Here is a 70936-nt window from a genome sequence, read left to right as displayed (position 1 = left end):
CTGGGGTCCTTAGGTTTCACAGGCCAGTGCTTAACTGCTAAGCCATCTCTCCAGCCCCTATTTTTACTTTTAATGTTAAGACAGTCCTGCTAAATTGCCCAGGCTGGTCTTGAACTTGCAATTTTCCTGCCTCAGCTTCCTGAGTGCTGGGCTGCCGTATGGTCATTTGAAATTTCAGCTGGTATTTAAATGTAATCAGATGGTTCTGGTTCCCATATTTAGGAAATAATGTGATGAAAGTGACGAGCCTGGCACATGACAGGTACCAACCTGTTGAGTTTTTTTTTTCTGTTTATTATTTATTTATTTATTTTCACATTTTTTATTAACATTTTCCATAATTATAAAAAATATCCCATGGTAATACCTCCCCCCCCCTTTTTGTGTGTGTGTGTTTCGAGGTAGGGTCTCACTGTAGCCCAGGTTGACCTGGAATTCACTATGGAGTCTCAGGGTGGCCTCGAACTCACCGGCAGTCCTCCTACCTCCCAAGTGCTGGGATTAAAGGCGTGCGCCACCATGCCTGGCTAGTTTTTTTTTTTTTTTTTTTTTTAAAGAATGAATGAGTTTGTGCTCCTGGGGCCCCCAGGGGCCATAGGTCTCATCATTCCCTATAACTTCCTGGAGTCTGACACCTCAGATTTCTGCGTAAGTCAAAGGACTATGGGGGGTGATGAGGGAGAGAGGGGGTGGCGAGGGATCGGCACAAAAGGAAGCCAAGCTTCTCTTCGCTTTGCTCAGCCCCTCAGGCCCTGGTCACAGCACATGCTTGGCTGTGGAGTCTTCATGTATTTCGGTGTTAGTTTCTCCTCCCAGACTGGATGTGTCGCGAGCATGCTGCGGCCCCGGCACCTGCACCAATGCCTGGCACGTAAGGGTCATGTGGGAGATGACAGGTGACTGGGAGTTAATGAGCTGAAGCGAGGGGAGGAGGAAGGAAGGGCCCAGGAGCGGGCCGTGCATGCTCTATAGCCAGTCACCCCAGCACACTGGTTAACGACAGCCCTGTTCCCATGCCTTTTCCCCTCCGGAGGCCGAGGGCTGGCTGCCTCTGTGGGCCCAGCTAGCTGCACTTGACTCCAAGTGACCTGCATCCACGCTCTGTGGGTTTCTCATTTTCTTGGGCATGCCGCTGTTTAAGACATGGTCTTCTCATGGTGAATGGTCCAAGTGGAAACATACGGTACCCCTTCAGGCTCGGCTGAGGACTGGCATGCTGCCACTTCTGCTCACATCCTACTGGCCAGAACAGATCATGTGACCAGGCCTAATGCTACTGGAATGGGGAAATGTGTTCCACTCACTCTCCTATGCCAAAGTCACAGTGCATGAATGAGCGAAGAGCTGACCAGCAATTGGCCAATCATTTTTTTTTCAATTTTTTTATTAACACCTTCCATGATTATAAAAAATATCCCATGATAATTCCCTCCCTCCCCCACTTTCCTTTCGAAACTCCATTATCCCCATCTCAATCAGTCTCTCTTTTATTTTGATGTCATCATCTTTTCCTCCTATTATGATGGTCTTGTGTAGGTAGTGTCAGGCACTGTGAGGTCATGGATGTCCAGGCCATTCTGTGTCTGGAGGAGCACCTTGTAAGGAGTCCTACCCGTCCTGTGGCTCTTGTATTCTTTCCGCCACCTCTTCTGCAATAGACCCTGAGCCTTGGAAGGTGTGATAGACATATTGCAGTGCTGAGCACTCTGTCATTTCTTTCCCACACTACGATGCCTTCTGAGTCATCCCAAGGTCACTGCCATCTGAAAAGAGAAGATTCTCTACCAAAAGTGAGACTAGCATTAATATAAGGGTTTGATGGCTACCCATTTTAAGTTTTCAGTATCAGGGATGTCTTCCCTCCCATGGAGCGGGCCTCCAGTCCAATTAGAGGACAGCTGGTTTCCACCATGACAGACGTGCCACTATTGCACCCGTTGGCTCATTTGGCCTGGCTGGCCAATTATAAGGCTTGCAGTGTCCACTGTTGAGTATCTTCATTGGTGGTATCTCTTTTTCCCATTGAACTACATGTAGAATGGCTTCTTCCAGCTTTCTGTCCCCTAGTCTACATGGAAGAGGTCATCAGCTCAGTTCCAGCAGGATTTCTCAGTGGCCTTGCAGCCCAAGTATGTGGAGTCTTCAGCAATAGGGTCTTACCATCGATTCCTGGTGGGAAACCAAGGGCCTCGGCAATGGCCTGTAATGTTTTGGGGGCATCAGGGACCTCCCTGGCTAACAACTCACTGGAAGTTATCCCATCCCTTGGCCAATAATTTTAAAAGATTACCTAACCTACCTAGAATTCCCCTAGTTGTCCTTAAAAGGGGCCTGCCAGCTCCTCTCGATGTTGCCATTTTGTATGAATGTTTGACCCCCGCATGCTGGCTGATTCTGCAGGATAAACGCTCTGTTTTTACATGCTATTTGAGTCTGGGGTCTTTCTTCAGTGATTCTCAGACCCTTATAGCCAGAGCCTCCTTCATTCCTCCCCTGATGGTCTCCAGGAGAGTGGCTGCTGGGTCCCGGCATCACTTTCTCTTGGGGTTTATGGAAGAAAGTGACCACTGTCTCGTGTCTCATTGCCTTGTCTTCTTGTTTTAGTGTGTGTGCTGTGGGTCCGCATACAGGCACATGCATATGTGCATGCACATGTGTGTATAGGTGCCCACGCCCGTTTGTGCATGGGCATGTGGAGGCCAGAGGAAAACCTCGGGTGTCATTCCTTTCAGGTGCTGTCCATCAAGGTCTCTCATTGGCCCAGATCTTACCATGTAGGGTAAAGTAGCCAACCAACCAGTGTCGCTACCTGCCCACAGCTGAGATTCAAAGTGTGTGCCCCATCGCACCTGGCATTTTTACCCAGGACCTCATGTTTGCAAGGCAAGTGCTTACCCACAGAGCCATATCCCCAGTCCACTCTTCTTTTCTCTTTCTTTTTTAAAAATTTTTTTCATTTATTTTCATTTATTTATTTGAGAGCAAGAGACAGAGAGAGAAAGAGGCAGAGAGAGAGAGAGAAAGAGAGAGAAAGAGAGAGATTGGGCATGCCAGGGCTTCCAGCCTCTGCAAACGAACTCCAGATGTGTGCGCCCCCTTGTGCATCTGGCTAACGTGGGTCCTGGGGAATCGAGCTTTGAACAGGGATCCTTAGGCTTCACAGGCAAGTGCTTAACTGCTAAGCCATCTCTCCAGCCCTCTTTTTTTTTTTTTTTTTGAGGCAGGGTCTCTCTCTAGTTCAGGCTGCCCTGGAATTCACTATGTAGTCTCAGGGTGGCCTCGAATTCATGGCAATCCACCTACCTCTGCCTCCCAAATGCTGGGATTAAAGGCATGCGCCACCATGCCTGGCTTCACTGTTCTTTTTTTTTTTAAGTAATATATTTGGGCTTCAGAGGGTGTGTGCACAGAAATCTGTTTTTTGTTTTGTTTTGTTTTCAGAAGGTAGAGGAGATGAACCACCCTTCCCATCTCAGTCAAGACCCAGGTGAAACCACAGAGGAAGTGGGGAGATGAGCAAGAATGCTGCTTCCTTGGTGAGTCTGACGATCAGCACCAGGGTGAAGGAGACAGACAGATGCTGAGGATACTCAGCACATACCAAAGCAGAGATCCAGAGGCTCCTGAGAGCTCATCGCGGAAACAGACTTACAACACACCCACCAGGGCTCAGGGAATTTTGCAGATGAGGGGGCAGAAAGATTGAAAGAGCCACAGGTTGAGAAGTCATGCCCAGAGGCCCTGCCTCCCCCCAATAACTGACTGCTGCTCCCACAACCCCATGGGGAATACCAGCAACTGCACTGAGGAGCGGCCCCTGTGGAATGAGGGCAGGGAGGAGGGAAATGATGGAAGCAACAATGATGTATCCATACAAAGTATGTCCTTTTTAAATTTTATTTTATATTTGGTTTTTCGAGGTAGGGTCTCACTCTAGCCCAGGCTGACCTGGAATTCACTATGTAATCTCAGGATGGCCTCTGCTTCCCGAGTGCTGGGATTAAAGGTATGTGCCACCACGCCCAGCTCCTGTTATTTTTATTTTTATTTATTTATTTGAAAGAGAGAAAATGGATGCCCCAGGGCCACCAGCCACTGCAAATGAACTCCAGATGCGTGTACCACTTTGTGCATCTGGCTTACCTGGGTCCTGGGGCATCCAACCTGGGTCCTTTGGCTTTTCAGCAAGCACTTTAACTGATGAACAATGTTCTCTCGTGCACCATATTTTCTTTTGTTTCTGTATTTTACCTTGTGCCCTCGCATCTGCAACTCGAGCCCCAAAGTTTGTTCTTAATAAAAAATAATTTATTTGGGGCTGGAAAGATTGCTCAGTGGTTAAGGACCTGGGTTTGACTCCCCAGCACCCACGTAAAGCCAGATGCACAGTGGTGTACGCATCTGGAGTTTGTTTGCAGTGACTGGAGGTCCTGGCACACCCATTCTCTTTCTCTCTCTCTACTTGCAAATAAATACATATAATAAAATATTAAAAATTTGTTTATTTGAGCCGGGTGTGGTGGCTCACACCTTTAATCCTAGCACTCGGGAGGCTGAGGTAGGAGGGTCACTGTGAGCTGAAGGCCACCCTGAGACTACATAGTGAATTCCAGGTCAGCCTGGGCTAGAGTGAAACCCTACCTCGAAAAAAACCAAAAAAAACAAAAATTTCTTTATTTGTTTATGAGGAGAAACAAAGAGAGAGAGAGAGAGAGAGAGAGAGAGACAGCACATGTGTGTGCACATATATAGGCACACCAGGGCCTCCAGCCACTTCAGATGAACTCCAGATGCAGGCACCACTTTGTACATCTGACTTTACATAGATACTGGGAAATTGAGGTATGGCCAGCAGGTCTTTGCAAGCAAGTGCCTTTAAACACCGAGCCATATCCTCAGCCCACCCTGTTCTTTTTAGAAACAGGAGGCGCCACGTGGTGCTCCTTAGACAGCACATTTCCCAGCCTCCTCTGCGGCTGGATGTGGCCATGTGACTGAGCTGGGTTCCATGGTGTGATGCAGAGCTGCCACGGGTCCTTCTGGTGACAGTTGGAAGGGAAGCTGCTTTTGTTCCTCCCTCCTGTCCTTGCCATGGGCTTGGACATGTCTCGGTTGGGTGGGGAGGTGGCCCCAGCCATGACTACAAAGACGAGGCCGAGGTGAGGGCATGGGAGAGAACACATGGAAAGTGTGCCTACAAGAGCGCCTTGTCTGCCTGGCCCGGGTCTGAATGGGAGAGGACGAGTGTTCTCTCGTGCACCATATTTTCTTTTGTTTCTGTATTTTACCTTGTGCCCTCGCATCTGCAAGATCACTCTCTTGCCAGCGTCACCTTGGCCCCACTTCTGCTCCATCCTTTGGTCCATTCACCAAATGGGGCAGCAAGTCCCTTTTGATTTTTCTTAGCAAAGAAGGATAGTTAAAAAAAGAAATCCATGAGCTATGAATAGTAGTCAAAGGAGTCCAAGAAAATGAAGCATAAAACAACTGAGTTCTGTTTTTATTTTTGTTTGTGTGTATGTAATGTGTGTGTATGTGTGTGTGTGTGTGTGTGTGGTGTGGTGTGTGTCTGTGTATGTGGTGTGGTGTAAGCATGTGCCCTGTGGTGCCCCATGCACTCGCCTGTGTTGGGGGCGCTTGCCTGTAGTGGCCAGAGCTGAATGTGGGGTGTCCTGCTCCATTGCTCTTCTGCCAGTTCTTACTTGAGCTGGAATCGCTTTCTGATATGGGAGCTTTGCTGTTTTTCACAAGCCTGGCGATTTGCTGTCTCTTTCCCCTTGCAGGCTGGGTTACAAGCACATGTGGCCATGCCTGGCTATTTAAATGGCTCCTCAGGTCTTTGTGCTTCTGCAGGATGTGCACTTAACCACTGAGCCATCTCTCCAGACCCAAGTTCATTTCTGAAGGGGCAACAGGGCAAGAGAGGGGACGTTTTGAAGCAGGGTCTCATTCTAGCCCAGGCACACCTGGAACTCACTCTGTAGCCCCAGGCTGGCATTAACTGAGTTCAGTTTATTATTATTATTATTATTATTATTATTATTATTATTATTATTATTTACATAGGTGTGTATGGGTATGTACGTATGGACAACCCGGGATCTGTGTCTGGCTTCCCACGGGTGGCTGGGGAATGGAATCTAGTCCAGCAGGCTTTGCGAGGAAGCACCCTTAACTACTAAACCCACTTCCCAGTCCCTGGTTGAGTTTGTACCACAAAGCTTCCGCATCCCATTGCCACACCCAGGGCAGTTTGACTGGGATTTTTACCTAAGTAGCTAAAAGCTCAGAGAATATGAAGATCATAACAATGACAAAGAATAACAAAATGTAAACTGTTGCAACAGTGACGTACTAATAGCACTCATGCTTCTCCACTGACACAGAAACAGAGCTTTGGCTCTTCATAGGAAGCTTCCAGAAGGCCCATTGTTAATGACCTCCCCTTTGTGAGTCATAGCTGGAAAATCAAAGTTAACCAACTGAAGGGTGACTCAGGGCCTTGTCTGAGGTAGCGGAATGCCAGAGCTTTGTGTCCTCCTGGGATGACTCACTCCGTGGACTCTGCGCCTTTCCACGCTCACCTTGTGGATTTCCAAGTGGTCCAACTTCACGGCCACCAGTGGAGTTTCTTCCTCCCCACCTCCCAGGCTGTGGTTCTCCAGCCAGCACCATCCTGCCCTGTGCCACCTGGGCCGCTGGCCATGCTTTCCCAAGCTCCCTGGAATCCTTCTGAATTCTAGGCTGGGTTCACAGTGACTTGTGTCATTCCTAGGCCATTGCCAGGAATCTGGTGACGAGTCCAACAAATAACCATGTCTTCATAGTTCTCAGAGTCTCCTGTGAGAATTTGACATTTGTAAATCCCACTCTCACAGTTTTCTTCTTCCCATATCATATCATCTCTTCTCTTTTCTTCTTTTCCTTCTCTTCTTCTTTCCTTTCCTTCTTCCTTCCTCCCTCCCTCCCTCCCTCCCTTTCTTTCTCCCTCTTTCCCCTCCCTCCCTTCCCCCTTCTTCCCTTCCTCTCTTCTTCCCTCCCTTCCTCCCTCCCTCCTTCCCCTCCCCTCCCCCTCCCTCCTTCCTTCTTTTTTCTCCTACTGTCTATAGTCTCACGCAGCCCTGGCAGGCCTCTAAGGCACTGTGTAGCTCAGCTTGGCCATGTACTCTTGATTTTCCTGCCTCAGCTTTCTGAGTGCTGGGATTACAGGTATGTGCCAATTCACCCAGTTTACAATTCCTTAATTATGCAATATCTTTCACTGCAAAAGGAAGAAAATATTAAATGAGCACCTACTATGTGCCAGGTATCATTTCATCTGTTTTTTTAAAAAACTGTTTTATTTTTACTTATTTATTTGAGAGGGAGAGAGAAAGAGGCAGGTAGAGAGAGAATGGGTACACCAGGGCTTCCTGCCACTGCAAACAAACTCCTGGGGAATTGAACCTGACTTCTTTGGCTTTGCAGACAAGCACTTAACCACTAAGCCATCTCTCCACCCCCATCTGCTTTTTTTTTTTTTTTTTTGGATATTTAGTTTGGTTTTTCGAGGTAGGGACTCACTCTAGCCCAGACTGACCTGGAATTCACTATGGAGTCTTAGGGTGGCCTTGAACTCATGGCAATCCTCATACCTCTGCCTCCTGAATGCTGAGATTAAAGGTGTGCACCACCACACCCGGCTATTTATTTACTTATTTTTATTTGAGAGAGAGAGATAGAGAGAGAATGGACATGCCAGAGCCTCTAGCCACTGCAAATGAACTCCGGTCACATGCATCACCTTGTGCATCTGGCTAATTTGGGTCCTGGGAATCAAGCCTGGGTCCTTAGGCTTTGCAGGCAAACGCCTTAACCGCTAAAGCTGAGCCCAGGGCAAAAGGTTTCTCATGGCCCCCATCTGCTTTTTGATCTCCTTGCAAGATTATATGGCAAATGATGAGGTTTGGTCACAGATACTAAAAGACAGAGGGAAAGTGTGATGCGCTCACATAACCAGGAAAGAAATGCTACAGGAGATGAGGGGATGTCAGAGGACTCGGCTTTGACAAGGAGTCTGGCATCCTAAACATAGAGCTTTTCTTCCACCCTGAACTTTCTGGGAACACCTACCTCCCTGGATGGGGTGAGCTCACTCTTCTCTTGGCACGGGTGGCCCCTCAGCTCAGTCCTGGCTGGGCCATGCTAACATTTCTACCAGAGGAATAGAGCAATAATAGCAATCTCAGTTTTTTTCCTTAAAATAATATAATACCTCTCTGTTCTGCCAGCAAGCGAGGAGCCGCTCCTGGCAGCAGCCCCGTGGGAAGCCTGCTCCCAGGCCGACAAGAGGAAGCCGAGGCTGGCTTCCCCAGGGACTCAGGGGCCCTCAGGTGACCTTGAACTCCTGGCTGCATATCTCCAGGGTGTTTCTTCGCCCTTACCCCCAGCTCCATGTTCCCAGCCCAGGCTTCCCAGGGCAGAGGGCTGTTATTGTCACCAGGCCCATGCTCTCCTCTTAGCCGGTGGCTCCTTCCTTCAGCATTTCGGTAGGACCTAAGTAATTTCCTGTGAGGAAAAGGATCAGTGGAAAAACCATTTTGAACAGGAAGAAATTAATTTTTTTTTCAACAAGATTTCCCTCTTTATAAAGACGAGAGAGAGAGAGAGAAGAAAAAAAAAAGTCTCCATTTGCTTAAAGGTTTGAGTGCCTGGAAATTTCTTCCCTGTGCACACATTACCCATTTCCTGGCTGGAGGGATGGAAGGACTCAGAGAATTCGAAGGATATTAAACAGATTCATAATGGACCCAGCCATGTAAACATGTCTCAAGTGCAGACAGGAATGCCACAAGCCCCTATTTGGCTTAATGTAGAACATGCACTCACTGCGTCCGTGTTCCCATTTCACAAATAAACAAGGTGGGGAGATGGACTCAGAGCCTGTCCTGGGGGAGCCAGGTGCCTCTGCGCACTGTGATTTGGAGGCTTCTTCTGCCCACAAACCAGTCGAGAAAGAATACTTAATGTAGCCTTGCAGATCAGCGCCAAAAGGCAGAGCCAACGGGGTGCCCAGGGCAAAAGGTCTGTAGTCATTCCCACCCGTACATGGTGATGCTCCCAAGTGGCAGGGAGAAGGCCCTGGGGACCCCTCAGAGGGTGTTATTAATGGAATAGGTCTAGGCAGCAGGATCCACGCAGGCCAGTGATTATGTGTTCAAATCCCGCTTTGGTCCTCATTGATGGCAGACTGTGGATTCCGGACAATGGGCTCCACCCCTGGGGTTTTTCCTCATCTGCGAAATGGGACAATAATCCCCGTCCTGTGCATACCACTGCAAGATAGGGAGGGTTCTACAGAACAAGAGGGTCAGGGTTCCCGGCTGGCCAGGAGGTAAAATGATCTCAGGAATGGACAATTTCTTATTTCAGTTGTAAATCAGTGTTTCCCACCATGGACTCTTTCCAAGCCAGAGCCAGAGGGGCTGGGCCACTGTTAGTGAGAGCATCTAAACATGTTGAGGTAACATCAGGGGTCCAAGCTCCAAGGGCACTGTGTGTCCTGTAACTAGTCAGCAAGGCCTGGGAAACATGGCCCACAGCCCCGGAGCTGGTCAGGTAGATTGGTGGGTTCAACCTAGCTACTGCAGCAGGGTCACCAGGCCAGGAGCAAGGGCAAAGACTCGAGGTGTAGAGGACGCGCTTGAATGAGCCTGTCAGGGTCCCTCTGTGTGGACATGGGACATTCCTGAGCCCCAGGTTCCTTCACTGCTAAATAAGGAGCAAGAGAGGCCCCTCAAAAGGGATTTGGGGGCTGGAGAGATGGCTTAGCAGTTAAGGAACTTGCCTTCAAAGCCAAAAGACCCAGGTTTGATTCCCCACGACCCACGTAAGCCAGATGCACCAGGTGGCACATGTGTCTGGAGTTGGTTTGGCAGTGCTTGGAGGCTCTGATGTGCCCATTTTCTCTTTCTGTACCTACCTCTTTATCTCTCTGTCCCAGGTAAATAAATAAAAATCATATATATATATATATATATATATACATATATATATATATATATATATTTTTTTTTTAATAAAAGGGGATTTGAGCACTAAAGGACGCTGTCTTGTGATGTGTTTTGGGCAGTGCTGGTCCCCACAGGTGCTCTGCCCCTGTTTGTGTTAGGCAGATTCTGGGCATTGACAGCAAAAGTATTTCTTTATTTTTGTTTATTTTCAGGAGGGAGAAAGAGAGAGAGAGAGAGAGAATGAATGGGCATGCCAGGGCCTCTTGCTACTGCAAAGAAATTCCAGGTGTCTGTGTGCCACTTTGTGCATCCAGCTTTAGGTGGGTGTCTGGGGAGTCGAGCCCTGGGTGGCAGGCTTTAACCACTTAGCCCTTAACCAACTGCTAAACCATCTCCCCAGCCCCCAAGAGCAAGATATTTCAAGAGAACAAAAGAAATGCTCAGATGAAGACACAAGTTTCACCTGGAAGACCTTCAAGTTCAACATGGGCATCTTGCAGGCACTGTGACCGTAGTAGTAACCACAGGGTACCTGGACTGATTTTCCTTTCTGTTCCAGGCACAGGACTTTATATAATTACATCTTTATCACTACTTTGAGAGGAAAAACACCATTATCTGCATTCATTTATTTGTTTGTTTGTTTGAGGCACAGCCTCACTCAAGCCCAGGCTGGTCTGGAACTCCTGGCAATCCTCGTACTCCTCCCCAGTGGTGGGATTAAAGGCATGCACCACCACCCCATTATCCGCACTTTACCAGTGAGGAGACGGAGGCTCAGAGAGGGACTGGGCTTTGCTTGAACTCTCGTTGGGAGCTGGGATTAGGTTATGTTCTTCCCTGGAATTCTCACTACTTTTTCAGCCAGGCCCAGGTGCCTGCTTTCAACTCCTGCCCCAGACCCCAGGCCTCTGTGCACGGCTGTCTGTGGTCTCATCAGCCTGGGCGTACAGCCTCACCTGGTGTGGGGGCCGTGATGCGGGAGAGCTTTAAGCTTAGCCTTGGGCTGTCCAGGTGGGTGTCCCTGTGTCTTCCAAGTCCCCTGTCCAACACTCATTCTTCATTGTGCCTGGAGTGTGCTTGGAGCAGCTTGCCACGGGTTTTTGGCCATGCTCTTGTCTCAGGCTCGAAGGACTCTCTGTTTTCAGATAATAAATAACAAGTCCCCAAGTCTTCCAGAGATGTGGGAAGGGAGAGGCTTAGCAGCTCCTGGGCCTGAAGAGCCCTTGGATCTAACCCAAGGGCTCTTGGCATCCGACTACATGTGTCCCCAACAATGTCTATTCCCCTTCTTTTCTGACCCGGTGGTGTGTAAATTATCCATGATTCTTTCTCATAGAGAGAAGTGGAGAATCAGAGGTAGGGGGTAGGGGATGGGGCAAAGGAGGGTGAGATGGAGGGAGAGAGGGAAGGAAAGAGAGAGAGAGAGAGAATGGGTACACTAGGGCCTCTAGCCCCTGCAAATAAACTCCAAATGCATGCACTACCTTTTGTATCTGGCTTATGAGGGTCCTGAGGAATCGAACCTGGATCTCTAGGTTTTGCAGGCAAGCACCTTAACCACTAAGCAATCTCTTGAGCCCTATTTTTTGTATTTATTTATTTATTTCAGAAAGGGAGGGAGGGAAAAAGAGAGAGAATGGATGCACCAGGACCTCTAGCCACTGCAAACAAGCACCAAATGCATGCACTACCTTGTGCATCTGGCTTATGTGGGTACTTGAGAGTCAAACCTAGGTCCTTAGGCTTCACAGGCAAGTGCCTTAACTGCTAAGACATCTCTCCAGCCCACCAGTGATTTATTAAATACGCACTAACGTACCAGATTTTATGCATGCATGCTGTGGAAACTCAAGCTGACCTCTTGGTAGGAGAGGAAGAGACTACCTGTCCTCAAGGGGCTCCAATCAGGCAGCAATATTCAGGGAAGATTAGGCCTGCAATTCCAGCTACTCAGGAGGCTGACACAGGAGGATCACAAGTTTAAGGCCTGACCGGGTTACCCAATGAGTTCAAGGTCAGCCTAGACAACTTGCTGAGACCCCGTCTCAAAAACGAAAAGAGGACTAAGGCTATATCTCATGGTGGAGTACTTGCCTGGCATGCACAGGGTCCTAGGGTTAGTGCTCAGTGACTTACACACGTGCGGGCGGGCACACACCCACCCACCCACACCCAAGCAAAGCAGTACTAGCTGCGTGAGCTCCTGGGTCAGGTGATCCTCTGTGTCTCTTCCCTTGGCGCTGCCCTGGCTCCAGCTCTTCTGTCTCAGCCGTCTGGTGACTCCTCCACACTGCTCTGGTCAGCCCAGAGTTCTGTTGACGTGACAGTCTTGCACTCCAGGTTTGAGATGACACAGGGATTCCAGGCAAGTGCCACACTTAAAAGGGAATATTGCCAGGCCTGGCAGCTCACACCTTTAAGCCCAGCACTTGGGAGGCGGAGGTAGGAGGATCACTGTGAGTTTGAGGCCACCCTGAGACTACGTGGTAAGTTCCAGGTCAGCCTTGGACTAGAGTGAGACCTTGTCTCAAATAAAAAACAACAAAGGAACATCGCCTATGACTAGACCCTAGGTAATCAAGCTTTCTCTGTGAAAGGCCAGACAGTAAATATCTTAGACTCTGTGGGTCAATCAAGGATGTTATTACAGACTTATATAACAATAGAAAAAACAAATTTCCACAGCATTTTTTATTTACAAAATTAAAAACATAGTAACAATGAAAGACTTTTTTTTTTTTTGGTAATACAGGCCTACTAATGAGAAGAATAGAGTTGTTTTTGAGGGGCCATACCATTTTTGTGTGATTGGTTTTTTTTAATATTAAAAAAATATTTATTAGACAGAGAGAGAAAGAGAGAGAGAGAGAGAAAGAACGACAGAGAGAGAGAGAGGGAATGGGTGCTCCAGGGCCTCCATCCACTGCAAACGAACTCCAGACACATGCACCACCATGTGGCATCTGGCTTACATGGACCTGGAGAATCGAACTTGGGTCCTTAGGCTTCACAGGCAAGTGCCTTAACCTCTAAGCCATCTCTCCAGCCCTGTTATTGGGTTTGTATTAGTCAGCTTTCTATCACTTTTGAGTAACAAAATCACTCAAACAACTAACTAACAACATATATATATATTGGTTTTTCAAGATAGGGTCTCGCTCTAGCCCAGGCTGACCTTGAATTCACTATGTAGTGTTAGGGTGGCCTTGAACTCTCAGTGAACCTCCTATCTCTACCTTCTGAGCAATGGGATTAAAGGCGTGCGCCTCCATGCCCAGCTTATTTAGTTATTTATTTTGTTTATGAGAGAGAGGGGGCCTGCCGGGGCCTTAGACACCGCAAACTCTAGATGCGTGCTCTACCCCGTGTGTACATGCCCTCCATGCACGTGTGCCATGTTGTGCATCTGGCTTGTGTGGGTTCTGGAGAGTCAAACCTGGGTCCTTAGGCTTCACAGGCAAGCATCTTAATTGCTAAGCTATCCAACCCTTATTTTTCTTAAAAAAAAAAAACAAAACACCTTTATTTTTATTTATTTATGTGAGAGAGAGAGAGAAAGAGGGAGGGAGAGAAAGAATGGGCACGTCACGGCCTCCGGACACTACAAACTCCAGATGCATGCACCCCCTTGTGCATCTGGCTTATGTGGGTCCTAGAGAGTCGAACAAGGATCCTTTGGCTTTACAGGCTAAGGCCTCAGCCGCCAAGCCATCTCTCCAGCCCCCCTTATTTTACTTTTTAAAGACAGAATCTTTCCAGATAGCCCAGGCTGTCCTTGAACTCATTATGTAGTTCAGACTGGCCTTAAACTCATGATGCTTTTGTCTCAGTCTCCTGAGTACTTGGATTACAGGCATGCCCTTACCATACTCAGATCAGGAGAAAAATATTATTTTGGCTCATGGTTCTAGAGGCTTCAGTCCCAAGAAAGTGGGCCCATTGTTTGGGGTCTCTGGCAAAGGACACACACCACAGTGGGAGCCTTAGTAGAGCAAAGCTCTTTACCTCATGAATCAGAAAGCAACAAGATGTGCAAGAGGCCAGGATCCCAGGGTCGCTTGCAGGGCACAGCCCCAGTGATGTAAGGACCTCTCTGTAAGCGCCACCTCCTAATGGTTCTACCACCTCCCAGGAGCACCCTCTTGGAGACCAAGCCTGTAGCACTTTGGCCTTTGGGGGATGTAAGGATGGGACCGGTGCATGTATAAGAGGGAGAGAGACCTGAGCTAGCATCCTCCATGAGCTTTCACCCACCTCTTCTGCCTTCCAGCATGGACTGACGCAGCATGAACGCCTTCCCCAGATGCAGCCTCTCAGTCTTAGACTTTCCAGTCTCTCTCCAGGACCATGGACAAAATAAACCGCTGTTCATAAATTAACTTGTTATGGGCCTATCATTTGTAGCAGACAGCTTCAGGTCGCTGAGATGAACTTCCAGACCAGGCACAATTATGGAGGAAGGGATTGATTGAAGCTTACAGATCCAGGGGAAGTTCCATAATGGCAGAAGAAGCTGGTCTGCTTTCACAGGTCCAAGGGGGGGGGGGGGAGGTGCCACGGAGCCAAATCCCACAGCACACTTCAGGAACTCCAGGCACCTTGCATATCTTTAGATTGGAATTTCAAATCTGCCACCACACCTTAGGGCTGGATCCTATGATCCAGTCCAGTGACACCTCCTCCTCCTCCAGCCAGGTGGCTGCAGATCTAAATTACAAACTGTAATAAAACACTGAATATATCTATTCAAACTACCATGTCATTGTAGTAATGCAGGATGGACTAAGATGCCCCAGATCTGCAAATTATGGAACACCAACCAAATCTGACCCACGGCCTATCTTTGTAATCTAAAAAAATCAAGGCTTTCTTTCTTTCTTTCTTTCTTTCTTTCTTTCTTTCTTTCTTTCTTTCTTTCTTTCTTTCTTTTTCACAAATGAACATTTCAAAATGATAGGGAACACCAACTTTGAACCCTGCTTTGGTTTGGTTAAGTGTCCCCCAAAGAGTCTCTAGCATCGGCCTAGGTCTGCGCTCATTGTCATCCCTGTAGACTTTTCTTCCCTTTTAACTCTCACCTAGCTCCAAAGCCACGGAGGTGTGTGTGTATGTGCACGCATGTCATGCATGTGCCATGGAGCATGTGTGGAGGTCAGAGGACACCCTTGGGTGTTGATCCCTTCTCTTTTGTTTGCTGCTACAGACACTTGTGAAGGAAGCCCATTTCTATTTCCCCAGCCCTCTTTTGCTTCTTAAGTTTGGTTTATTTTGCTGTGTTAGGGATGCAACCCAGGGCCTCATACATACTAGAAAACTGCTCTACCACTGATCTAATCCCCCATGCCTCTCTCTCTCTCTCTCTCTTGAGGTAGGGTTCACTCTGGCCCAGGCTGACCTGGAATTCACTATGTAGTCTCAGGCTGGCCTCAAACTCATGGCAATCCTCCTACCTCAGCCTCCTGAATGCTGGGATCAAAGATGTGCACCACCTTGCCCAGGTGTCTACCTTTTTTTCTTTTGATGTGTAGTTTAATGGCTTTAAAAATATTTATTTATTTGTAAGAGGGAGAGAAGGTACATATCAGAGCCCCCGTCACTGCAATTGATCTCCAGACATATGGACCACTTTGTGCATCTGGCCTTACGTGGGTACTGGGCAATTGAACCCAGACCATTAGGCTTTGTAAGCAAGTGCCTTTAACTGCTGAGCCATCTCTCCAGCCCTAGATGACATTCTTTTTTGAGGTAGGGTCTCGCTCTAGCCCAGGCTGACCTGGAATTCACTATGTAGTGTCATCAGGGTGGCCTCAAACTCACAGCAATTCTCCTACCTTGGCCTCCTGAGTGCTGGGATCAAAGACATGTGCCACCACAATCCTGGTAGTGTGCCACAATTTGTTTTTTCCTTCTCCTCCTCAAGAACATTTGGTTGTTTCCAGGTTTTTGCAATGAGAGAAGAACAGAGCTGCTATCAACATTGGCATATGGGCTTTGAGGTGTTGTAGTTTGAATCTACAGTGTCTCCCACAGATTCACTTTTTGGTGGCACTGTTTATAGTGTTTATGGATCCTTTGGAACTTAGGGACCTAATTGGTGGACTTTGGCCACTAGAGGTGAGCCAGTGGAGGTTATACCCACTTCTGGTTTGGTTCCCATTCTCTGCTTCCTGGTCTAGACACCATGTGAGGAACTTAGCCACAAGCTCCTGCCAACACTAACATGGCTTTGCCATGCCTTTCCCTCCATGATGAGCGTATCTTTTAAAAAATATTTTATGCTGGGCATGGTGGCACACACCTTTAATCCCAGCACTCGGGAGGCAAAGGTTGGAGGATTGCTGTGAGTTCGAGGCCACCCTGAGACTCCATAGTGAATTCCAGGTCAGTCTGGGCTACAGTGAGACCCTACCCTGAATAAACAAACAAAATTTTTATTTTATTTATTTGCAGAGAGAGAGAGAGAAAGAAAGAGAATGGGTATGCCAGGGCCTCTAGCCACTGCAAATGAACTCCAGATGCTTGTGCCACTTTGTGCATCTGGCTTTATGTGGGCATTAGGGGAATTGAACCTGGGTCATTAGGATTTGCAGGCAAGTGCCTTAATCACTGAGCCATCTCTTCAGTCCCCAATAGTACCTTTCAAAACTATAAGCCAAAATAACTTCTTTCTCTCTCAAGTTGCTTCTGTCAGTACTTTATGGAAAAGATTACCCATGCTGATACAAGTAAATTTCTATTCTTGACTCAGCAGTACAATTCATCTCAATGCACATGGTGAATCTGTGTTTAACTTTATAAAAGCTTGGGCCAGGGAGGACTGGGGATATAGATCAATGGCAGAGTGCTTGTCTAGCATGGACTAGGCTGTGGCCTGGATGCCTAGCACTTCAGAAATAAAAACAAGGGGCTGAAGAGATGGCTCAGTGGTTAACGGCACTTGCATACAAACCTGCCAGCCTGGGTTCAATTCCCCAGCCACCCACTAAAGCTGGATGGGCATTTGTTTGAAGTGGCAAGAGACCTTGGCACACCTATACATACCCCACCCCCCCAGAGTTAAAAAACAAAGACAAAGCCGGGTGTGGTGGTGCATGCCTTTAATCCCAGCACTTGGGAGGCAGAGGTAGGAGGATCACTGTGAGTTTGAGGCCACCCTGAGAATATAGCAGAGGTAGGAGGATCACTGTGAGTTCGAGGCCACCCTGAGAATATAGAGTGAATTCCAGGTCAGCCTGGGCTAGAGTGAGACCCTACCTTGAAAAACCAAACAACAACAACAACAACAAAAATCTTTGTCATACATTTCCAAAAAGAAAAAAAAAATTTCTCAGGCTGGAGAGATTGCTTAGTGGTTAAGGTGCTTGCCTGAGGACCCATATCGACTCTCCAAATCCCAGATTAGCCAGAAACACACAAAGGCATGAGGCAAGCACCAGGTTGCACATGCCCACTAGGTGGTTCAAGCATCTAGAGTTCAATTGCAGTGGCAGAGGCCTTGGCACACCAATTCTCTGTCTCTGTCTCTCTAAAAATAAAAAAAAAAAAAGAATTTGTTTTGTTTTGTTTTAAAAAAGAATTTCTCAGCCATGTGTGGTGACACACACCTTTAATCCCAGCACTTGGGAGGCAGAGGTAGGAGGATCACTGTGAGTTTGAGGCCACCCTGAGAATACATAGTGAATTCCAGGTCAGCCTGGGCTAGAGAGAGACCCTACCTCAAAAAAAAATTTTCTCCCCCTAAGTCACAAGGCTATTATCACAAATTAAAAACTATCACCATGGCTGGGTAGATGGCTCAGCAGTTACAGGTGCTTGCTTTGAAAGTCTGATAGTGCAGGTTCAATTCCCTAGTACCCATGTTAAGCAAGCTGCACAAAGTGGTACATGTGTCTGGAGTTCATTTACAATGGCAAGAGGCCTTGGTGTACCTAAACTTACTCTTTCCTTGTGTGTGTCTCTCTCAAATAAATAAACAAAAATACCTTTAAAAAAAACTATCTCCAATGCCTGTTTTGTTTGTTTGTTTGTTTTTTCAAGGTAGGGTTTCACTCTAGCCCAGGCTGACCTGGAATTCACTATGTAGTCTCAGGGTGGCCTTAAATTCATTGCAGTCATCCTGCCTCTGCCGACCAAGTGCCCAGCTCAATGCCTGGTTTGTTTGTTTATTTATTTATTTATTTATTTATTTTCTGTTTTTTCAAGGTAGGGTTTCACTCTAACTCAGGCTGACCTGGAATTCTGTATGTATTATTAGACTGGCCTCGAACTCATGTGATCCTCCTCTCTCTGCCGCCCCAGTGCTGGGATTGAAGGCGTGTGGTGTGCTACCACGCCCGGCTCAATGCCTTTTTTTTTTTTTTAAACAAACACACAAAAATAAAGTAAAACCACGATTCTAAACGGCAAAGTTTTAGGGACAAGACCAAAGGAAAAAAAAAAAAAAGTTAAGTTTCTATATCATAAATTTAACATAGGAGGTGAAAATCTTGAACACTAAAGACTATGAAATATTTCTAAAGGAAATCGAAGATCGAAGATCAAAGATGAAAAGACACACGACATGTGTGGCTTAATCATTAACATGCCAATGCTCTGCAAAGGGGTCTACAGTGGTTCATTTAGTTGTTCTAGGTTCTTCCTCTCTTAAGTTGCTTCTTGTCAGGTAATTTGTTACAGCAATGACAAAAACGACATACCACCTCGCATCCACTATAAAGGCAATAGCAGCAGCAGTAGTAATAATGGAAAACAATAGTGTTGGCAAGGATGAGGAGAAATAAGAATCCTTACATATTGCTGGTGGGAATATAAAACAGGGTACCTGCTTTGGAAAACATTGTGGTGGTTCCTCAAAAAGCTAAACATAGAATTTTTTTTTTTAATGACCAATGATTCCATTTCTAATCACTTACCCTAGAGAAATGATCCAATGTGCTTCTAAGCATATCCCTAAGAGAAATAAAAACATGTCCCTACCAAAATACGTACATGAATGTTTGTAGACAAGGTGTCCAGCTACAGATGAATGCGTAGGCACACTGTGAAATGTAAGCGTGGTGGAATGCTATTTTACCATAAAACAGAATGAAATCCAAGCATATGTTATAGAACAAATGACCCTCAAATCCGGGCTGAATGCCAGGTGTGGTGGCATATACTTTTAATCTCATTTCTTGAGAGGTTGAGGCAGGAAGATCATGAGTCAAAGGTCAGTCTGAGGTACATAAAGAGAACTTGTTTTACATACACACACGCAGAGACAGAGACAGAGAGAGTGTGTTAAGTAAAAGAAGCCAGACACAAAAAGTTACGTTTTATAATTCCTTTTATATAAAAATCCAGAATTGGCAAGTCTATAGTCCACCCAGATAGAAAACAGATGGAGGTTGAGGCAGGAAGATCATGAGTTTAAGGTCAGTCTGAGGTACATAGAGAGACCTTGTTTTACACAAACACACACACACACACACACACACACACACACACACACACAGAGAGAGAGAGAGAGAGAGAGAGAGAGAGAGAGAGTTAAAAAGAAGCCAGACACAAAAAGTTACATGTTTTATAATTCCTTTTTATATAAAAATTCAAGAATTGGCAAATCTATAGTCCATCCAGATAGAAAACAGATTAGTGATTGCTGGCGGGTGGAGTCGGGTGGGATGGGATGTTCTGAAGAGAGAGAGAAGTTAGAAACTGAGAGAGGCTGTGGTTGTATCTGGCCGGCTGGCTCGGTCCACTGTGTGGTCCTGTAGAGATAGCGAACTCAGGCCAAGACCTCAAGGGTCCAAAGGTGGCTATGGGGGGTGGGGTGGGGTGGATTTCCTTGAATAGTGTGATGAGAAGAAAGAATATGCCTGTTCTCCCACCAATTCAGCCTCCTATATTCAGCAAGAAGAACAGAGGAGAGCCCCTGGAAGGGAAGAAAAAAAGAAAAAGAAAAAAGCAAAAGTTAAACTATCCCTCCATCTGTTGAGAATTAACCTCTGAACCATTTAACCAAACATTGGCTTCTCCTGTCATTTGATAAGGTGTATCCAGCAAAGGGAGATGGGAAAACTGGGAGGTTATTCTTTCAAATTACATCAGCAGGGACTTTGTTCCTGCTCCCGAGCTCAGAGAGTCCCGTCTGGGACATCACATCACCACCAGCACACTCAAGGACAGGCTTTCCTCTGCGTGGGAGTTCAGGCATTCAGAGGAATATACAAAAAAGGAAGAAAGAAAGAAAGAAAGAGGGATTTAAAAATAAAGCCCATGGTCTGCAGGCTGTCTGCCCTGAGCCAGCACTGCGACGCAGGGTGATTATGGAGGAAGGAATGGTTTGTGTCACCATCACACGGAAATGTCCAACGGCTTTTCTGCGGAGACAACGCCTTTCAGTCTTCCAGAGACTGTGTGCAGACTTCCGGAGCTGTCGGGGGACCTCCAAGGCCATCCTGTCTGCCCCAGCCCCACTACGAGTCTTGTTTCTCTGGAAGATGGGCCAGTGAGCAGTCTAGACAGATAGGGACCTTCAGGCCTGGCCAGCTGGCTTCTACTGGCAATTCAGTTTGGTCACAGGACATCAGGACCTTGACAGAAGGGTCAGGGCTCAGGCCTTGGATGTCATTACCAGTCTAGCCTTTCTTTCTGTCTCTCTTCTGTCCCTCAGCTGTTGTTAGGAGCAGCCCGCACACACGTAGACCCTTTCCTGGCCATACCTAGGCCCCACGGGAGATGTACTGAGCCCTGGAGAGTTGGATATCTATTTTTAGTTTCTTGTTGATGGGCCTCAGTTTTCCCATGGGTGAAGGAAGCTGGGTCAGTTGTTCTCCAGGGTCCTACTAACTTTGCACATAGTGGAGTCTGTTTGTAAAGTCCTTGGGAGGTAAGGAGGATTTTTTTTTTAATTTAAAAATACTTTTATTTATTTATTTGTAAGCAGAGAGAGATAGAAGAGAGGCACAAAGAGAAAATGGGTGCTCCAGGGCCTTAAGCCACTACAAATGGACTCTAGATGCATGTGCCACCCTGTGCATCTGGCTCTATGTGGGTACTTGGGAATCAAACTTGGGTCATTAAACATTGTAGGCAAGTGCCTTAATCACTGAGCTGCCTCTCTAGCCTGAATTTTTTTTTTTTTTTTTGAGATAGGATCTCACTCTAGCCCAGGCTGACCTGCAATTCACTATGGAGTCTCAGGATGGCCTGGAACTCACAGCGATCCTACCTTTGCCTCCTGAGTGCTGAGATTAAAGACATGTGCCACCATACCCAGCCCAAATATTTTAAAGTTTACATTTATTCATGAGAGAGAGAGAGGATGGGCGCACTAGGGCTTCTAGCTACTGCAAATGAACTCCAGACACATTTGCCACGTTGTACACCTGACTTACATGGGTACTGTGGAATCGAACCTGGGTTCTTAGGCTTCACAGAGAAGCGCCTTAACTGCTAAGCTGTCTCTCCAGCCCATGATTTTTTTTTTTTTTTGATAGTGACTTTGTTTTTTGAGATGGGGGGGGTCTCACTATGTGGCCTTTGACTTGATTTTTTTAAAAATATTTTTTTAGTTTTATTTATTTATTTGAAAGAGGAAGAGGGAAAGAGAGAGAGAGAGAGGGGGGAAAGAATGGGCATGCTAGTGCCTTCAGTTGCTGCAAATGAACGTCAGATGTACGTGACACTTTGTGCATCTGGCTTATGTGGGTCCTGGAGAATTGAACCTGAATCCTTTGGTTTTGCAGTCAAGTGCCTTAACAGCTAAGACATCTTTCCAGCACACAAATTTTTTGTTTGTTTTGAGGGAGGGTCTCAATGTAACCCAGGATAACCTGGAATTTACTCTGTAGTCTGAGGCTGGCCTCCAATTCACAGTGAAATGTCTACCTCTGCCTCTCAAGTGCTGGGATTAAAGGCATGTGCCACCAAATCCTGCTGGAATTTTTTTTAAATAAATTTTTAAATAATTTCTTTTAAAAATATCTATTTATTTATTTGATAGAGAAAGAGGGAGAGAGAGAAGAAAGAACGGGCGCGCCAGGACCTCCAGCCACTGCAAACAAACTCCAGACGCATGTGCCCCCTTGGGCATCTGGCTAACATAGGTGCTAGAGAATCAAACCTGAGTCCTTTGGCTTTGCAGGCAAACTCCTTAACTGCTAAACCATTCCTTCAGCCCTGCAACTTTTTTGACAGTGACTTTGCGTTTTTTTGGGGGGAGATGGGGTCTCACTATGTGGCCAGGCTAGCCTTTGACTTGATATTTAAAATTAAATTAAATTTATTTATTCACTTCTTAATGTTTTGGTTTTCAGGGCAGAGTCTTTAACTCTAGCCCAGGCTGACCTGGAATTCACTATGGAGCCTCAGGGTGGCCTTGAACTCACAGCAATCCTTCTACCTCTGCCTCCCGTGTGCTGGGATTAAAGGCGTGTGCCACCACACGTGGCTCTCCTTTCATTTCTTAATATTTTATTTTTATTCATTTATTTGAAAGAGAGAGAGAGTGAGAGAGGCAGATGTATATATATATATATATATATTTAAAGAGAGAGAGAGAGAAAGAGAAATAATGGGCACCCCAGGACTTCCAGCCAGTGTAAAAAAATGTGCCATCTTGTGCATCTGGCTTACACAAGTCCTGGGAATCGAGCCTAGGTCTCTTGCCTTTTCAGGCAAGCACCTTAACCACCAAGCCATCTCTCCAGTGCATCTATCTTTATTTTTTTGAGAAAGGCTCCCACACTGTATCTAGAGCTCACTACGTTGGCTATATTAGTTAGTCAGCAGGTCCTACCTTCCCAGCATTGACTGGAGGCCCTGGAGCACCCATTCTCTCTCTCCGTCCCTTTCTCTGTCTGCCTCATTCTCTTTCAAATAAATAAATAAATAAAAGCAAATTAAAAAATATGCTTAACCAGATGTAATGGTGCATGCCTTTAATCCCAGCACTCAGGAGGCAGAGGTAGGAGGATCGCCATGAGTTCGAGCCCACCCTGAGAATACATAGTGAATTCCAGGTCAGCCTGGGCTAGAGTGAGACCCTACCTTAGAACACCAAAACCAAAACCAAAAAACAAAGTAGGGGGCCGGAGAGATGGCTTAGCAGTTAAGGTGCTTGCCTACAAAGCCTAAGAAATCATGTTTGAATCTCCAGGTCCCACGTGAGCCAGACGCACAGGAATGTAAGCATGCCATGTTGGCACAGGCACACAAGGGCACACGTGTCTGGAGTTTGTTTGCAGTGGCTGAAAGCCCTGGCAAGCCCATTCTTTCTCTCTCTCCTAAATAAATAAATAAATAATAATAATAATAAAGTAGGAAGAGATGGAGCTGGGATTCAGACTGGATTTGTCTCACCCTAAAGTCAGCCTCTTCCCACATTCCCTATTACTTCTTCCCGGGGTCACTTAGCCATCTGGGTTCTTCATGGGGAAGGTTTGTTCCTCGGGGTGTGGGGGGGTCCTGGCTCCTTGAGGGTAAGGAAAGCAGGCAGAGCGTAGGGTCCCCCAGGCACTCATACTTGCACAGGAAGTGCTCTTAACCACGGAGCCATCTCACCAGCCCCTAGAAATGGTTTTAACAAATCCACAGCCATCATTTCCAGCACACAGTAGCTGTGTGACCCTGAGCAAGTTCCTCCCGTTCCCAGCACCTTGGTTTCCTCTCCAAGGGTTACCTGCCCACCTCAACAGGTTCTGGTGGGCAGCAGCACCAAGGGAAAAAAAAAAAAGTCTTCCCTGTCTGACGTCAAAAGCATAATTCACAGACTGGGCAAGCAGCTCAGTGTGTAAAGTGCCTGCCTTACATGGGTTCAATCCCCAAACCCATGCGAAAGAAGGTAGGCATGGTTGTGCCTGCTTGTAAACCCAGTGCTGGTGGAGTCAGGTGAGTCCCTGGGACTTGCTGGCCAGCCAGTCTAGCCTAATTAGGGGAGTTCTAGGCCAATGAGAAGTTGTCTCAAAATAGGGTGTCAGCTGGATGCGGCAGTGCACACCTTTAGTCCCAGCACTCGGGAGGCAGAGGTAGGAGGATCGCTGTGAGTTCGAGGCCAGCCTGAGACTCCATAGTGAATTCCAGGGTTAGCTGGCTAGAGTGAGACCCTACCTCGGAATTTTTTTTTTTAAAAAGTAGACAGTGCCTAAGGAGGGCTTCTATGTACACACTCATGCACGTGTGCATACACACTCATGCACACACACACACACGAGTGTTCATGCAATGTCTGTGCACACATGCCATTATTCACCTTCTCACTCTCACCGCTCTCGCCCTGGTGTTGCCTGCAGTAAATCCCTGGCCGACCTTGGAAGATGTTCACCAGTCCCCAAACTCTGAACAACATGTCAGTGTTTCCTGAGCATTTCCATGTCATCTTTTCTCCTGAAAGTGGCGCTGCCCTTGTCCTTGAGCCCCTAGCTGAGGCTGATCCTTTAGGGTGCCCAGTCAGAAGGAGCCCTCTGCCAACAGCCCTTTGTCCTCTGGCCCTTTGGGGAGAGCAGGCTGTGTGGGCAACTCAGCAGCCAGCTGCAGCCCAGATGTGGAGGCCCGGCTGGTCACAAAGGAGGTGGGTGTGTGGGAACATCCTCCCATTTCCTCCCATGAAGACGAATGGCTCAGGGGCCACTGGGGGCTCTGAAGGCCACAGCGTGTCAAGAGTGTTCCTGAGACAGGAGATGTGTTGTCTTAAAACAATTCTGACCTTGTGGAGTGGTTTCTTGGAGGACAGAATCAGAGAGCGCAGTGTTCAGCTGCTGTCCCTTCCTCCTGTGCTATTATTCTCTACATAATTTTTGTTTTGTTTTGTTTTGTTTTGTAGGTAGTGTCTCACTCTAGCTCAGGCTGACCTGGAATTCACTCTGTAGTCTCAGGGTGGCTTCGAACTCACGGCTATCCTCCTACCTCTGTCTCCCGAGTGCTAGGGTTAAAGGCGTGCGCCATCACGCCCGGCTCTCTACATAATATTATGTAGGGTCCATGGCCTAAGGACCCTCATCAGGATCTAAACAAAGGCAGGGAGGCTACAAATAGGGGCCATCTCGGTCCACATTTTGTTCTGCTCTGTTTTGTTTCTGGTCTTGTTCTAGCCCAGGCTGACCTGGAACTCATTACATACCTTCCTAGGGTGGCCTTGAACTCCCACTGATCATCTACCTTAGCTTCCTAAGTGCTGAGATTAAATGCCTGAGCCACCAAGTGTGGTGTTTTGCCCAGCATTCTGAATCCTCTCCTCTGGCCATGAAACATACATGAACATACAGAGCACAAGGCAACCACATGTTGGCATGCATACATAAGTGCACACTCATGAGCACGTGTGCCCACATGCACTTGCACACATACTTTCCAGTGGCACCCATGAGGTCTCTCCAGCCCCTCTGGAGAGGAGGGAAGGAAGCAGAGCGCCATATATCATTTCTCTCTAAACAAGTAGTGTCCTTTCTGCCCAGAGCAGGATGGGGGTGGCCAGCAGCCATGCCTGGCTTGGAGAAGTAACCCCTCTGGCCCATATTTCACAGACACCCCAGACGAAGCTGCTTGTCAGGAGGACTGTCTAATTTCCTCCCCTGACTGCCGGCCCAGCTCCCCCCAACAAAGAGGGCCATTGTGTCCCCCTCCTCCCCACCCTGGGCATCTGCTCCACAGAGATACGTCAGGGGACTCAAGGAGAGGATTTGGGGGATGAAGGCACCGCATTCTGTGTGACAGCCCCCAGAAGGGCCACAAATTTTTGAGTTGAAAGAGCTGGTCCTGAGTGAGGGCTCCTCTGGCCTCCCCTCATCCTCTCAGGCACTCGGAGGCTCTGGCAATGACTTCTCCTCAGGCCTTTCAGGACCAAGGACGACAAAGCATGTTAAACAGACTGTGGGGTTGGGGAGGCTGGAGAGATGGCTCAGCTGCTAAAGGCACTTGCTTGCAAAGCCTAATGGTTTGGGTTTGAGTCCCCAGTACCCACGTAAAGCCAGATGCACAAAGTGGTGCATTGTGCCTGGAATTCATTTGCATTGGCAGGAGACCCTGGTGGGATTTTCTCTCTCTCTGCTTCTTTCTCATAAATAAATAAATAAATAATGCCGGGTATGGTGCTCAGTGAAAGGTGCTTGCATGCAAAGCCTGATGGCCTGGGTTTGACTTCCCACTACCCACACAGAGCCAGATGCACAAAGTGGTGCATGTATCTGGAGTTTGTAGTGGCAGGACGCCCTGGGGCTCCCACACACATTCTTTCTCTCTGTCTCTCTCACAGATAAATAAATAAATAAATAAATATTTTTAAAAAATAAAATATTTGATAAAAAAAAAAAACCCAGACAGAGACTCTTCACTCTCTTCCCAGAAGCAGCATTACCTCCATGCTCGCTTCCCCACGTGGAGGAGGACTCACCCACTCGTCAGATCACACGCAGGGACCTCTGTGCTGCTGGACCCATCTTTCCTCTGGGACAAAGAACGAGATCTCGGGAAACAGAGCTGGGAGTAGACAGAGAAGCCCAGTGGACACGGGACAGGTGACAAGGGACTGAGTGACAACTGCCAGACATCTTGGGGGAATGTTGCCAAGCAGTGACCTGGGCCTTCAGTCTCTTACTCCCTCCAGGGGTCATCTCTGTAGAGGCTGTCCCTCTCCAGTCTCTGCTGGGCCAAGGTCTGAGTGACACCCCCAAGAGAGGGCAGGAGAGGTTAGTTCCATAGCCGAAGGGCTCCTAGGGAAGGCATGTAGGGGCTATTGTATGTGGCCGCAGTGTGGACTTGGGCCAGCACACTGAAAGCAGACCTGCACTCAGAATCCTGGAAGTCCATGGCCTTCACCCTTATCCTCCCGCCCCCCACCCCCCGCCTCTCATCAGGGCTTCTTTTATTTTTATTTTTTTGGCAAATGTATACATTTATTTTATAACAAATAATGTATTTTTGTTATTTTTTCACACTTGGTTACATACATACTAGTTATATTATTCTTTAAAAAAATTTTTATTAACGACTTCCATAATTATAGACACTAAAACCTGGTAATTCCCCCCACCACCACACACTTTCCCCTGTGCAACTCCATTCTCTATCATATCCCCTCCCCCTCTTGATCAGTCTCTTTTATTTTATTTATTTAACTTTTTGGTTTTTTTTGAGGTAGGGTCTCACTCTAGCCCAGGCTGACCTGGAACTCACTACGTAGTCTCAGGATGGCCTTGAACTCATGGCGATCCTCTTACCTCTGCCTCCCGAGTGCTGGGATTAAAGGCGTGTGCCACCTCGTCTGGCTCTGTTTTATTTTGATGTCATGAGCTTTTCCTCCTATTATGATGGTCTTGTGTAGGTAGTGTCGGGCACTGTGAGGTCATGGATATCCAGGCCATTTTGTGTCTGGGGGGAGCACAGTGTAAGGAGTCCTACCCTTCCTTTGGCTCTTATGTTCTTCCTGCAACTTCTGCAATGGACCCAGAGCCTTGGAAGGTGTGATAGAGATGTTTCAGTGCTGAGCACTCCTCTGTAACGTCTTCTCAGCACCAAGGTGCCTTCTGAATCATCTCAAGGTCACTGCCATCCGAAAAGAGAAGCTTCTCTAACCAAAAGTGAGAATAGTGTTAATATATGGGTATGAACGTTAAGAAAAGTGCTTCTCGTCTGAACAGCTTGGTGCTTTGAAAACATTCCCCCCTAGAACGTCTAACATTTTACTCAAGGCACAGTCAGGCATTAGAATGTTCTGGTTCTTTGTACAGAAAAGTCGACCCCGAGAGAGTAAGTGGCTTGGTAAAAGTCACACAGCCAATGAAGAGGAGATTATATACTACAAACCTGGTCTCTTTCTTACTGGATCTCAGCCTTCCCATAGGGTATGGTTGGCTGGAGACTGGGGGTATAGCAAGACCTTACGTTTGGGGTGTGTGTGTGTGTGTGTGTGTGTGTGAGAGAGAGAGAGAGAGAGAGAGAGAGAGAGAGAGAGACAGAGAGACAGAGAGAGAGAGAGCGAGCGAGCAGAGCTCACTCCCAGCCAGAGAGAGAGAGAGAGACAGAGAGACAGAGAGAGAGAGAGCGAGCAGAGCTCACTCCCAGCCAGAGAGAGAGAGAGAGAGAGAGAGAGAGAGACAGAGAGAGAGAGAGCGAGCGAGCAGAGCTCACTCCCAGCCAGAGAGAGAGAGAGAGAGAGAGAGAGAGAGAGCGAGCGAGCGAGAGCGCGAGCGAGCAGAGCTCACTCCCAGCCAGGGTCTCCTGTGAGCCAGACACTGTGCAGAGCTGGCTGTCCCAAGGACAGGCTAACTTCTTCCGCTCGTGTGCCAGCCTCCATTCACTGTACCTAGGTCATGGTTCTCTGCTGGCACTTGAGAGGATGGCCTTGTGAAATGACTGAGTGAGTCTCGCTCTGCCATCAGCAGCCTGAGAAGAGAAGGCGACCTCTACGCTACAGCTTCTGCAGCCCACCGGGAGGTGGAAAGCGAGGGTCAGCAAGCGGCTTCATGGAGGCCACACCGCGGCCTTACGCAGAACCTGGCCGTCCCTGGCGCCAGCAGCTCCCTGGGGCTGGAGTGCCGGGCGCACGACGCATGCACGCAGACACGCACGCACGCACGCACGACGCACGCACGCACGCACGCAGGCACGCCGGTGGGAGCCGGGAAGGAAGGCGCTAAGTAGTGGGGATTCCTCCCTAGAGTGCGACGTGAAAGGCCAATTACCGAAGTGAAGTTCCCCGGCTGGGACACAGGCCTGCAGCTCTCCAGCCAGGTGCGCTGAGTGTTTTAAACAGGATTTGTTTCCTGGAAAATTGGGCTTAAATCATCTTAAAAAACTAAACAAAACAAGAAAACCGTCCTCTGTGGCCGTCAGGGAATGTGCAGCGTGATGAAAGGCCTCGGCCCACTTTTCCTTTGTACCACGAAGAAGCCTTCAGACAGACAGTAACTGGCTTTTCTCAAAGCACAGTAGATCCGCTGCATGGTAGAGGAAGACCATGCTGGGCTCAACCAAGACGAGGCCAGACTTGATGGTGGGTGCCCTCCTCAGCCCTGGCTCAGCCCGCTGCCTTCCCCGGGCATGCTGGAGTGAAGCCCAGCTCCGGGTCCCAGCCCCGGGGACGGCCTAGCGTCCAGAGCCAGCAGCTCCAGTTAGGAAATCAATAAAGACAGAAGCTGCCACAGCCAGTCTCATGGTGAGAGACGAGTTAGGTCATGTCTCTCCCTGTTCAGTCGGATGTGAGTCCCAACCCTGATGTCACCTTCCAGCTATTAAGTATCACCCTCTGAGATGTGCGGAGTTGGCCGACAAGCCTCTCAGCAGGCACGCCTCTGAGGCTTGCTGACCTGGAAGCTGCGCCTGCAGGTCCCAGGGGAAATGCTTGTCCTGGCCTCACACAGGGATTCAGAGGTGAGGAAGTGACTGGCAGAAAACCTTGGTGCCATGACTAAGAATCAAAAAGGTTCTCCTGGAATGGAGAATACGGGTGGTGGCCCCTCTTCAAGTGCGTGATCTGTCAGGTTTGTGGTCTCTGAAGGCCTGGACTGCATCAAACCTTCTAACTAGCCGCTAAGTCAGCTCCCACCAGCAGGCAACATGTTCACAGATAAGAAGTCAGATGATACCACTAACCTAACAGTTTCCCCATCGAGTCATCTACCTACCCATTCATTTGCCCATCCATCTGTCCATCCATCAGTTCCTCTATCCAACAACCACGTATTGTTTATTATGTTCTAGTTGTCACACTAGCAGCTAGGAATAAAATGGTCAGAGAAAACTGTCCTATTTCCTTCCTTCCAGTTTGGAAAGTAGGTCACAAATGAATAAACAAAAAGTAAAGGGCTAGAGAGATGGCTTAGCAGTTAAGGCAGTTGCCTACAAAGCCAAAGGACCCAGGTTCTGTTCCCCAGGACCCATGTAAAGCCAGATGCACCAGGCAGCACATGGATCTGGAATTCCTTTGCAGTGGCCACAGGCCCTGGCATGTCCATTCTCTCTCTCCTTTTTGCTCTCGCTATCTGCCTCTTTCTCTTTCTCTCATAAATAAATAAAATATACACTTTAAAAAGTAGAATGGGCCAAATGTAGCACTCAGGAGGCAGAGGTAGGAGGATCACTGTGAGTTCGAGGCCAGCCTGGGACTACAGAGAGAGTTCCAGGACAGCCTAAACTAGAGGGAGATCCTACCTCAAAATCAAAACAAAACAACAACAACAACAAAAAAGTAAAGCTCTGGAGAGATGACTCAGCAGTTAAGGTGCTTGCCTGAGAAGTTTAAGGACCCAGGTTAAATTCCCCAGTACCCAAGTAAGCCAGATACACAAGGTGGTGCATGCATCTGGAATTTATTTGCAGTGGCTGGAGGCCCTCTTTCTGCCTCTTTCTCTCTCTCTCTCAAATAAATATTAAAAATTATTTTTATTATTTAATTGCAAGGAGAGAGATTGAGAGGGAGAGAATATGGGTGTGTTAAGGCCTCCAGCCACTGCAAATGATCTTGAGGTGCATGTGCCACTTTATGCATCTGGCTTTATGCGTACACTGAGGAACTGAACCCGGGGCCATTACGCTTTGCAAGCAAGTGCCATCTCTGTAGACCCCAATGTGTAGTTTTTAATAGAAAACACCTTCCAGGTAAGCCCTGGTGTGATAGTTTTGATTGTCACCTTAAAGGGATCTGGAACAACCTAGAAGACACACCTGTGGGTGTGTCTATGCGAGTGTTTCCAGAGAGGATTAGCTGAGGGGTGGCAACCTATCTTCAGAGTGGGCAGCACCTTTCACAGGTTGGGCCAGATAGAAGACAGAGTGGTGGCGCACAGTGTTAATCCCAGCACTCGGGAGGCAAAGGTAGGAGGATCACCATGAGTTCGAGGCCACCCTGAGACTCCATAGTGAATTCCAGGTCAGCCTGAGCTAGACTGAGACCCTACCTCGAAAATCAAACAAACAAACAAAAACAACAACAAAAAGACTGAGGGGAAAAAGCAGTGCTCCCTGGCTGTCTGCCTTTGCATCTTCCTGAGCAGGTGTGGGATACTGATGTTCTGGGATCTGGACAGGAAGTAGTGGGTGTAGACTCACTCGACATAGGTTTTCTTTTTGGACAGAGAGACTGTCTGAAATGCATTTAGGTCCAAATGGGGGAGGGCAGGGTTCAGTAGCCCTGAGCCCCTCCAGGCCATTTCACTTGGAAATGGGTTCTTTCTTTCTATTCTCCTCCTTTACTCACCTCTCTCAGAAGAGCAGCCACACATCTGCTTGTCCCTGATGCTTTTTCAAGGATGGAGAAAAGCCATTACTGAGAAGTCACTGTCTGTGAATTCTCGGTTGTTTGGATTTATGCCATGATACCATCTCTGGGCACAGTTAGTGGCTCTCATCAGGTAGCCTTGCTCCCTTGGCGCAGATTTGCACTGAAGAGACAGTGGAATTTTGTGTGTTTGTTTGTTTTAAGGCAGGATCTCATATAATCCAAGCTGGCTTTGAACTCCTGAGTCTCTTGCCTCCCAAATGCTGGGATTATAGACATTTACCTACATCCAGCCAGTGCAGGGTCCAGCCAGTGAAGAGCAGCTGGTATTCACCTGGGATTGGCCAGTCAAATTCGGACACTGAGAAGGGAGACGAGAGTAGGGAGTGTACCAAGGACCCCGAGAGCACTGTGTGATGCGAATGTGAACCTCCATTTCACCACTGGACCTAATAGACTCATTAACTGCAGGGGGGTTCTCAAACTGAAAGATTCTATTTTTTTAAATTATTTTATTTTATTTTTATTTTTTGCTTTTTCTAGGTAGGGTCTCACACTAGCCCAGGCTGACCTGGAATTCACTATGTAGTCTCAGGGTGGCCTCAAACTCACCGCGATCCTCCTATCTGTGCCTCCTGAGTGCTGGGATTAAAGGCGTGTGCCACCCTGGCTGGCTGAAAGATTCTATTTTGTGGGCATATGTGTATTTGTGTGTGTTGTGCATGTACATGTGTGCATGTACATGCAGAAGTCAGAGGCAGACGTTAGGTATCTTCCTCACTTGTTCTCCACCTTAAAAAAATTTTTTTTGCTTATTTTTATTTATTTACGACAGTGAAAGAAAAAGGGAGAGAGAGAAAGGAGAGAGAGAGAGAATGGGTATGCCAAGGCCTCCAGCCATTGCAAACGAACTCCAGATGCATGCACCACCTTGTGCATCTGGCTTACGTGGGTCCTGGGAAATCAAACCTTGAATAGGGGTCCTTAGGCTTCACAGGTAAGCACCTTAACTGCTAAGCCATCTCTCCAGCTCCCTTAAAACATTTTTTAAAATATTTTATTAGGGCTGGAGAGATGGCTTAGAGGTTAAGACACTTGTCTGCAAAGCCAAAGGACCCAGATTCTATTCCCCAGGACCCATGTAAGCAAGCACTAACCACTGAGCTGTTTCTTCAGCTGTCCACCTTATTTGTAAAAAATATTTTTAAAATTTATTTTCAAGGAGAGAGAGAGAAGGGAGAATGGGCATGCCGGGGCCTTTAGCTCCTGCAAACGAACTCCAGATGCACGTGCCATCTTGTGCATCTGGCTTTGCCTTAACCTCTGAGCTATCTCTCCAGCCCATTCCACCTTGGTTTTGGAGATCAGGTGTCCCACTAAACCTAGAGCTCACTAATTCCATGAGGCTAGCTGGCCAACAGGCCCTAGGGAACCTCCCCAGTCTGGAATAACAGTCTGGGATAATAAGCACTACCAGCCAGCAAACACCCAAAAGCAGCAAACAGGGATCTGGCCAGAGCTTACACCTCTCTGCATACCTTTGGGCTGGGATTCAGATCCGCCCCCAAACACATCTTTGCGCTAGACCCCAGTGACACCTCCTCCAGCCAGGTGGCTGGAGACCCAAGTCACAAGCTTTGATAAAACACCTGAGTCTGTGGGGGACAAACATCCACATTTAAACCACCTCATTGATTTATTTCCTTTTTCTGTTTGCTTCTAGACACTGGGCAGTCATCAAATAAAAATCAGAACATGGGGGCTGGAGGGATGGCTTAGCAGTTAAGGTGTTTGCCTGCAAAGCCAAAGAACCCTGGTTTGATTCCCCAGGACCCATGTTAGCCAGATGCACAAGGGGGCGCACGCGTCTGGAGTTCATTTGCAGTGGCTGGAGGTCCTGGTGCGCTCATTCTCTCTCTCTCTCTCTCTGCCTCTTTCTCTGTCAAATAAATAAATAAAAATAAAATATTTTTAAAAATCAGGACATGGGCTAGAGAGATGGCTTAGCTGTTAAGGTGCGTGCCTGTGAAGCCCAAGGTCCCAGGTTCAACCCCCCAAAACCCATGTAAGCCAGATGCACCAGATGCTGCATGTGCACAAGGTGGTGCAAGCATCTGGAGTGCGTTTGCAGTGGCTAAGACCTTGGCGCACCAATTTTCTCCCTCATCAATAAAAAATAAAATATTAATAAAAAAGTCCGATCATTATACACAAGAGCCACGGCTCTGAGTTCTACAAGAAAAGGGGCCTGAGAACTTTGTGTTTTTAATTGATTTTATTTTTCCAAGAGTTTGTTTACAAAGTGAATTGACCTTGCACAGTTAGCTTGATGTAATCTTAGGGAATCATATGAAGTATGCTTTTTTAAAAAAAAAATGATGCATGCTTTAACCAGCCATCTTATTTGGCAGTTACTTTCCACAACTTTTGGCCATTTTAAAGGCTAGGGAGGTGGGGTTGTTTTTACATATGAATGAACGTGATCAAGTCTATACTTGCAAGAGATCCAGTCTTGCTGGCTTCCTTTGCAACACCAGATGCTATTGGGAGATCCAGGGCACTGAGGCACACAGGGAGTTTCTTTCCAATGCTGCCTTTCCCTCTGGCTCTTTGCTCATCAGTCTGCACAGTGGCACCCTTAGGTTGTTGGGTCTGAGGTCTGGGCAGTGCACACTCGTGAACCCTGAAGTTCTTCCCACAGTGGCAGCATTTGGGGAGCACAGATGAGGGTCTAAAGTGCATCCCGTGGAGGAAGAGGAGGACTGTTTTCCTGCCACCATTTGCACTCAGAGTCTTTTGGAGAGCACAGGAAACTTTATCCGGAGAATCTTCTCCAGAGTTCCACATGTCTAGGTCCTCGTCCATCGGACTTTGTGTTCTCTCTGCATTCTTAGACACAAGGTCGGCTTTCCAGCCCTCAGCAGTGGGAGTTTCTGCTCTGCCTTTTGGCCGTGGCTTGCATTGAGCTGAATCAGCGGGAGCTGTTCTGGGTTCGTCCTCATCCACCCAGTCAAGCCAGTGTGGACAGGCCTGGAAAGAAGACACAAGGCTCCCACCAGGCTAGCGTTTGGACTGCCCTCCTCCAGCCAGTAACTTGCCTATTCAGCAGACTGGGAGACAGCAATAGGTTTAAAGCCTAAGTTGCTGTCTTTAACTGTCTTCACTCCAGTTTCCCTTGGTGTCTTGGGACAATGAATAACCCCCCTCCCCCAGGGACTCAGATGCAGAGCTTAGAGAGGAGAAGTAGGGAAGTGGGCCAGGGTGTGTGTGTGTGTCTCCAGTCATTTCTTTTGCAGCATTTGCTCCCATGAGTTACCAGCTGGTTTTAAGGCTCCCCTCTCCACACAACAGGTGGTGCCCAGACCCAGAAGAGGCCTGGCTGATAGAGGAGGAGGATGGAGACACCCTGAGGAACAGCGTCCCAGGAGCTGTTTCCTGATCTGTCCAGTCTGGTACGGGCTGTATGATTCCACAGAAACGTGGGGGAGAGGCCGCCAAGACAGAAGAGCGCCGGGCAGCACTTTCTGAGGGCAGCACACCAGTATCTTCACATCCAAAACCCAGCGCAAGGTGTGGAGAGGCTGCCCCCGGTGGATGCGGAGGAAGTAGGTTGGGACTCAGTGGGGGAATTGGGCAGGGGGCACAGTTCTTAGTGTTGTTTTGTTTCTTCTCCATGGAGATCCTCACTCTGAACTTGGAGAGGCTGCAGAGTCCCCGTCCTCAGGGTCCTGCCCATGGGGGGAGACAGGCTGCCCCCCCTTCACTCGCTTCCACTTCATCCTTCTGTTCTGGAACCACACTTTGACCTGAGGAAGAAAGCAAAGAAGCTCGGTCATTTCAGAGCCAGGGCGATCCCTTGTCCATGTTGATATTCAAGCTAAGCAGGGTCCAGTTCCAGAGATCCCAGTTGGAGTCCTTTCTTGTGCCTCACTCCCAGGAAGGACACACCAGTGTACCCAGAGGTCTGTCTTATCTCCACAATGCAGCCTAGGGCAGGTGTGTATGGAGGCTCTAAAAACCATTTTGCACCGGGTCACACCTTTCACATGCCTCCATGTCCCCACTCCCTAGGGCTCGGAAGCGAAGCACTATCTTCCTTCTCCTTCGGCACACTGGAAAGCCCCTTTCAGTTTCATCATTATTATACAAAGCTGGCATCACAGCCTGCTTCATAGGTGGAGACCCAGAGGTCACAGGCCAGGAAGTGACAAAGGCAGGATTTGAATCTAACATCTTCTGATTCAAAGCCCAGCCTCAGCAGGCGTGGTGGTGCACGCCTGTAACCCCAGCACTCAGGAGGCAGAGGTAAGGAGGATCGCCGTGAGATCAAGGCTACCCTGAGACTCCATAGTGAATTCCAGGTCAGCCTGGGCTAGAGTGAGACCCTACCGAGAAAAACAAAACAAAACAAAACAAAAGAACTCAGCCTCTAGCAGAGCACTTCATGATAGCATTACTATCATGCCGTACCAAAGCAGGGGCATAGGCAGGGCGCGATGCTGTGAGGGAAAGCCCGAGCCCCAGGCCAGGGAACTGTTTTCTCAGTGTGTGTCCAGAGCCCAGCTACCTATCCTTACACCTGAGAATATAGCTCATATATATTTGTTCATTTACTTGTAAGCAGGTGTGGGGGGAAGAGAAAGAGAAAGACAGGTAAAATGGGACTGGGAGAATGGACACACTAAGGCCTCTAGCTGCTACAAATGATCTCCAGATACAGGTGCCACTTTGTGCATCTGGCTTCATGTGGGTCCTGGGAACTGAACCTGGGTTGATAGGCAGCAGTGTCTTCACTGCTGAGCCATCTCCCCAGCCCAAGAACCTAGTTCTGATGCAGAGTTCCAGTTCGGCTCACTGAGCCCAAATTGTTCCCTGGATATCCAGAACATTTTTTAAAATTATTTATTTATCTTGAGACAGGGTCTTATATAGCTGAGGTTGGCCTTGAACTTCTGATCCTCCTGCCTCCCTAGTGCTGGGATGACACACACACACCAATATGACTGGCTTTTGGAATGTGCATTTAAAACAAGTGATTTACGTGATTCCAAGTCAAGTTTTGGGGAAAGCAGATCTCAGGTGTTCTGACCCCAGTTTCACTGGAGAATCAGCTGTGGGACCTTTGAAAAAAATCTGCACTCCCTGATTCCATCGCAGACCAGTGACAGTCATCTCCCATATATCAGTGATATTGAAAGTCCCCCTCCCCCCACAAAGACTTTTAAATACAGTCACCGTTGAGGTACCACTGGACAAATAGAAGGACCAGGGAGGGCTAGTGGAAAGACAGAGGAGCAGAGACAGCAACATGGCCGGTGCCAGGTTTGTACCTGCCGCTCAGAGAGGTCCAGGTTCACTGCGATCTCGTATCTGCGGAGCCGGGTCAGATAGTTATGGTGGGCGAACTCGGCCTCCAGCTCCCGCAGCTGCTCCTTGGTGAAGGCTGTCCTCTCCTTACGGGCCTTGCTGCTGCCCTCCGGCTTCCCTCTGCTTTCCTGGTTGTCTAGGGAGAGAGAACACCAGAGCTGTGAGGGAGTGCAGGGGGCTTAGTTTTCCTTTAGTCCTCAGTGTCAGAAATAAGGCTTTGAAGATAGTGAAGGGTCTGCTTACATAAGGCTTGAGTTTACAGACAACAAACCAGAGGTCTGGAACACCTGCCATTTAGATTCCTTTGCCCAGAGTTAAACTTTATAGGCTGTGAAACTATTCAGTGCATGCCTGGGTCTGTAGGTATCAAAGCCCCAAGATATAGATTAAAAAAAAAAAACAAAAACAAAAACAAAAATAAAAACTCATGTCTTCAAAGAGCACATTCAGAACCAAGGTCAGCTAAACAAAGAATCTGAAAAGCTAAAGAAACTCAAGGCAGGGTGACATTAGAACACAGGAAAGATGGTGTCTCCCCAGTACCCAGCAGATGGGGAAGAGGGAGAGGGACTCAGTGTGCTCAGTTTCTTTCTCCCCTCTTCCTTCTTCCCTCCCTCCTTCCCTTCTTTCCTTCCTTTCTCTCTTCCTCCCTCCTTCTTTCTTTCATCTATCTTTCTTTCTTTTCTCTTCTTTCTTTTCTTTCTTTCTCTCTCTTTCTTTCTTTCTTTCTTTCTTTCTTTCTTTCTTTCTTTCTTTCTTTCTTTCTTTCTTCTTTTGAAAGGGTCTCACTCTAGCTAGGCTGACCTACAGCTCTCTCTGTAGCCTCAGGCTGGCCTAGAACTCACAGTGATCTTTCTTCCTCAGCCTACTGAGTGCAGGGTTTGCAGGAGTGAGACAACACTCCCATCAATCTCTTTTATTTTTTAAAAAAATATTTTATTTATGAGAGAGAAAAAGACAAATGGTCATGCCAGGGCCTCTAGCTACTACACATGAACTCCAGACACATGTGCCCCCTTGTGCATCTGACTTATGTGGGTCCTGGGAAATCGAACCTAGGTCCTTAGGCTTTGCACACCAAAGCCGTAACCACTAAGCCATTTCCCCAGTCCAACCTCTTTCATTTTTAAAGAATGCTGAGAAAGAAGCTACCACGTTTCCTCATTCCTTCTAATGTCTTGTCCCTAAGATGGCTGAGAAAAATTTTTAGCTCTCAACTCCAAGCATGCTGTTCCTGTAGTTACCCCCCCACCCTTTGTTTTGAGGTAGGGTCTAGCTCTAGCCCAGGTGGACCTGAAAATCCACTATGTAGTCTCAGGGTGGCCTCAAACTCATGGCAATCCTCCTACCTCTGCCTCCCAAGTGCTGGGAGTAAAGGCATGTGCCACCACCCCCAGCTTCCTTTAACTTTTAAAAAAGAAGTATTTTGTTTTGAGAGAGAGAGACAGAGAGAAAAAGAGAGAGAAAAAATTGGCCTGCCAGGGCCTCAGTCACTGCAATCAAACTTCATATGCTTGCACCACCTAGTGGACATTTGAGACCTTGCACTTGCATCACCTTTGTGCCTCTGGCTTATGTGGGATCTGAAGAGTCAAACATGGGTCCTTAGGTTTTGCAGGCAACTGCCTTAACTGATAAGCCATCTCTCCAGCCTTGTTTTTAATTTTTGAGAGAGAGAGGGAGAGAGAGAAAGAGAGAATGGGCATGCCAGGGCTGTTCAGCTGCTGTGAACAAACTCCAAATGCATGTGCCCCCCTGTACATATGTGCAACATTGCACACTTGCATCACGTGTATGGCTATGTGGGACTTAGAGATTTGAACAAGCATTCTTAGGCTTCTCAGGCAAGTGCCTTAACCACTAAGCAATCTCTTCAGCCCTCCTCCAACTTAAAGAAAAAATATTTATCCATTTGTGATCAGATATACAGAGAGAAAGTAGATGGATAGAAAGAATGAGAATGGGTGCACAGGACCTCTTGTCACTGCAGACAAACTCCAGATGCATGCACCACTTTGTGCACCTGGCTTTACGTGGGTACTGGGGAATCAAACCCAGGCCAGCAGGCATTGCAAGCAAATGGCTTTAACTACGGAGCCACCTCCCCAGCCCCTACCCTAACTTTCTCATTCCCAAAGTGTGTGCAGCTGCCCTTGACTGTCCAGTGACATCTACTCCATCCCGCCCCCAGGATGATCGCCAGTGGCTTGTGGGTCCAGATGCTCTGAGACAAATTCTCAAAGTTCCAGGAGGGCTGGAGAGATGGCTTAGTGGTTAAGGTTGCTTGCCTGCGAAGCCTAAGGATCCAGGTTCAATTCCCCAGTGCCCATGTAAAACAGACGCACAAGGTGGCACATGTGACTGGAGATCGTTTCCAGTGGCTGGAGGCCCTGGTGTGCCAATTCTAATTCTGTCTACCTCTCTCTGCTTACAAATACATAAATAAATATAAAAAATATTCTTCTTAGGTGTTCTGAATGCTAAGTTCCCAGCTGATGGAGATCTGGGAGGCAGTGTATTGTTGGGGGTGGGCTTATGGGTGTTATAGCCAGCTTCCCTTTGCTGGTGTTTGGCACACTCTCCTGCTGCTATTGTGCACCCTCTGCTCATGCCATGTTTTCCCTGCCATCATGGAGCTTTTCCTCAAGCTTGTAAACCAAAATAAACCCTTCCACCCCCCCCAAAAAACATTCTTTTAAAAGTTCCAGGAGCACACTAGTGGAGGGAAGAACAAAGTCTTGCCCCTGGCAGGGGCATCCTGGCACTGTGGCCCTGGTACCCATGCCTGGTCTGGTCAAGGTAGCCAGTGGTGGGACAGGGAAAGGAGAGAGCTGCTGGCTGTGGGACCTATAACATCAACTTCACTGGAAATACAAATTGTTATTGAATCATAACCCATGGAAGGCTGGAGAGATGGCTTAGCAGTTAAGGCGCTTTCTTGAGAAGCCTAAGGACCCAAGTTCTGATTCCCTACCACTCACGTCAGCCAGATACACAAGGTGGCACATGTGTCTGGAGTTTATTTGCAATGGATAGAGGCCCAGGAACACCAGTTTTCTCTACTTGCCTCTGCCTCTTTTTTTTTTTCCCCCTCTCTCTCTCTCAAATAAATAAATAAATAACCACTGGTGGAGGATGGGAAGCTCAACAGCCCTCCTTATGATCCTGGTGTTTTAACAAGCCCTCCTAGTGATCCTGGTATGCGGTCAAGTTTACACACCACTGCTTCAAAACCCAAATGCTCAAACGTTCCCTGAGCACCAGTAGCATTGCCATGCTGGGAGCTAGTCACACAGGCCAAATCTGCCCAAGAGTGCCAAGTGGGGAGGAAGGCTTTGTTGGACACGGGGGGGGGGGGGGGGGGAGGGCGGGGGGGGGAGGGCGGGGGTGGGATATCTTTTGTACCACGCACTCAGCTAAGCCCCTGGCCGGGATTCATCATCATCTTCACGGTTTTCCAACTATTATTTTATAGACCAGAAAGCTAAGCACAGAGAGAACTTTAGCAAGTTGTCCAGCTTCATCCAGCCACTAAGTGGTGGAGGCAGGAATCAAACCCAGGCTGTTTGACACACACCACCTCAAACTGTGAGAGACCCAGGAAGAGTTCACAAAGTGCAGCGCAGGGGAAATAGAAGGGGCTGAGCCTGCGCTTTGGTTGGTGGTGGGTGAATGGGCCACAGGCAGGAGAGACCAACACACCTGCCCAAAGAGCTAACCAAGCTTGTCACGTGGCCAGTGAACGACTGGCAGTGTTTCCCTAACACATCTACCTTTCTCTTCCTGGCCTCGTTTAAAAATATTTTATTTATTCGAGAAAGAGAGGGGGGCGGGGAGAGAACGAATGGGCACACCAGGGCCACCAGCCACTGCAAAGGAACTCGTGGGGAGTTGAACCCACCAGGTCCTTTGGCTTTGCAGGCAAGTGCCTTAACCACTAAGCCATCTCTCCAGGCCCCTACCTGCCATGGCTCAGAATCAGGTCCTTTCTGTGAACTGCCCTCCACCCAGGTCCCCTCAGAGAACCAGTCCATATCTAGCTAACGAGGGTGAAGGGGTGGAGGGGTTGGGGTGAGTACAGGGGGTTCCTCAGAGGCCCCTTCTGGAGGATGGAGGGAGGGATGCAGGCCGGATGGGTAAGGCAGGGAAGCCGCCCACACTCTCGGATGGGCAGCCAGCCGGGGAGCCCACATTACCCTGGAGGCGCAGTTTGGAACTTTGAGCCTGGCTGGGTCTGGGCTCATCGCGTCCTCCTCTGGAATTCCCTCCATCCCCTTTATACTTTCCGTTTCTCCGGGCCCCACCGGGCTGCTGGGACCCCACCCAAACCCCCAGCAGGCGAGAGAGGCCGGGTGGGCGCCGCTGGGGTCCTGGGTGCCTGGAGGTCCCCCGCAGCCTGGATGCCCGGGTGGCAGCCCGCAAAGCAGGGAAGTGGGCGGGCTCGCAGCCGGGGAAGGGGGGAGGTCCAGCCCCCTCCGGAAGCCCGAGCGAGCGTGGGCTGCAGGGGAAGGACGCGCGGCCCCGGGCGGGTCCCCCAGGAGTCCAGTGGCCTTGGCCGCTGCCTGCGCTGCGCCTGCTCCTGGCGGCGGGCCCGGGACGCTCGGTCACGCGGCGGATGGAGCACATCCCGGCCCGGCCGGCCCGTGGGCGCGAGAGGGAGGCCAGGAAACCCGGGGACCGCCCAGAGCCGAGGCGTGTCCCGGGGCTCCGGTGTTTTCTAGTCCTTCGTTGTCACGGCTGCAAGCAACGGACAACCCAGGGGACTTGCACCGCAGCCTCAATTCTGGATCTCCCTGCTGGAGACTTTGAGGCGGTTAGGGAACCTCCCTGGGCTCCAGTCTTCTTCCAAGAATTTTGGGGAGAAAAATACCCACCTTTCAAGGCCTTTTTTTTTTTTTTTTTTTTTTTTTTTTTTTAAAGACAGGGTCTCATGTAGCTCGGGTTGGCCTCCAACTGAACTGTTACTCATCCTGCCTCCACTTCCTGAGCATCTCACCATACTTGACTTTCATAGGTTAATCTATTTATTTTAGGTAGGGTTTCACTCTAGCCCAGGCTGCCCGGAATCTCACTCTCTAGTCCCAGGCTAGCCAAGCTCACAGAGATCCTTCTACCTCTGCCTCCCTCCCGAGTATTGAGAGGTATTACAGGCATGCACGCCAGGCTTCCAAGGCTAATTTTTAAAACTATTTTTATTTATTTGTAAGCATAGAGAGTTAGAAAGGAGAGAGACAGATAGATAAGTAATGGGCACCAGGGCATCTAGCCGCTGCAAAGGAACTCCAGAGTCATGCTCCACTTTGTGCGTCTGGCCTTACGTGGGTACTAGGGAATCAAACCTGTGTCATTAGGCTTTTCAGGCAAGCACCTTAGCCACTGAGCAATCTTTCCAGCCCCTTCAAGGCTAATCTTAAAGCAGTCATGGTTCCCATTTCTTTGGGAAGAATTGGTTAAGCTGTGGGACAAATATCAAGTATTGTTCCAATGTTTCAACTCCATGAGATTTTGTTGATCGAGCCTTTTCTTTTTTGACACAAGGTTCCCTCATTTAGTACATGCTCTCTCCCTCCCCCCCCCTTTTCTCTCTCTCTCTCTCTCTGTGTGTGTGTGTGTGTGTGTGTGTAAGCCAGAGGTCCATGTTGGGTGAATGTCATCCTCAATCAGCCTCTGCCTTCTCTCTCTTTCTCTTTTTTTGAGGCAAGCCCAATAGACTGATCTTTTTTAAAAAAAATTTTTTTTAGTTATTTATTTGAGCGAGAGAGAAGGAAGGAGAGAAAGAGAGAGAATGGGTATGCCAGGGCCTCTTGCCCTGCAAAGAATTCCAGATGCATGTGGCACCTTGTGCATCTGGCTTATGTGGGTACTGGGGAATCGAACCTAGGTCCTTAGGCTTCACAGGCAAGTGCTTTAACTGCTCAGCCATCTCTCCAGCCTCCCCTTTTTTGTTTATTTTTATTTATTTATTTGAGCGACAGACAGAGAAAGAGGCAGAGAGAGAGAGAGAGAGTGGGCATGCCAGGGCTTCCAGCCACTGCAGACAAATTCCAGATGTGTGCATCCCCTTGTGCATCTGGCTAACGTGGGTCCTGGGGAATCGAGCCTCAAACTGGGGTCCTTAGGCTTCACAGGCAAGTGCTTAACCGCTAAGCCATCTCTCCAGCCCTCCAGCCCTTTTTTCTTTTTAAGATAGGGTCTCGCTCTAGTGCAAGGTGACCTGGAATTCACTATGCAGTCCAGACTGACCTTTTTTTAAAAAGTTTTTTTTTTTTTTAATATATTTACTTGAGAAAGAGAGAGAGTGAGAGAGAGAAAGAGAGAGGGAGGAAGGGAGAGAGAGAGAGAATGGGTGCGCTAAGGCCTCTGGCCACTGCAAATGAACTCCAGATGTGTGCACCACCTTGTGCATCTGGCTTACATGGGTCTTGGGGAATCAAACCAGGGTCCTTAGGTTTTGCAGGCAAGTGCCTTAACTGCTAAGCCGTCTCTCCAGCCCCGCCTTCTCTTTTTTGAGACAGTTTCCCTTGAGGAATCTATCCAGGACAGGGATCACAGGTGCACCCCATCCTGCCTGGCTTTACACAGGTGCTGGGGATCTGAGCTCGGGTCCTCATGCCTGTGCAGTTCCCACGTCACCCCCTGAGCCATCCATCTCCCCACCCTGATTCTCTTTCTTCATTCTCTTCTGTGCTGGGATTATGTGCACCATCCAGACTGTCCAGCTAACAGCTGACATGTCCTGCTAGCTACTCTGCACTCCAATGCCCCCCCTCCTCGATCGCCATGGAAATACCCCTGCCAGGGGCTACTGTCTTCATCCCTTGAAGGCATGGTTATGTGGCTTGGTCTGGATGGTCTGATTAATACCTCTGTCCTCAGGGATGTGATTGCTTTTCTCTCTCTTGCTTCTAGCTCACAGTAGGTGGTATATGCGACACAATCTTTTTTGTTTTGTTTTTCAAGGTTTTTTTTTTTTCTCACTCTAGCTCAGGCTGGCCTGGAATTCACTCTGTAGTCTCAGGGTGGCCTCAAACTCATGACGGACCTCCTACCTCAGCTTCCCAAGTACTGGGATTAAAGGTGTGAGTCACCATGGGGGGGGGGAGACATAAGAGAGAGAGAGAGAGAGAATGGGTGTGCCAGGGCCTCTAGCCACTGTGAACAAACTCTAGAAGCATGCACCATCTTGTGCATCTGGCTTATGTTGAACCTGGGTCCTTAGGCTTCACAGAGAAATCCTCAACCACTAAGCCACTTCTCCAGCCCTTGCCACATCATCTTAACTACAGGGAGGAAGAAGTCCAGGGATCTTCCTGGCAGTTTTTAGTTGGCAGAAGAGACATTAGAATACAGGCCCACCTGACTAAAGCCAGAGCTTTTGATCTTGGTAACAGACTCCCCATCTTGAGGCTAGATGGCCCCAGGCAGAGCCTGGAAAGGGAATGCAGCTTGTTTCCACCACCTGGGTTCCTGAGTTGCCATCCATGTCCACCTGCCTGTCCTCCCAAGTCTGCCTGAATGCACGCAGCTGCCTCATGGCATCCTACACACCAACTCCTCATCCACCCAACCCCCAGCCCCCTCCACACACAATTCTATCTAGAAAGAAGAGAGGGAGGGGACCTCTTTGCATCTGCTTTTGGACTAGCTGTGTGGGCAGCTGGCCCCTGCCACAGAGCCGAGCACCCCCCCCCCATGCACCCCTCTCTTCTCCTGCGTACCATTGACTTGATTTAGACTCGGCAGCTCCTCCGGGAGGACATTTGTCCCTCACCAACTTCCCAGAGTGGGATAAACTTTGGTCACTTTGGGGAATCAAACCTGGGTCCTTTGGTCACTGTTAGAAACGATCATAGGACCAGAAGTATGGAAAGGATCTGGGAAAGTTAAAGTGGGGGTTACGGTTCCCTTTGTTTGCAGCAGTAGGAGAAAACAAACAAACACCCTCACACATTTTCATCTAGACAAGGTGACAAAAGCTGAACACTTTCATACCATTTCTGGTGTGTATCGACCAGTCTGCAGGCTCAGGTTCAGGGTTCAGGTACATACTACCACACCCAACAGACTCAGGCCCCTAATACAATGTGTCTTTGTTGGGGGGCCTCCCTCCCCTCGCTGGGCCTCAGTTTCCCCATGTGCAGGTTTATGAGGATTGGGCTGGTGCTGTTTCCCCTGGGTAGCTGTCAGAGGTCTTTCCCAAAACACAAGCCTGACACCTTCTTTCCCTTCCTACTCCCTCTTCCATTGCGAACACCCTGAAGAACTCCGAGGCCCCATTCCAGCTTCGAACATTCTTGTTCCAGCTCTTCATTGCTCCCTTGAGTCAGATCTGAGGTCTTGCTCATCGCTCCGTTGCAAAGCCCTCTCCCATCCTCCCACAACATTCAGACTGGAGATTAGAACATGCGGGAGTGTCCTCTGCATGCAATGCTATCTGTGCTCAGCCAAGTGGAGGGGAGTGACATCAGCAAAGGCATTTGGGCACCCGCTGGGCAGCCTGGGTGGGTTCTGGCACCTGGTTATTGGCCCTAGGGAGGAGCTTCTTGACCTTCGTCAGGTTCCTGAAGCCTCTGGTTTATAAGAATAACTATCTACCGCAATCACAGGCTGCTTAGGGGGTAAACTGAGGCTGATAACCTGCTAAGTCCTAGCACAGTGCCTGGCACACAGATGCCAGAAAGAACCAGGAGAAGCTGGGACTGGGGAGATGGCTCAGTGGGTAAAGTGCTTGCTATGCAAACACGAGGACCTGAGCTCAGATCTCCAGCACACACATAGAAGCCAGACGCGGCTGTGACTCACACCTGTAATCCCAGGGCTGGGGAGGCAGAGAGGAGGATCCCTAGGACTTGTTGGCTAGCTAGTCTAGTTGAATTGGTGAGCTCCCAGTTCAGTGAGAGACCCTGTCTCAAATAATAATAATAATAATAACAACAACAACAACGATGAGGAGGAGGAAGAGGAAGGGCTGGAGAGATGGCTTAGTGGTTAAGGCACTTGCCTGTAAAGCCAAAGGACCCAGGCTTGATTCCCCAGTACCCACATAAACCAGATGCACATGCATCTGGAGTTTGTTTGCAGTAGCTTAGAGGCCCTGGTGTGCCCATCCTCTCTCACATACAAATAAATAAATAAGTAAGTAAATAAATAAAATATTAAAAAATAAGGTGGACAGTAATTGAGGAAGATCCCCAGTGCTAGCTTCTGGCCTACGTATGTACACCCACAGATATATGGACCTGTATACACACATGCACACCATACACATACATATGCAAAAAAAAAAAGGAACCAGCGGAAAGGATCCTGTCAGACAGGTATGTTGGAGAGATGACTCCTAGACTTTGAGAAGATCCTCCAAAGGTGCTGCATCTCCAGATCCGTGTGCCAAGGATACCTTGCAAATGTGTGACCTTGCGGCTCCCACCCTGTCTGCAGTTCTTCTCTCTGGCTGTGAGAATGGGCCCGTGGCTCTGGTTGCTCCTGCTTGAACTGTCCAGGGAGCCTGTGCTGCCAGGCACTGTGGCAATCACCATTCCCATCAGACCTCCAAGCCCTGTCTGTTTCAGGACCGTAGAGGCGGGAGGCATGTGCATTGCCTCCGCGGTTAGACAGGAGCTGCCCGCCCCAGCCCTGCAAACTCTCAGAGCAAGCTGGGCCTCAAGGGAACCTTCAGTAGCACCCAGAGACATGCGAACAGGATGTGTGTGTGTGCGACTGCGGTTTCCATCGTGAGCTTTTACACCACCCGAAGCAAATTATTTCAGAAGTAGCTGGTCTCATTTGGCAATATATTCTAAAGTTAGCAGACAGCCTTATCAGCCGCGGGGAGGTTTAGACAGACCCCGTGAGACATGCCTTTTTGGATTTCTGTATCTACTTCCCAATGCTACTGCTCCATTTTACATAAATTATTATCCAAGACCAATAGAGAGTCGTGCACCCCACATTCGAATAGTACTTTGCAGTGGGTGAAGGATTTCTGTTTCTTTCTTTCTTTCCTTCCTTCCTTCCTTCCTTCCCTCCTTCCTTCCTTCCTTCCTTCCTTTCTTTCTTTCTTTCTTTCTTTCTTTCTTTCTTTTTTCTTTCTTTCTGAGAGAGAGAAAGAGACAGAAAAGCAGATAGAGAATGGGCATGCCAGAGCCTCTAGCCACTGCAAACAAACTCCAGACACATGCACCACCTTGTCCATCTGGCATTACGTGGGCACTGAGGAATTGAACTCCGGCCCTTAGGCTTTTCAGGCAAGTGCCTTAACTGCTGAGCAATTATCTCTCCAGGATTTCTTTTCCCTAGAGAGAAACTTCTTGTGGACTTTCATATTTACTACAGGATTATAGGATAGTGGAGCTAGAAGGCTTTAAAGGGACTCAGAGGTTATCTAATAACACCGACTGATTTTATAGATGAGCAGGGACAGCGAGTGAACTGCCTGAGAGCTGGTTAGTGGTAGAATACGGCCTAGAACTCAGGTTTCCTTGGTAGGAAGCTATTTCCACAATGACCAGAGTGTTTACTGCTATATTTTCTTGATTATTGTTTTTTAAAAATATTTATTTATTTATATATTTGCATGCAGAGAGAGAGAGAGAATGGGTGCACCAGGGCCTCCAGTCACTGCAAAGGAACTCTAGGTGCACGTGCCACTTTGTGCATCTGGCTTTATGTGAGCACTGGGGAATCAAATCTGGGTCGTTAGGCTTTGCAGGCAAGCACCTTAGCCACTGGGCCATCTCTCCAGCGTTGATGACTGCTTTTATTTTTTTCTTTTCCTCTTGTGGTTCTGGGAGTGGAATTCAGAGCCTCATACATGTGAGACTCCACCACCTAGTCACACCCCAGGCCCTATGCTGTGAATCAGGTAAGGCACACACGAGCCCATTGAACCGATAACAAAACCAAGGCCTAGAGACTTAGAGGGCTTGCCCAAGGCCCCTGGGGTCAGTTCAGTGCTACAGCCATTTGTTGCACTGCCCTAGGGGGGCAGGGTGCTGACCATGGAGGCTATGCCTGCTCTGAGGATAGTGTCTGGGTCCGAGTTCAGGTCTGTCTCTCTGGGACTTACTTCCCAGGCAGGGGGGAGAAAAGCACTCTTTGGGACATAGCATCAGAAGGTGAGACCTTGGCAACCCCTCTGAAAATGGAGTCTGTGATTGCCAGGGCTGTCACAAAGTCGACACTTAGCGGCACTCATTAGGTCCCCTACTTTCAGTTTTCAGAGGAGGGCCCACAGCCCATCAAAATAGGAAGACTTGGATGGAGTCAGCACAGGACCGCTAGGGTGTTTACATCTGGGACCTTCCTGGGTTCCTGAGCCTCGCGTGACTTTCTCACCAGGTCCCAAGGTCTAGACCCTTTCACTCTCCTGCAGATGCTGGGAGACGCACACCGGACTCCCAGCCCCTTGCAGGAGCCCGGCAGTGGAGCCAGAGAATTCCTAGTAAATTTTCTTGAGGAAGAGGAATGGGAATGCTTGGAGCTAAGGTGTAGTCTTCAAAGAGCCCCGGATGAGATGGAGCCATAAGGGAGAGAGGACTAGGTGATGAGAGGCTGTGAAAAATCCAGGGCTGGAACCCATGTCTTTGCATGCTGATTAAACACTTGAGCCCTGAGCTACACACTGCCAACACCCCCCCCACACACACACACCCGCCCACCACCTCCAGCCTGGGAGTAGCAGCCTCTGGGGGGAACTGGGGAGGCCAGGGCAGGGCAGCATGTGTTTGTGTTTCGAAGTTCCAGATGTCATCCTCCATTGTCACCAAAGGAAGTGTGGGTCCATTGCCCTCATGGTTCCTCTACGCTGTGTGCCAAGAACACAGGAAAAAGCAAGAAATAGATAATGGTGGGGTGGGTCCCGGCCAAAGGTAGATAGATGTTTGGGGAGCTGTAGGCCGTGTGCAGAGAGGGTGCTGGGGCAAAGGGCTGCTTCAGGGGCCTGCGGGGAATGCAGTGTTGGCTTCTGAATCAGCCTCAGCTTTCTGGGTCCAGGTGGGCCAATTTATTCAAGCTAGAGCAACGGGACAGTGACCAGAGCTGAGACAGGCTCTTAGCTGGCCTACTCATGATCCACAGGCCCTCTGGATCTTTCCATCTTCAGTGTTGCTCAAGATCTGCTGCCTTGGGGCTGGGGAGATGGCTTGGTGGCCTGTCTGTAATCCCAACTGTGGAGGCAGACAGCAACTATCCTGGGGCAAACTGACTAGCTCAAAAGCTCTGAGTTCAAATGAGAGATTCTGCCTCAGGAAATTAAAGTGGAGAGTGATGGTAGAAGATGCTCAACATCAAGTTAACCTCTGGCCTCCACGTACACACACGTGCACACACACCCACACACATGTGCACCCACAAACATGCATACACATGCAAAAAAAGAAAGAAAAGAAAAAGATCTGCTGCCTCAGAAGAAAGTTTCTTTTAAAAAATATATTTGTTTATTTATATGAGAGAGAGAATGTGTGTGTATGGGTGTGCCAGGGCCTCCTGCCACAGCAACCAAACTCCAGATGCATGCACTACATTGTGCATCTGCCTTTACATGAACACTTGGGGAATCGAACCCAGGCCGGCAGGCTTTTTAAGGAAGTGCCTTTAATGGCTGAGTCATCTTCCCAGCACTACAATGATTATTTGTGATCACAATAAGAAAATGATCTCTCTCCTAGTGTAAGAAATCTCAGAATTCCTTTGTAAAGTTGCAAGCTATAGTCAGAAGCTGCTATTAAGCTTAAGCTCTTGCATTGTTTGGTTGCTGTTTATTTATGTATTTATGTGAGGGCGGATGGGCATGCCGTTGCAATTGAACTCCGGACACATGTGCCACCACATGCATCTGGCTTACATGGGTAGTGGGGAATTGAGTCTGGGTTCTTAAATTTTGTAGGCAAGTGCCTTAACCGCTAAGCCAGCTCTCCAGGCCAGTTTTGTTGTTTTTTTTGAGAGTATTTTTTTTTTAAATTATTTATTTATTTATTTGAGAGCGACAGACACAGAGAGAAAGACAGATAGAGGGAGAGAGAGAGAATGGGCGTGCCAGGGCTTCCAGCCTCTGCAAACGAACTCCAGATGCATGCGCCCCCCTTGTGCATCTGGCTAGCGTGGGACCTGGGGAACCAAGCCTCGAACCAGGGTCCTTAGGCTTCACAGGCAAGCGCTTAACCGCTAAGCCATCTCTCCATCCCTTTTTTTTGAGAGTCTTTCTATGCAGTTCAGACTGGCCTCAGATTTGCCATCCTACTACTTTAGTCCCTTGAGATTTTTGGGGTTATGCTACCACACTCAGCAAATTTGAAATGTTTCGATTGTAGCTTTCACTGATATGATGCTATGAACAATTACGGCAGTATATATATTCTTTTTTTAAAATTTTGTATTTCAAGGTAGGGTCTTGTTCTAACTCAGGCTAACCGGTAATTTACTATATAGTCTCAGGCTGGCCTCGAACTCACAGCAGTCTTCCTACCTCTGTAAGTACTGGGATTAAAGGTGTGCACTACCACATCTGGCTACAGCCATGTGTGTGTGATATATATATTTTGGTTTTTCGAGGTAGGGTCTCACTCTAATACAGGTTGAACTGGAATTCACCATGTAGTCTCAGGGTAGCCTTGAACTCATTGCAATCCATCTACCTCTGCCTCCCAAGTGGTGGGATTAAAGGTGTGCACCACCAATGCTCGTCTTACAGCCATATTTTTAAAGGGAAGAAAATATACTTGGAAGGGGTGATGTTTAAGCTGGATATTAAAATATGTAGGACTTTATCAAAGAGGAGACTGCATCAAGGAATGCCAAAGATGTCTGGGAAGAGGGAAGAGAAGACAGAACACGTCTGTGAGGGCAGCACATGGTGTAGCTTTGAGTGAAAAGCGAGAGGGGGTGGGGGAAAGACAGGGTTTGTTTTGTTTGTTGATTTGATCTTTTGTTTATTTTTATTTATTCATTTGAGAGCAACAGACAGAGAGAGAAAGAGGCAGATAGATAGATAGAGAGAATGGGCGTGCCAGGGCCTCCAGCCACTGCAAATGAACTCCAGATGCATGTGCCCGCTTGTGCATCTGGCTTACGTGGGTCCTGGGGAATCTAGCCTTGAACCGGGGTCCTCAGGCTTCACAGACAAGCACTTAACTGCTAATCCATCTCTCCTGCCCCCGATTTATTTATTTATTTTATAATGTAGGGTCTCGCTCTAGCTCAGGCTGACCTGGAATTCACTCTGTAGTCTCAGGCTCGCCTCAAACTCACAGCGATCCTCCTACCTCAGCCTCCCGAGTGCTGGGATTAAAGCTGTGAGCCACCATGCTGGGCTGAGAGAGGTTTTTGAAGGTTTTACGGTCAGGGAGGCTAAGGTCAGATCTTGAAGGAAAAGAAATCAGGACATAACCAGGAAAGCCCAGGAACTGACCCTCAAAGAGGCAGAGCCATTGAGTCTGAATACAGGCTGGCTTGGCAGAGGGAGGAGGGCTCCGAGGCCCAGAATACACCCCAGCAGCCGCTTTCCCAGGCAGCCTCTCTGGTCGCACGCAACCTCCACTTGAACCCCTTCGGGAAATCACCGCAAAATCCCTCATTCCTATAAATTAAAGAAGACTACGGTAGCAGTGACAGTTTGGGGCCTCCACAGCTGTCCCTGCCAGCAGGGGTCTTTTAACAGCCCCTGGCCTGGGGCTGGGAGTGGTTTGGGTAAGGTAATACTGTGTTCCCTTGTCTCCTGAGAACAGGACAGGATTGCGGGGGAGGGGGGACCAGATCCCGCTTTCTTGATCATTTACTAGAGCGAATCACCTCCAACTTTGAATGGAAGTGAAAAGGGAGATGGTGGGGATGACTGAGGAAGAACAAGGCAGAGTAGAGGAGAAAATCCCTTCAGTAAACATTTCCAATGACAGACCTTCTGGGCCAGCCAAAGTGGGGCACATGTGTCAGACATAATGGACCACCGGCGCCCTCCTATGCCTCTATAGCACATTCCCAAGCTCCAGGCTTTTAACTGATGACAAATGGATCTGGGGGTATTATGATTACAAGAAGTTCCTACATCTTAGACCCCTACCAATGAATTTCTGAGACCGTGTGTTTTGAATAGTCACTCTGGCTATCTCCATAGATAAAGTAATATTTGTCGCATGTTCTAAGGGATAGTTCAAGAACTATGGGCCTGAGGGCTGGAGAGATGACTTAGTGGCTAAGGTGCTTGCCTGCGATGTCTAAGGTCCCAGATTCAATTCCCTAGTACCCACGGAAGCCAGATGCACAAGGTGGCGCACATGGCTGGAGTTTGTTTGCAGTGCCTAAGGTCCCGGTGTGCCAATTACCTCTACTTGTCTCTCTCTCTCTCACACATAAATAAATAAAATATTTTTAAAAAGAAATATGGGCCTGATACCAATCACAGCCTGTATGTCTTGAATTTTTATGGTGGACCAAGTGCCATGTGAACATTTCAGATCACTATTTAATCTTCACAGATGCTTTGTTAGATTCCTTTTGTAGGTGGGGAAGCAGAGACTGTAAGGAGTGAACATCTGTCCTAAACTCTTGCAGTCAAAAGTTGCAGTCAGGATCTATAAAGATGGCTCAGTGGTGAAAAGCACTTGCCTGCAAACCCTGATGGCCTGGGTTCAATTCCCCAGTACCCATGTAAAACCAGATGCACAGAGTAGGGCATATGTCTGTAGTTGGTTTGAAGTGGCAGGAGGCCCTGGTGTGTACCCATTTTCTCTCATGAATTCCTCTCTCTAAGTAAATGAATAAATAAATAAATAAGTTTTAAAAAATGTAGACAGCTGGGTGTGGTGGTACGTGCCTTTAATCTCGGCACTCAGAAGGCAGAGGCAGGAGGATCACTGTGAGTGCGAAGCCAGCTTGGGACTACAGAATGAGCTCCACATCAGTAAACTTCACACACAAAAGTTGCAGTCACACTACAGCCTGTCTGCCTGACAGCAAAGTACAGGGGCCAAGCTAACCTTCCGGAACGGGCTCAGCGGGGCTCAGGTGCTGCATGTAAAGGGCTTATGTGGATCACAGATGTAAGGGCATCCCCAAACCTGTAATTAAGATAAATATATTTCAGCGTGAATGCTGTTTTTTTCTTTTTTTTTGGTTTTTCGAGGTAGGGTCTCACTCTAGCTCAGGCTGACCTGGAATTCACTATATAGCCTCAGGGTGGCCTCAAACTCATCGTGATCCTCCTACCTCTGCCTCTTGAGTGCTGGGATTAAAGGTGTGCGCCACCACTACTGGCTTCAGCGTAAATGCTTTTAAAAAATCAAAATCAGAGCTGGAGAGATGGCTTAGCCATGAAGGTGTTTGCCTGCAAAGCCAAAGGACCCAGGTTCAATACCCCAGGACCCACATGAGCCAGATGCACAAGGGGGTGCTTGCATCTGGAGTTTGTTTGCAATGGCTAGAGGCCCTGAGTACCCATTCTCTATCTGCTTCTTTCTCTCAGATAAATAAATTAAAATATTAAAAAAAATCAAAGCTGGGTGTGGTGGCACATGACTATAATCTTAGTAATAAGGAGGTAGAGGCCAGAGGATTGAGAGCTCAAGACCAGCCTGGGCTACATGACACCCTGTCTTAAAAAAAAAAAAAAAACCCAGCTATAGCACTCCTAGGCATATATCCAAAGGACTCATCTCATTTCCTTAGAAGTACATGCTCAACCATGTTTATTGCTGCTCAATTTATAATAGCTGGGAAATGGAACCAGCCTAGATGTCCCTCAACAGATGAGTGGATAATGAAGATGTGGTACATTTATACAATGGAGTTCTACTCAGCGGTAAAGAAAAATGAAGTTATGAAATTTGCAGAAAAATGGATGGACCTGGAAAGTATTATACTAAGTCAGGTAACCCAGGCCCAGAAAGCCAAGCGCCACATGTTCTCCCTAATATGGGGATCCTAGCTACAGATGACTGGGCTTCTGTGTGAGAATGAAAATACTTAGTAGCAGAGGCCAGTAAGTTGAAAAGGAGACATAAAGGGTGGAGAAAGGAAGGGAGGAGGATACTTAATAGGTTGATATTGTATATATGTAATTACAATGATTGTAATGGGGAGGTAATATGATTGAGAATGGAATTTCAAACGGGAAAGTGTGGGGGTGGGGAGGGAGGGAATTACCATGGGATATATTTTATAATCATGGAAAATGTTAATAAAAATTAAAAAAAAAAAAAAAAAGACAAGGGCACTAGAAAGATGGCTCTGCAGTTAAAGGACTTTATTTACAAGCCTGCGATCTGAGTTCAATTCCCCAAGACCCACATAAAGCTGGACTCAAAGAGGCAAACCTAACTGTGATCCCAAAGTGCTATGACAAAGGGAGGTAGAATCAGGACAGTCCATACCAGACATGCATCATACGCATATACATACACACACAACACACACACACACAATAATAATTAAAACAAATTTGAAAAGCTGAGGGTGTAGGTCAGTGGTAGAGCACTTGCCAAGCCTATACGAGGACCTAGGTTCAATTCCCAGCATATCTCACACAGACCCTGATAAATAGTGTGCAAGCTGCACTTCGAGGTGTGGAGTGTTTCTGTGGAGTGCAGCGCTAGGTTCTGCAGCTGCCGCTCACCACCCCCCTTCTTCAGGCTCTTTCGAAGCTGACCCTTTCGCCTCCGTCCTCGGCAGTTAAATTCCAGTTGAGAACTCAAGCACCTGGACGCTAAAGATTTCCCTGCTGAGCAGCCTCACGGGAGTGAGAGAAAGTCAGCTTGCTGGGCCCTGCACCCCACTCCTGCTGCTGCTCTGGAGGGGCCCCAGAAAGGGGAAAGGCCAGGGTCCCCCACTGGTGGGAGCTTCCTCAGAGGAGAGGCTGACCCTAGGAAGACCATGGGACATTCTGATGACCAGCAGTTGACATGTGTTTCTTTCTTTTTTCTTCCTTTACTTTTCCTTCCTTCTTTCCTTCCTTCCTTTCTTTTTTTTTTGAGGTAGGGTCTCACTCTAGCCCAGGCTAACCTGGAATTCACTATGTAGTCTCAGCGTGGCCTTGAACTCATGGCCAACCTCCTACCTATGCCCCCGAGTGCTGAGATTAAAGGTGTGCGCCACCACGCCTTGCTTTAAAGCATTTCTATATGCTACTTATCAAAAGAAAAGATTTGGGGTTTGCTGAGTCTTGGAATACTGAAAGATTTTGCCTGAGCCCAGCAAGCTTCCTGCTTTGTACATCCCTCACCAATTGATACCCTGGGCCCTCAGTCCACTGTAAAACTAGAAAAGCCATGGGCTCATTGAGATAAGTTGGTCACTTTATTATTACTCTTCTTCTTCTTCTTATTATTATTATTTTGTTTTTTGAGGTAGGGTCTCACTCTAGCCCAGGCTGACCTAGGACTCACTATGGAGTCTCAGGGTGGCCTTAAACTCAACAGTAATCCTCCTATCTCTGCTTCCCAAGCACTGGGATTAAAGGTGTGCGCCACCATGCCTGACTATTTACTATTATTATTTTTATTATTTATTTTTAAGTATGTATGAGAAAGAGAATGGATACACCAGGGCCTCTTGCCACTGTAAACAAACTCCAGACATGTGCCACTTTATGCATCTGGCTTTATGTGGGCACTAGGGAAGTTGTGCAAAATATCTCACATACCCAGACCAACCAGATTCAGTCCCACTAAAAATGAGCTCAATCCTTAGTCTTCAAACCTCAAAACAGGCCATCAGGTTTTGCAAGTAAGTACCTTTAACCACTGAGCAATCTCTTTAACCATTATTATTTTTTAATATTTATTTATTTATTTGAGAGAGAGAAAGAGGCAGAGAGAGAGAGAGAATGGACATGCCAGGGCCTCCAGCCATTGCAAATAAACTCCAGATGTATGTGCTACCTTCTGCATTCTGGCTTATGTGGGTCCTGGGGAATTGAACCGGTATCCTTTGGCTTTGCAGGCAAGTGCCTTAACCACTAAGCAATCTCTCCAGCTTTTTTTTTTTTTTAAAGAGGATCTTGCTATATAGTCCAGGGTAGTCCACACCTTGAGATCCTCCCTCCTCAGTCTCCTTAGTGCTGAGATTTCAGCCTTGCTCTACTATGCTTGGCCTTAATTACCCTTGATCACTCTATTTTGACCCCGTTCTTGCAATGTTCCCCCAAACTGTCTCTTTTCCACACCATACAGAATCAAGATACTACTGCAACCTACAATCCATAGCGAGTAGATTTGTTAGGACTCAAAAAAAAAAAAAAAAAGCTGCCACCTGTAGCTCACAGAGCCTTGAGTCCCCTCCCCCCATGTATATTCCTCAGGCCTCCCCTTCTTGGCTTCAGTTCTTTGGAGACAAGCTCACTTTTCGTATCCCCTAGTGCCTGGCAAAGGGCTAATATCCTGGGGACACCTGTACTAAGTCAAAAGTGCTTTGTCAAGCAAATACTACACGTTCTCATTTGTTGGTTGGCACCCCCATTTCCTGGCCTGCCCCTTGTTAGCCCCAAGAAGACCCTTTGTAAATTCAGACAGGTGAGCAAGCATTCCCTATCAGGGATACCAGAGGGCCTGTGGGGCAGGAGGACAGGTGTCCCGTGGGAGCTCAGGGCAATGTGCTTGCTGGTCAGTGTGGGCACAGGGGAACAGGCAGAAAGGGGAAGTCAGAAGCTGGGAGGGCCTCATGGGGAAGTGAGGAGAAATCCTGGGAGGAGAAGGGTTCCTGCACCAAGATCATAGCCCTCACCTGTGGAACTCATGCGAGCCGGCAGCCAGCTTTTCCATGCTCCTAACCCAGGCTGCCCTCAGTGCCTGCCTCCCCCACACAGCGATCCCTCAGGAGGGCACCTCACAGCACTGCCTTCCTGAAGCCCCAACACATCATGGCATCCTGAGCTGTCCCTGTGTCCAGGCACGGGCCCCGCAACAGCTCTGGGCAGCCTGCCTCAAACCCTGTTCTCCCTCTGAGCCCGTCTCTTGCCACTCCCGTACTCACCCTAGGCCTACTCCTGAGTGTCTGGACTCCTTAGGTCGCATCATGGCTCTGTGTGGCTACCCAGAGTCTGAGCCTAGGGCCTCTTGGCACTGCAAACCAAATGCAGACACATGCGCCCCTTTGTGCATCTCTTTGGCTGTGCACAGGTGCTGGAGAAATGAATGCAGACAGGCAGTCAGGCTTTGCAAGTAAGTGCCTTTAACCACTGATCCATCTCTCCAGCCCCCAGCCTCAGTTCTGACCCCTAAGCCTGGCGAGTGAGCTACAGCTGTGGCTTTGGGACTATTTGGAACCAGGTGGATTATAATCATGGCCCATCTCAAAGGTAACCGTAGAGTCAGGAAAGCCCTTTTCCAGTCCTTGTGTGTACACACCCAGAGCACCCATGCACGTGTCCTCTGTGTCTTTCCTGAACCCAGGTCATCTTCTCACTGTCACATTCCTCCTGGGGCCCAAGATTTCTGGGGACACAGACAACAGTTCTCATCACCAGAGAATTCTAGAGTGGGGGCACTGTGTTTCCTCCGTTCAAGTAGGTTAAACAGCAATGTTCGAAGGGCTACTGGGCTCGGGGGGGGGGGGGGGCGGGGGTTTAGCAACTTCCCCAGAGACACACATAGAGGAATTGGTTAGCTACTCCTCCACCACCTACCTGATCTCTCCTTTCTCCGTCTGGAAGCTTTCTTTTCCGTCTCGCTGGCAGTGCTCCCGAGCATCACGTAGTCCTCGCCTTGGCCTCCCGGGCCGTCCACCAGGCCTGGGCTGCTGGTGCCCATCTCTCTAGAACTCCCAGCTAGGCCAGGGGTGAGCCTCTGGCGGGCTTCAGCGACAGGGAAGTGCCAATCAGGGGGCTGTGGGAAGGCGGGGTGTTGCTCGGTGAAGATGTGCTCCTCCTGGGGCAGGCTGTGGGGGGTGGCTGCCAGGCAAGAGGCTGAAAAGTCGGGGTACGCTGCCGTCGCTGCCGTTGGGAAGTCTGATTTCTGGTGGAAGAATGGTGTTGGTGGGTAATGCGGCAGCCCCGAAGTGCCGCTACCTTCTGAGTGGGGGTTTCGAAGGCAGCCCCAGGCAGGAGCCGGGGGAAGGGGGCTCCTCATGCAGCTGCTGGCCACAGGATCCATCTGCTGTCCGCTTCCCGCCTCAGTCCGTTCAAAGGGTGACGCTTTAACACTTTTTATATTCAAATTTCTTAAGCGCAAAAAAAAAAAAATTAAATTGTTGGGAGAAGAAAATGTTGAACAGAAATCTCACCCCAGGAAGCAAAACAAAAACAAAACTGAAATCTCTCCTGAGAGTGCACACTGGTGGCCACTTACACACGTGTGCACACCTGCGTAGGGCTTCACGAATTGCTTCCTGTCCCTGACACACCAGGCCGCCTATCGGGGTCCATTGGACATGTATTGGTCGCTGATGGCACTAAACAGTTTGGCTGCCCCAGCCCTAGTGCACCCTGAACTCTTCCCTGGCCCCCCGAAGTGAATGCCTGTAGAAGGCTGGACCAGAGCCGCTGAGACACTTTTAAATGCTGCGGTGGGGAGAGAGTGACAAATTTCTGAAGTGAAATGTGAGAGAGGAGAGGGAGGGGTTAACCCGCTGCACACAAGGTCCCCTCCAACCAAAACCCGAGCATGCCACGATTATCATCAGAAACCTTATACGCACATCTAATGGGATTTGCAGACGGAGACTTTTAAAGAAACATTGTCTGTATTTTTTTTTAAGGAGAACAGTACACACACACTCACACATCACACACACACACACATACACCGTCTTTAGTACACCTCCTGTAACACTATAAAGTTATTTTTATTGCCCTGTTAACAAAATTCCCTGAGTCTTGGATTTAGAAAAAGCCTTAAGTCAAATCTAGAATCCATCAAATGCCAAATTCCGGGTAGCAAGGCAGAGAAGCAGTGCTTGGTGATTGTGTTGATTTAAGGATCCTTCTTCCCACTGCCTGGAAAAAAAAGAAAGAAAAAAGAAAAAATGGAAATGGGTATTAAAAAACTTTTTTTTTTGCAAGTCTCAGTGGCCCACTATGGTCTGGGATATAAAGAAAGACATACTCTGTAAAAAATCATTTCTCTTTGTCCAAAGTGACATTTTCACTTTCTCAGTAGCTTACCAAAAACAGAAAAAAGCCAGTGGCTTCTTCCTTGCCCTCTTTGACCTCAACTTCCATGCCCATTAACCATCCTCTCCTCCAGAGAGCCTGCATCATTTTTCTCCACAGCCAAGGCAAGGCACTTGAAGAAAGCTTTTTGAAGTTTCTCGGAGCTCTGCCCCACCTGTTGCCAGCTCCCCACACCCCCCCCCCAGCCTCTCCCACCTTTCCTTTCTCAAGCACCTCCTCACCAGCAGGCCCGAGCATTCTTGGCACCTGGGACATGGGCACAGGAATTGGGGCCCCTGGATCCCCCGAGAGTTCTCCCCAGAGGGAGTTCTGTTTGGTGGAGGGTCCCATGGGTCTTTTTTGGCTGATGCCTGTCACAGGGTTTGCCATTTCACCTGCGATATGACAGTGCCCGACTGGCCCCTCAACCGTAATCTCCCATGAGACACAGGGGCCAGAGCTCCCCTCTCCCACCTAGAGTTTCCATGGCCCAGAAGTGGCAGGTATGCACCTGAGCAATGGAGTCTCAGTCGCCGGTTCCAAAGACATCGGGTGTCCAGGGAGGGAGAGGAGCTGAATTGAAGTCCTGAGTTTGCCAACTCCCAGATGAGTGCCCTGGGACAAGTCACCTCACCTCTGTGGGATGATGATAGTCACAGTTAATAGTCGTCTGCTGATCTCAGCACCTTATCCAGAGTGCTCCAGTAGATCCCCACCAAAACCCTCTGCGGCAAGCAAAGCACACTCAGAAATTGTGTCAATCTCTACCAGGTCCCACAGTCAGGAAGGGGGAGGCTTGGGGATTCAAACTCTTGCAGCATGCGCTGTACCAGCTGGCACACACACACCTGGGATTGTTTTTGTTTTCCCTGAGGTAGGGTCTCGCTGTAGTCCAGGTTGACCTGGAATTCACTAGGTAGACTCAGGGTGACCTCGAACTCACAGCGATCCTCCTACCTCTGCCTTCTGAGCACTGGGATTAAAGGTGTGCGCCACCAGGCCCGGCTTTACCTGGGACTTTTAAATTCTATTCTATTTGATTTATTTTTTGAGGTAAGAGCTCATGATGTAGCTCAGGCTGGCCTGGAGCTCACTAGATAGCCCAGGTCAGGATCAAAACACGTGAAACTTCCACCTCCGCCTTCCAAGCGCTGGGGTTATCACTGTGTGCCACCAGGCTGCGCCACCTGTTCATTTTGAATGAAAGCGTCCATGGGAACAAGAGTGGGCAATGGGTGAGTGAGGTCTCCTAGCCTATCGACTTCTTGTTGACCGGGTGATTCCGATGGGAGAAGGTAGGAGTGAGGGGCACCAAAGGAATTCTACCGGATCTTCCCTATGAGGCCCTGGAACTCTGTGCTAGGAGGAGCCCCACGGGAGGGGGATGCAGGGAGGAAGAGTCCCATCCACACCCCAGAAAACCCTCTGGGGCCTGGCCTGGCTGGCTGTAACTGGATTCCCGTTGAGCCCGGTTTCTCACATCTGGCTTTGGGTGTCCCCATTTCAGGGAGGCCCCCCTAGCCCTTTGCCCTTGGAAGGGGTGGACACTGGGTCACGGTAGGGAGGGTGGAGAGGTCAAGAAGGCCATGGGGTGGGAGGGGGCCCAGCAGGGTGCTCTGTGCTGGGAACTCGGGGGCCTGGCACCCTGGCGTCCCAGCAGCTGCTGGTGTCTGTCAACCCCCCGGGGGCACCATCAGGCCACCACCTCTACATCTTCCTGACAGGCTTCTCTTCTGAGGCTAGGAAAAAGAGAAAAAAGAAAACAACAGGCCCCCCGACCCTCCCTCAGGCCCCACCTCACGACAACCCATTTGTCAGATGAAGGCCGGGCACTGCACCTTTAACCTCTTCAAAGTCAGCCTTTCCCTGTCAGTGCCCGGCGCCGGGAGACAGAGACGGATGGCCGGGGCTGTTTGCAGAGAAAGCTCTATGGTGGAAGCCAAGGGGAACGGTCAGGAAGGGAGGGGCCTCAGCTTCTGGTGTTGCTGGGGGTGGCCAAGGGAATAAGAGAAGCATGAATCTGGAGGAGGTCCCCAAGGGGCCCTGAGAAGGGGGTACAGCTGGGTCACACCTGAGCCATCCCACGGAACTTCTGGAATCGCCTTCGCGGTGCCCAGGCTGGACAAGCTTCTGTAGCGGCTCCCCACCCTCCTCCTGCTGATGCCAAGGAGCCAGGGAGGGCCTGGGGCCTAGAGGTGGGAGGTGTCCATGCAAAGCGTGGCTCTGTGGTCTGAGGCAAGTCTCAGCCTTTCCTCTGAGCTTCAGTGGATTTTTTTCCACTGGCAAATAGAGTCAACAGGACTGGTTTCATGGGGCTGTGTGAGGAGAAGTGAACCCACGTCTGAGGCAAGAGCTGCCTGTGGGGAGGGTGTCCACCCTAGCCCCCAAATTCCTTTCTCTCTTTTTATTTATTTATTTAAATTTTTTATTTTTATTTATTTATTTTTATTGACAACTTCCATAATTGTAAACAATATCCTATGGTAATCCCCTCCCTCCCCCACTTTCCCCTTTGCAACTTTTTTTTTTTAATTTGAGAGCGACAGAGCGAGAAAGAGGCAGATAGAGAGGGGGAGAGAGAATGGGCACACCCGGGCCTCCAGCCACTGCAAATGAACTCCAGATGCGTGCGCCCCCTTGTGCATCTGGCTAACGTGGGTCCTGGGGAATCGAGCCTCAAACCGGGGTCCTTAGGCTTCACAGGCAAGTGCTTAACCGCTAAGCCATCTCTCTAGCCCTGCAACGTTTTTAAAAAATATTTTTTATGCTATTGGACTACCGTAAGCTAATCCAATAAATTCCCTTCTTAAAATAAAAGGAATTACCATGGGATATATTTTATAATCATGGAAAATGTTAATAAAAATTAAATAAAAAAAAATAAAAAATAAAAAAAAGAAGAAAAACAAACAAAAAAAAATTTTTTTATTTGGACTGGGGAGATGGCTTAGTGGTTAAGCACTTGCCTGTGAAGCCTAAGGACCCTTGTTCGAGGCTCAGTTCCCCAGGTCCCATGTTAGCCAGATGCACAAGGGGACACACGTGTCTGGAGTTCGTTTGCAGTGGCTGGAGGCCCTGGCGTGCCCATTCTCTCTCTCTCTCTCGCCTTATCTGCCTTTCTCTGTCACTCTCAAATAAATAAATAAAAATAAACAAAATATTTAAAAATATTATACTTTTATTTATTTATTTGAGAGAGGAGAGAGAGGGAGAATGGGTATACCAGGCCCTCCAGCCACTGCAAATGAACTCCAGACGCATGTGCCACCCTGTGTGTCTGACTTACGTGGGTTCTGGAGAATCGAACCAAGGTCCTTTAGCTTTGCAGGCAAACGCCTTAACCATTAAGCCATTTCTCCAGCCCCTAAAAATATTATTTATTTATTTATTTGCAAGCAGAGAGAGAGAAAGAGACAGAGAGTGACTATGGGCATGCCTCTTGCCACTGCAAATGAACTCCAGACACATACACCACTTTGTGCATCTGGTTTTACATGGGTTCCGGGGAGTTGAAGCTGGCCTGGTAGGCTCTGCACAAGCAAGAACCTTTAACCGGGGCTGGAGAGATGGCTTAGTGGTTAAGCGCTTGCCTGTGAAGCCTAAGGACCCCGGTTCGAGGCTCAGTTCCCCAGGTCCCACGTTAGCCAGATGCACAACGGGGCGCACACGTCTGGAGTTTGTTTGCAGAGGCTGGAAGCCCTGGCGCGCCCATTCTCTCTCTCTCCCTCTATCTGTCTTTCTCTCTGTGTCTGTCGCTCTCAAATAAATAAATTTTAAAAAAAATTAAAAAAAAAAAAGAACCTTTAACCGTAGAGCCATCTCCCCAGCCCCAAATTCTTTTTTCTGTGACCGCATAGTAAGTACAAGGATCAGAACCATGCTCTTGGGAATCAGGAGGGTGTGCCACCCAAGAGGGGACACCATGAAAGCTGTCCACTTCTACTCACACAGGACCACATGTGTACATGTCACCTGTCCCCTGGCAAGATCTTGAGGGATATGACAGGAGACAGAGCCATTTTTACAATTTAACTTAATTTTAAAATTTTTATTTATTAGAGAGAAATGGGAAGGGAGAGAATGGACATGCCAGGGCCAGTAGCCACTGCAAACAAACTCTAGACACAAGCAGCACCATGTGCATCTGGCTAATGTGGGTTCTGGGGGATTGAACCTGGGTCCTTAGGCTTTTCAGGCAAGTAAGTCCCTTAAGCACTAAGCCATTTCTCCAGCCCGCAGGGTCATTTTTGAGTATGCTGACCATGGCTGTGGTTGGGAATAGGTACTCCAGGCAAGGAATTTATTGGAACATACGAGCCCTTTGTTTCTGAGAAGGCTTTTCGGGGCTGGGGATTCAGCTCAGTGGGAACATGCTTGCCAAGCAAGTGCAAGGCTCCAGGATGCTTTGAGGCAGCAGGTCTTTCCCAGTGGCACGTCTGTGCCGAGGGACTCCTTTGAGGCTCAATGATATGGTCCACGGGATAGAGATAAGCAAAACCGCAGAACACGGTCCGTACACCCGGCACTGCAGATGTCCCCTGGAAAGCCCTCAAGCCATAAAGATATCCGGGTTCCACCCGAGCAGTCGTTCCCTAAGGCCCAGAAGACAAAAGCTGAGGAAGCGAAGCCAGGCAAAGGCTTCCTCCCCTGTGTGTGTTGTTGAAACCTTTGGCGCCGGCCTGCACTTGCTGCTCCCAAGGCTGTAGGCAGGTGACAGAAAAAGAAAAACAGTGACATGTAGCATGACCTCAGTTCCCTCAAGTGTTAAGCGGAGGCTCCCTGTGCAGACAGTGTTAAGTCCCTGGGCACCTGTGCATGAAGGAATCTGAGGCATGTGTCCATATAAAAAGGGTGGGGTGGGGGCGCTGGCAAGCCTGGGGCAGAAGGACTGCACTGACCGGTCAGGGAAACTCAGCTTACCGACCAGGGACAAGCATAGAGCTGTCGTATGGCCTCGAAAGAGGACAGAAGGTGGCAGTCGAGGCTGAGATGGCATCTCCTCCAGTCTCAGGGCCCCAGGCATTGTGTCTTTCTACCTCAGTCCACCTCCGGACTTGCAGATGGCTATTCATGTACCGTCTCGGGTCAGCGTTTCAAGTAGGGGAAGGCAGCAAGATGAATGTCCTAATCCCACCTGTGCTCCATTTGCGGGAGCCCTTCCAGAAGTCTGTCAGCCTGGCTATCTGGCTAGAACTGTGCCCTTGGGCATGTATAGCTGAGAGAGAGGCTGGGACCCTAACCATCTTTCCCTCTCCCTCTCCAAAACCGTTCTTAAGGAAAGTGGTTAAGATGGGTTATCAAGAAGAATATGGGGGGAGGGGGGTTGGGGAGATGGCTTAGCAGTTAAGTCATTTGCCTGCAAAGCCAAGGGACCCAGGTTCAATGTCCCAGGACCTACATACTTTGATCTACATACAGGTACAAGGTAGCACATGAGTCAAGTGTTTGCAATGACTGAAGCCCTGGCACACCCATTCCCTCTCTCTCTTAAATAAATAAATTTTAAAAATTAAAAAATAGGGCTGGAGATATGGCTTAGCGGTTAAGCCCTTACCTATGAAGCCTAAGGACCCCGGTTCGAGGCTCGATTCCCCAGGACCCACGTTAGCCAGATGCACAAGGGGGCGCACGCGTCTGGAGTTCGTTTGCAGTGGCTGGAGGCCCTGGCGCACCCATTCTTTCTCTCTCTCTCTCTCTCTGCCTCTTTCTCTCTGTGTCACTCTCAAATAAATAAAAACAAACAAAAAATTAAAAAAACATTTTTTTAAAAAAGAATACAGGACATCCTGGGGTCTATGTGCCACTAAATTTTTGGAGCATGTTTAGTCTAAAAAGGGAATCATTTTTTGGGGGGGAGGTTTCAAGGTAGGGTCTCACTCTAGCCCAGGCTGACCGGGAATTCATTATGTAGTCTCAGGGTGGCCTTGAACTCATGGCAATCCTCCTACCTCTGCCTCCCAAGTGCTGGGATTAAAGGCGTGCGCCATCATGCCCGGCTCTAAAAAAGAAATCTTTTGTTTATGTGCAATTCCAATTTAACTGAGTGTCTTTCCTTCTAAATCTGGCCACCCCAAGCTAAGCCTAAGCTTCTGTTCCACATAGAGAAGGCTCTGGCTTTGCCTGGACAGAAGGTTCTGGAATTTTGAAACTTTAAAGGGGGCCATTCAGAGGGAAGTGTGGTGACTGGGTAGTTGGCCTTTGAGTGTGTGCGCTTTAACTGATGGAAGAGTCCCGAGTCCCTCCATGCAAGTCTTCCTTCTGAGGAGGCCTTTGGAGTGAGACCAGCTTAGTGAAAGGAGAGCAAAGGAAGGGCGGCCCAGGAGGGAGGAATGAGGACCGGGGTGACCGCCCCGGGGTAGGAAGCTTTGAAGGAGGAAAGGGGGCCCACCAGCCCCCAGTGGAGGCCTGGGAGACCGGCCACTCCCTTCCCTGGGCCTCCCCTTTCCAAGTCTTTCTTTTGGCCAGCAGGGCCATTATGTGGAGAAACCAGCTAACCAGATAGGACAGCAAGCTGGGGATTTATGTGGTGTGGGAACAGCTCCGGTTTCCCTCACTGTTTACCCAGCAGTATTTTTTAAAACAGAAATCAGCATGCGGGGAACCACAGCTGTGAGTTATGGGCTCTGGCTGTGAGGGTCATAGGGGTGCCTCTTCCAGAGCAGTGCCCACCAGACTGCCCCCTCCCTGCAGGGTCCAGTTGGGAAGGATGGCTGTGGACAGGTCACTGGCACATTCCCTCCCCCAAGAGGAAGGCCAGCTTGGCAAAAGCTTTAGCAATCACTGTTCAAGGGTTTAGAATCCACAAGGAGGACAGGAGAGATGGCTTAGTGGTTATGGCGTTTGCCTGCAAAGCCAAAGGACCCAGGCTTGATTCCCCAGGACCCATGTTAGCCAGATGCACAAGGGGGCACATGCATCTGGAGTTTGTAGTAGCTGGAGGCCCTGGCATACCCATTCTCTCTCTCTCTCTGTCAAATAAATAAATAAATAAAAATAAAATATTTTTAGAAATTTTTAGAAGCTAGAGTTCAGGCTAGCTGAAGGGAGACACGGGAAGAGACGAGAGGTAGGGGGCCGTGGCCACTTGGCACTGGTTAGTGTTGCCTTACATGAATGCAGGCTGAGTTTCACCAGATCTTTCCGTTTATCAAGAGGAGCCCAAAATCTGGACTTTTGAAGTAGGCAATCTCTCAATTATTGTTATTTATTTTTTAAAAATATTTTTATTTATTTATAAACAGAGAAAGAAACAGCGAGAGAGATAATGTGGACACTCCAGGACCTCTTGCTGCTAGAAACAAACCTCATATGTGCCACTTTGTGCATCTGGCTTTATGTGGGTACTGGGAAATCAAACTCCAGCTGGCAGGCTTTGCAAGGAAGCACCTTTAACTGCTGAGCTATCTCCCCAGGCCTTTCAATTTTAAATGTTGGTTAAGAATTTAAAATATGGAGGGATCAGTTAAAGAGGCCTGTGGGGCTGAGAAGGTGGTCGGTGCCTATAAGCCCAGGATGGGGGTTTGGGGGACTGAGGCAGGGAAGCTAGAGTTGCAGCCCAGCCTGGGCTACACAGTGAGACTCTCTCAACACCCCCCACTACTCAAAGAAAAAAGTCAGAAGAAGGTGAGATGGGATTTGGAATTCTTGGACTGCCAAGTTGTCATCTGTTATCTTATGTTTCCTGGAGCGCCCCAGTGATCGTTGGGAACCTCGTAGGTTCCAGAATTGATTCTGTGTTCTTTGCCCAGAGGGCTCTCAGCACACAGTGCTCCTAAGCAGCTCACATTTGCATAGAGGTGACATTTATAAATGTCACAGATATAATCTACTTGATTCTGGCAATGACCCCAGGGAGAGCAGCTGGTGAGAATCCGCGGATTCACATGGGCTGAGAGGACTGCGGCTCTGGGAGGCTAGGTGACTGGGTAAAATCACAGCCTTAAGGGGCTGGAGAGATGGCTTAGCCATTAAGGCACTTGCTGAGAAGCCTAAGAACCCATGTTTGATCTCTTTCCAGATCCCATGTAAGCCAGATGCACAAAGGGGAGGCAAGCACAAGGTGGTACATGTCCACTAGGTGGTGCAAGCATCCAGAGTTCCATTTCAGTGGCTGAGGTCCTGGCATGCCAATTCTTTCTGTCTCTCTTTCGTTCCTTCTTAAAAAAAAAAAAAAAAATCACAGCCTTAGAAAGAAATGGAACCAGGATTTCCAAGTGCAGATATCTAGGGCTGTTCCATCTCTCAAATTCTTTCAGCCCCTAAAAATGTCAGGCTTCTTCTGGGGGTGGAGGGGGTGGTGGTGAGGATAGCCTGACCCAGATAAACATTCCTCAAAGGGAATAGTAAATGGATGGGACACTTGAGTAAACTGAAGATTACTCTTTGTAACTTGAAGTTAATTGAAAATCCATAGTCAATCAATTTTCTGAGAGGGAGAATAAAGGAGAAGATATCTGAAAGAGCAGGGATCCTGGGCGAGGCTTAATCTTTCCTTGATGGGTCTGAAAGCCTTAGGGAAATGTACCGCAAGATGATTACCTGCTACCTCTGAGAGCAGAGGTGCTTCTCACCCCGCCCCTCCTGGCTCCCTGAGGAGTCCTGAGGGGGGCCCATGGCAGGAAGTGGTGAGTGCATCCCTCTCTGCTCTTCCATGCCCTCTCTGTCTTTGTTCATGTCTGGGAGATGGTGTGGGAAAAAAAAAAGCAGTGGAATGGGAGGGATGGCGGCCAGCGAACCTTAATGAGCTTCCAGGTCTGTAAAATGGAATAATAATGACTGCGTCCGCACTCAGGAACAGGGTTCTGCTTGTCAAAGGGCCTCAGGTCCCTCAGCATTCGGGGCAGGAGGGATTGGAGTGTTCATGCGCTGCTGCATTTGGACGTTCGGAGAGGTGAGGGGCCTTGTCCAAGGTCACACCACTAAAGAACAGATGTTAGAATTTGGGTTTCTGGACTTTTTTATTCCCCCCCCCCCCGCTGTGAAGTCCCACACTGAGGCAGGAAAAAAAGATGCAGGGAAGTTAAAAGACTGACGCACCATTAAGCATGCCACAGACATTGGGGTCTCCAGCTACAGAGAGGAGGTCAGCTCTCTCAGCCTCAGGAACAGGGCTGGCAGACTCCTGCAAGAAAGAACCCCTTAGCTGGGCATGGTGGCGCATGCCTTTAATCCCAGCACTCGGGAGGCAGAGGTAGGAGGATTGCCAGGAGTTCAAGGCCACCCTGAGATGACAGTTAATTCCAGGTCAGCCTGGACCAGAGTGAGACCCTACCTCGAAAAAAAACAAAAAAAACAAACAAAAAAAAAAAGTAAGAAAAGAAAGAACCCCTTTAGTTCAAGGCTGAGACCCCCCCCCCCATGGGGTTTATGGTTTCATGAGTGTCAAAGCTTTTGAAAATTAGTTTATTTTCAGCGTATACCCTCCCAGGGTCTTTCTTGTTTAATTGAAGAAATAAACAACCGCCCCTAATGCTTGGCTGAAGACAGGGGCAGGTCTGGAGAAAGCAAAACCCTAGAAGGACCTCGTGTCTGGAGACCTAGAATATACAATAAGGAGAGGCTCTGGCCTGGCCTGAGTCCCAGAGAGTCAGGACCTGGGGATGTGTGCACACCAGGGTCCACATGTGTGCATCTCCTCCTTGGACCCTCCTGGTCCTTGCCTACAGTCCACACATGTGAGCCACATGCCACAGCACACAAAACTGCATACAGATAGGTTCAGGTTGTTGGCACACTTGGGTACCCGTGACAAACGCTCCTCGGCGTGGCCCACTGTGCGTATCTTCTTCCCCACGAGGCAAGGCCCTTGCCATGTGGGCAGAAAATACGAGAGCAAGGGATAGTCACACGTGTACAGCTGGACATGCGAGAAGGCAGGTCAGGGTAGAACGCTCCCCTAGACCCCACACACCCCACATAGATGCCTTTCCAGGCACTGGGTGTCTGTCCTAGCTCAGGCAGCTGCGCTCGGAGATGGGCTCTGAAACATGGTGTCCACACCCTGTGGTTTCCCTCTCACACACATGCTGTCCTGATGTCTTCAGACTTGGGTTATTATTATTATTATTGTTGTGTGTGTGTGTGTGTGTGTGTGGTGTGGTGTGCACGTGTACTTGCAGTGCCCTATGTACTTGCTTGCAGTGGTTACAGCAGAATGGTGGGTGTCCCGCTCCATTGCTGATCTGCTCATTCTCATTTGTTTTAATATTTTTATTTATTTATTTGTGAGCGTATATATATGTATATGTATATATACATATACATATATATGTATGTATATAGATATGAGAGAGACAGAGAGAGAATGGATATACTAGGTGAACCCCAGATGCATGTGCCCCCCTGTGTATCTGGCTTTTCACAGGTACTGGGGAATCAAACCCAGGCCCACAAGCGTTGTGGGTAGGCCCCTTTCACCACCGAGCTTCTCCTCAGCCCCCATGCTTGGCTTCTTACTGATCCCAGGGCTTGTTGGAGTCGCTCCTCAGTGGGGCGGCAGATGCGAGTGGCCACACCCAGCTGCTTGTGTGCGTCCTGGGAGTTGACCTGCGCAGGGTCTCAGGCTCGCACGGAAGTGCTCTTCAGTGCTAAGCTTTCTCTTCAGCCCTGTTGTGTGTTATTTTTGTTGTTGTTGTTTATGTTTTTTGTTTTATTTGAGAGCGACAGAGAGAGAGAGAGAGCAAGACAGAGAGAATGGGCGCGCCAGGGCCTCCAGCCACTGCAAACGAACTCTAGACGTGTGCATCTGGCTAGTGGGATTCTGGGGAATCAAGCCTTGAACTGGGGTCCTTAGGCTTCACAGGCAAGCGCTTAACCACTAAGCCATTTCTCCAGCCCTATTGTGTGTTATTTGAAAGAGCTGAATGTGTGCAATTACATTTTCTTTCCACCTTTTTGGTGCTGGAGATTGAACCCCAAGGCCTTTTGTCTGCTAGGCAAACCCTCTATCACTGACCTACAACCTCAGCCCTTAATTTTTTTTTGAGATATGGTTTCACTATGTAGCTGTCAAACTCAGGACCCTCCTGCCTGGCTTCCCAAGGTCTGATTCTACAGGAGTGTGTCACCATGGTCCGCTCATTTTCAAACAACTGCATTCACTTCATCAGTTTAGTCCACAGCATAACTCCCATTTTTTTGTACCCATACAATTAATTTACCAGTTATTGGGCCTTCAAAGCATCTCATGCTCTAGCCCAGAGGTCCTGCCCTGGGCTCTTCCAGGGAGAGGAAGAGGAAGAAAACCAGGTACCTGGATGGACTATGGAGCTGAGAGTCTGAAGGCGCCATCTGGTAGTGAAACTCAGAACTGCAACAAGGTCTGCAAGGGTCCCAGGTCCCAGCTGCTACCTAATACCTCCCTAGAGTGGGGTGGGGGGGGGGGGTACCAAGGAGGTTTTAAGCTCTGAAGAGCCCTGCGACCCCAACATCTGCATGTAAACACAGAGGGAAGAATGACATCTATCAGCATGTTTCTGAACCCTGCACTTTCAAAACAGCCCTGGGCTTATGGGTATCTTGAAATTCTATTTTCTAGATTTTTCTCTGTAGGGTGTGTGTGTGTGTGTGTGTGGTGTAAGCACTTGTATATGTCCATATGGCACCCCACGTGCTCCCGTAAGGTGGGGTGCACTCACCTATGGTGCCAGAAGGAACTGGGGTATCCCAGTCCATTTTTCTTCCGACCTGTGGTCACACCCACCTTCTTATGTGGGTCTTGGGAATGGAGCTTTAGTGGTCTCTGAGGGCCTCACGCTTGCACAGGAGAAGCTCCTAACCACAGAACCATCTATCCAGCTCCCATGTTCTAGATTATAAGTGGAAGATGTGTGAAAGCCCAGTGGACTGGTTAGTTGTCCCCCCGCCCAAAGCCTGTGATGTCATCTTCCAGGGGCAAAGCTGGAAGCAGAGTTTGCATCTGCCTTGTTCACCCACAAAAGCCCAAGAAAGGACCTGACCCAATACCTGGGACAGACAGGCATCTCTAACTTATAAAGGTGTATGTTTTTTTTTTTGTTTTGTTTTGTTTTTTGGTGTATATGTCAGTAACCTTGTGCTTGCTGGGACAAAATGCCCAACCAGACAATTTATAGAAGGAAAGGGTACATTTCCACTTATACTACTTTTTCTTGGTTTTCCAAGGTAGAGTTTTAGCTCTAGCCCAGGCTGACCTGGAATTCACTATGTAGTCTTAGGTTGGCCTTAAACTCATGGCGATCCTCCTACCTCCACCTTTCAAGTGCTGGGACTAAAGGCGTGCACCACCACGCCAGGTCTGCTTACAGTTTCTAAGAGAAGTGTCATCACAGA

At 48.5% G+C, this 70936-nt stretch overlaps 1 protein-coding gene across 1 annotated transcript; it reads right to left on the bottom strand.

Moving 5' to 3' along the window:
* Positions 1-33477: 33477 nt before the first annotated feature.
* On the bottom strand, positions 33478-60494 carry Meox1 (mesenchyme homeobox 1). The gene is made up of 5 exons (XM_004655277.2): positions 60424-60494; positions 59139-59263; positions 57164-57696; positions 36519-36691; positions 33478-34994 (listed from the first exon to the last, which is right to left on the bottom strand). The coding sequence occupies exons 2-5, from the start codon at positions 59174-59176 to the stop codon at positions 34872-34874; spliced, it is 867 nt and encodes a 288-aa protein (XP_004655334.2). The 5' UTR covers positions 59177-59263; positions 60424-60494; the 3' UTR covers positions 33478-34871.
* Positions 60495-70936: the final 10442 nt, after the last annotated feature.

Source organism: Jaculus jaculus, chromosome 9 (genome assembly GCF_020740685.1).
Source record: "Jaculus jaculus isolate mJacJac1 chromosome 9, mJacJac1.mat.Y.cur, whole genome shotgun sequence".
Classification (NCBI taxonomy): domain Eukaryota; kingdom Metazoa; phylum Chordata; class Mammalia; order Rodentia; family Dipodidae; genus Jaculus; species Jaculus jaculus.
The sequence above is the reverse complement of the archived record's forward strand: the minus strand, read 5'-3'. Positions and strand labels throughout refer to the sequence as shown.

What these genes read in the sequence shown, in the direction of transcription:
- Meox1 (XM_004655277.2), bottom strand. Translation starts at nt 59,176, where the DNA reads ATGTCTTTGGAACCGGCGACTGAGACTCCATTGCTCAG. An exon ending in ACTGAGACTCCATTGCTCAG is followed by an intron (nt 57,697 to 59,138) that starts GTGCATACCTGC and finishes TTTGCGCTTAAG; the next exon opens with AAATTTGAATATAAAAAGTG. An exon ending in TGGACCTCTCTGAGCGGCAG is followed by an intron (nt 34,995 to 36,518) that starts GTACAAACCTGG and finishes TTTCTTCCTCAG; the next exon opens with GTCAAAGTGTGGTTCCAGAA.